This window comes from Nelumbo nucifera, chromosome 6 (genome assembly GCF_055504915.1).
Source record: "Nelumbo nucifera cultivar China Antique chromosome 6, China Antique-T2T, whole genome shotgun sequence".
Taxonomy (NCBI): domain Eukaryota; kingdom Viridiplantae; phylum Streptophyta; class Magnoliopsida; order Proteales; family Nelumbonaceae; genus Nelumbo; species Nelumbo nucifera.
Genome location: NC_142654.1, coordinates 30629673 through 30701577, shown reverse-complemented (window position 1 = coordinate 30701577; position 71905 = coordinate 30629673). Strand labels below are relative to the sequence as shown.

Below are 71905 nucleotides of genomic sequence, written 5' to 3'. Positions count from 1 at the left end.
AGGCGAGGCGCATTTTAGGGTATGTGCCTCGCCTAGGTCCTAGGCACACCCCTTTCAAAAGGCGCATGCCTGGTGCGCCTAGGTGTGCCTTGTGCCTCAGCCCAAGCATGCACCTTTTTAAAATTCTGCACTTTTTGCTTGTTTTTGAGCCTACCGGCTGGGCCGGGGGCAGACCCCCAACCACGCCCCTCGAGGCAAGCCCAAACATGGCCATGTTAGGGTCTTAAATTCTTATTTCTCACATAAAAAATAATGATTTTATAACTTTAATTGCCTTTTAAGAATATATTTTATTGGAATGAATGAATGAACAATATTAGCAAATAGGGGGGGTTCTTGGAGCTTCGAGTGAGCAAAGAATTTAAGACCCTAACATGGACTTGTTTGGGCTTTCCTCGAGGGGCATGGTACAAAGGCAGATAGAATCAAGAATGCAATATGTTTTACATCGCATTAGCTACTTGAAGTAATGCAATTGAGGAAAAAAATGAGATCGTGGGTTTTACATGCTTGAAAATGCTTTATATGTTTGCTTTTATTTTTAAAATTTCATTTGAATACACTTTACATGTTATGTTTATGTTTTCTAATTTTAGATAATAGGTTTTTAAAACGTTTATTTTAAAATTTAAGTTTATATTTTTATTAACGTTACGTTTAATATTTTTTTTATTATTTTTTAATTTTTTGGCATTTTTTTTTAATTTTCTGACTTTTTTTAAATTTTTTAGCATCTTTTTTGTAATTTTGCGCCTTGCTTCAAAAAGGCACACACCTCGCCTTGTGCCTCAGGTGCAAATTGGCCCTTGCACTTCTTTGCGCCTTGCGCTTTTAAAACACTGGATAAAAACAACAAATAATGCTCAAATCAAATTGTTAGACACCAACTGATTATGCTAATCTCTTAGATGATCAAAGTTTAATCTGGGGCTCTTCTAACCTTTGAAACAACATGAGCTAAATTATGGGGATCGTGGAACTTCTCCACCAGTCCTGTTGTTCCAGACCTTAGACACTTGATGTGTTAGAAATCTGACTAATAGTTGCTGGTTTAGTTTATCAGTTTCCATTAGGTGCTCTCTTTAGGTTTTTCTTGTGTATCAGAGCCAAAGATTCATCTATTTGATCATTTTGTTGGAATCTCCATTTTCTGATCCCACTTTTGAGTTTTCTTGCTTTTGTCTGTCTGTTATCTCTTTGGCACAATTTGATCAAACAACACATACCTGCCATAGCCGTTGGCATAAATTTATTAGCTTCTTTTTTTTATCAACAACACAGAGAAGAATTTTACTAAAGAAATGAATAAGCAATTACAGCTAGAAGTTGTGTAAAAAGCCTACACATGTTGGAAATAATAGTACCTAATACACCTGATACTTTATGGACATTTTTGGAATATGCATTATAGAAAAAGTACTGAATAAGAATATATACTTTATCAAATTCATGCTATGAAAAAAATTTGTATATGTTAGAAGTTTAATTAAATTTGATAAGATATAAGGATTGAGAAATGATATTTAGCGCAAAAAGTTAAATATAAAAGCATGGTATCATCATATTAAATTGGATAGTCTTTCCTATTAGTCATATCCTCATCTATCTGTATCCATAGGCATTCTTAGTCTAGATCCTTTTTTATACAGGCATATCTCTGAAAAGATTTTACATCCTAAAGTTTTATTCATGTTTAGAGTTTCAGGGGTTGCTTCTTATGATAGCACTTAGTGAAACGTAGTGCCCTATAACTGGTCTTAAAAATGGAGGGAACAGAAGAGAAAGTGGACTCTTTTACCTTGTGGGATTGATGCTGGAAATATGGAAGTATATTACTATGTTATAATATTATTTTTGGTGAAAAATATTATAATATATTTTTAGTGTTTTATGTTGGGTCTGATTTCATCATTCATTTAGAATTCTATCCATTTGAAGTTTGTTGCAAGTTATGTCATGTCTTCATTATTACAGAGCTAAAACTTGAAGGAGCAAGGTTACATGCTATGCTCATTATAACTTGTTCTGAGAATCAGGAACATACTACTATCACTCTTTCCCAATGCATGACAAGGAAAAAAGATATAAAAGAAAAAGAAAGAGTTACATTAATGAAAATGTTTTTGGTATATATATTATGTATATACTTATATGTTTTTATTGCATATTATTTTATTTTATATTAAATATATTTTATACATATTATGTTTATGTGTCGTATTATACAAATATATTATAAATGTTAAACATAATGAATTTAAAGTTGTAGGCCTGGGCTTGTGTAGTGCTGGGCCTGGTCCTGGGCTTTGTCCATTATAATAGGTGTTAAAGTCCCACCTGGCCCATGATCACATTCCCCTAATCATAATAAAAGTCCAAAAATTAGGTAAGGATTCAAGAGGGCCCTATTAAATTATTGAGGTAATCTAATTTGGTCTGTTGGTCATTAAAACTCCATAAATATGCCTTAATTTTTGGACATTTGATGCTTTTTAAAGCTTGAGTTGAAGTTCTCTTAAATGATTCTAAGGTTTTCTGTTTTTTTTTTTTTTTTTTTTATGTTTTCCTTTGAATCTTGAATATTGATCTCTAACTCAAGAATATATAGTATTTATTTGTTTCTAGAGGCTTTAATCTTCAAATTACTGTACTTTTCTGATTTTCTCTAGTTTCTAAGGATTTTGATTTGCAACATGTGCAGAAACTTGGGGGATAATGGAAAATCGGCTACTTTATACAAGTCAGAGAGGAGAAGTGAGATGGTGAATGAGGGGTATAGGATTCTCGGGAACTCTGGAGACCAATGGAGTGATTTACTTGGTTCCTCCACATCTAACCGTTCTTTCAAACTTCCAAATCCCATGTACTACATTCCCTGATATGCATTTATTTTTAGCAAATAACAGCAATAGAGCCGAAACTTTTATATTTGTGGCAAACAATATGTACTTGTGATTATGGACAAGTTGCTTAAGTCTGAAATGTAAAGGTTTCCAAACATCCAAAGTCAATTGTATTAATAATATGACAAGAAAAAATGTTATCAAGCATTAGGAACATTATGGTGTTCTGTACCATTGCTGTTTTTACCTGAAACTTTTGGGTTGACCATACAAATTGACATACAACTGTTATTTGAGGCTGTTTATAGTTGAAGCAGGCATACTTTAAAAAATGCATGTGTGAGGCTGTCATATATGATGTAACAACACGTATCTCTCACCAATTTGTATTTTGATCAACCCAAAAGTTTCAGGTAGAAACAGCAATGGTACCAACTACCAAACACTCTCTATATTGTCGTCATTGCTTAAGGCTTACATCAAGAATGTACATACTCATACACAACATGCAGATACCTGAATAGGACAGTGTTATTGACACAACTACAGATTTTTTTCTTTTTGGTATTTGGTGCCATGCACCATTGATAACTTCCCTCGACTCCCTTTCTCCCCTAAAGTGCTGGTTGCGGCAAGGTTCAAAATATCGATACGTATTGCTGTATCAGTCGATATGTATCATACCTGATATGCCTCTATAGAGGGTGTATCGGGGTTTTGACCGATTCAGGGGTGAACAGACCTTAAACCGGCCCCTTTGAACCAAATTTGAAAAAAAGAAAAAGAAAAAACTATCGATACTACCTGATATTCCTCTACCGACATATTGGGCGTATCAATATTTTGAACCTTGGGTTGCGGGATTCAATTCTGCATCAATGCTGGAAGCCTAGAACGAATCAGCTAACACACCAACAAGCCAGTCCTCAGTTGGTACTACAAACTATAAGAGACTGTATATGTTGCTCTCATTGACTTTAGTAGGATGCAAATTATTTTTAAAGATAGCTTCACAAACTAAAGTTAGAAGCATGCTATTAACTAATCATATTGGACACTCAGATTTGTATCGTTTCCTAAGAGTCCAAGAAATCAAAGGTTGCATATTCACTTCTTTTTTAAGCTTAAGAAGATGCTAGTTGTTGTAGGAGATGAACTGAAACCATGGGTGCAAGTCGGTCTAGGTTAGGTCCATAGTTGTCGAGACTCCTAGGTGACAAGGTGCACTTGGAGGCTTGTCTCATCTAATCGCCCAGCAGTTTTGAACAATGAGTTATAAAATACTTTTATATTCTTAATTTCTTGTTGTTGTAATTATAAAATAGACATTAATAAACTAAAATATTCATTTTGTGTGTTTATATACTAACTTCTTTTTATTATTTTCTTATTTGTTAGGCTTTAATCAGCACAAACATTGCTAAATGTTGTATTGAACCCTCAAAGACTTCAAAGCCTGAACCAATAAGTAATGAAGAGTTTAAAATGTTGTCTAATCAACACATTTTCTTCTTCCACCTTTTCTTTTCTTCTTTTCCTATAATGAAAATCAGGGTTCAGCTCATAAATTTTTTGAAATTTCTTTTCTTTCTTCATATTCTTCTCATGAATATGTCGGAATATGTTGATTTTCTATACTTTAACATTAAGTTCATATTTTTCTTATGAAAATTATAGATAATTATTAAAGAAATATGTTTATGGAACCTACAGAACTCCCCTAGAATATATGTTTTTTACTTAAAAAAGTCCATTGCCTATGTGCCCCTTGTCGCCTAGCCCCGCCATGGTGCCTTGAAAACTATAATTAGATCGGGTTAAAGTCAACCCTAACCCAACCTAAGCTATTTAACCCTTAACTTGGGATTGCCAAATGTGTTTATTTTCTAGTGATGTTGTTTGAGCTAAGGTGGATGAGCAATAGATAATGTCCTGGTGAGTTGGACGAGTTGAGGGGGATCTGATGACCTGTGAGCACAAAGACACAGGCCTCGAGGTGATTCTGAGCTCTCTGATGCCCAAGTCAACAAGTGAAAGAGGTGGTCGACTAGGCCAAGCTGGTTATAGCCAAGTAGAGTTGAAGAGCTTATGAGAGATAGAGAGATAGGATGCCAAAAGTAGGAGAGAAGAGATACTTTCGATGGTGTGCCTTTATAAACCTACAAGGGAGTGTCATTGTGCTCCTTGCTTAAGAGAGCTAGTGAATTTTGCCAAAAGTTTTTCCCTTCTCGAACGACGGTGCAAGGGAGAGCTCTTCACATTGAGAGAAGGAGCAATGGAGGCGCAACAAAATTTTTGGATCAGTTAGGGTTTAAGAAAAAATGGGTGAGAAAAAGAAAAAAAAAGTTTAGATGGGTATTTTTCTTAATTTAATGCCTTCTGTTAGCGTAATTTAATGCAAATTAGAAGTTCAAGAGATCTTTGTGACAAATGAAAGTATAAAGGGATAATTGTCACCTACCCTACTCTTTATAATTTACCTTTAAAAATAAATTGCTTCTTAATCAATGACTGTTTTTAACAAAAGTATCAGAGGTGGAGGACATCCATCTAAAACCTTGTTATTAAAATAAAAAAAAAAATAGAATGATAAAATAACCTTACACCTCAAGAAAACCTACCTACAACTTACAACATGATTTCAAATTCTTAAAAATACAAATAGATGTAATGGGCTGCGGTAGATTGGAATTTTTGGGATTCTTTGATAAAATACACCACGACTCACAGTAAGAATAATAGATTCATCTACCAAAAAGTAAAAAAAAAAAAAAAAAAACTCGAATGACACAATATTCCAGACTTGTACAAACATTCAACACATTTCAAGAAGCCCACTCCAACGACATTATTCCAAAATATTGTAGAAAGTTCTAACTCATTCAAACTGCCCAAAATACCACAAAGTAAAAGAAAGTAAAAGGGAAGAAAAATATTTCTTGATCAGTAACCCAAGTTCTTTGTTTCATTTTTAGTTGGTGGCGAAATTATCTGGACGAGGATACCAGTTCCATCCAGGGACTCCGCAATGTATATAGACTGCAACTGGATTCCATTCCATGTAGACACAGGTCAAGGAGTTCGGTTTTTAATGAGGTTGCAGGCAGCTGAATAAGAACTCACATTCTTTAAAACGATGTGTGGTTCAAGTACAGCAGTTCAAAATATCAAAAGGCATCAACCCGCCATGACCGACCAGAATGAAAATACATAACAGTAGTATTACTTCTCCAATCTAGATGCTGGTTACAGAGAATGTAAACCCATGTAGATCATCTTCACATATCGTCCCCATGGCTATAAATTTCAAAATTACCTTGATAGCCAAGTGGGCAAATATGAACATAAAAGAGAAGGGAAAGTGGGAGAAAAACAAAAACTTCAAATTCATATATTGTTTGTTTTGAATTTTATAGGGCAGAAAAAGCTTCAAGTTTACCTTGACGAGCTTCTACTACTGACTTGCCCTGTTGATCTCTTGATGGATGCAATCCTCTGAAGCCTAATCTGCTCTCTGAATTTGGCTATGAACTCTGAAGCCTTCTTGTCCACTTCATTTGGATCGCCCCCAGCCTTAGTGCCAGTGTTGGAGGCAACTTCTTCATCGGCAAAGCTTTCTTCGAAGTCGTCAAACTCACTATCAGAGTCTTCATCAGATTCCACAGTAACCTTGTCCAGAAATTCTTTATTCTCCTCTATTTGATATTTGGACATTGGTGGCTTTGGTTTTTCAGTGATAACTGGAAGTTGCTCCGGCCCTCCCACCTTTCTTTTTACAACCTTGTCATCCATTCGTTCTTCATTGCTTTCTCGAGCTTTCCTCGCCTCCAAAACTGGCTCGCCTGCTTTAATTGTTCTAAGCGATCTTCCCATTGATGATGATCTTTCAATATTAGTTCTTGGTTTACTATCAGACTTGAAACTGCCAGACCCCAAGTCGCTTCTGCTCCGCATATCCTTCATCCTCTTCCTATTAAAATCCTTCAATTCGTCTTCCATGCTTCTCCTCACGCCCCTCTTCCCATAAGAAGACCCATCGCTTGCTGAGCTAGAATTCGATGACAAGAGTGCAGATTTTCGATAGAACGGAGGTGGCGGTGGTGGGGCGGGAGGGGGAGAAGATTTGTAAAAGCTCTTCTTCTTCATCATTTCTTCCACACTCTTGCCTCGCAGTTCTGGCGAAAGTGAAGGAGCAGGAGAGAGCTTCTTCGGCGAGGAAGTCGTCGAACTGGGTCGAGATGACCACGACGTTTGGGATTGGAAGGACCATGACTCGAGCGGATCCAAATCAGATTCGTGAACTGAAGGAGGGAGAGAATACAGAGGAGGGGTCATATCTACTGTTTCTTCCTTCATTTCCATTCTTCCCGACCTAGAACGCCAAGGAATTGGGGATGGAAGGACAACACTTTCCTTCAAATTCTCCTCCAAATGTAGAGGATCCAAACCACCCAACTCCCCATTTCTGGTTTTAGTAGAACTCTTTGAACCTGAATTGGACCTGCTGAGCGAAGCCGACGATAAACCAAGAGGTTCAACGGTGGATTCAAGAGCATCCCGGTGTGAAACCCGGTGTTTCAAGCTTCGAACAGGCAGCAGAAGTGGTTTATTACTAATACCACTGATGGTGCTTTTCAGCTCATCAAGAGCAGGGGTTTCTTGCTCAACAACAACGACGGGTTCCCCACGAAAGTACCGAGAGTTCCAGGTTTGGATCTTGTTCTCATCAGACTCACATGGACTTTCGACCTCATCATCAAAAACCGAAGAAACCTGAAGAATTCTAGAGACGTAACTCTGAGCACTATCTATTTTTGTCTGGCTTTCCTTCTCTGTTTCGACATTTCGTCGACTAAATAGGCCATAAGAGACGGCAATACCAACGAAGAGAAGATGGAGAAGCTCCCAGCTTCCGGTCCGTATAGTTTGATTGATAAATTCGGGAGCTTGAGACGGGAAAAGTGGAACAACTATAAGCAAGATTGCGACAAGAACAGCTTTATACAGGAAATGAGCGTAGAACTTACTTGCTGCAATTGGAGTTGGAGGTCCTACCTCAGAACCCAGTCGTTGGGATCTGTAGTGAGAGTCTACATCCTCCATTGAAGAACAGAGATGACCTTTTCTTTGCCTTGAAATCGGTTTCTTGCAGAAAGGAATCTAGAAGCCAATGAAGCAGAAGAAGAGGAAGAGGAGGAGACTTTGAGTTTAAGGAAAGAAAGCAAAGGGGAAAGTTTGGGAGGAGAACTGGAGAAGAGAGCAGATTCCAAGCTTGCTTTGGTTCATGTTTACCGTTTAGTATTTAAATGACATAAATAACCTCTCCTTTAATGCATATAAAAAACTGCAAAAATAATCAAATCTAAATTAATAATAATCTAGAAGCAGAATTAGAATGTAGGCCAGGCAAGTGATGTATGTAGAACAAACTGGTTAGAGATTCTGTTTATACAAAATTCCTTGCCCTTCTCACTTCTGGGTGCAGCTAAAAATGGGTTCATCTGTTTCTGTATATTACCCTTTTCCACGTGGCAAGTTTAGCCTATGGCCATCAACATACTTTGTCTTATATTACCCTTTCCACGTGGCAAATTCCCATGACAATGATTTGCAGTTATGGTTCATAGTCCTGTTTGCTAATCACAATTATAGAGAATGGTATTACTGACATTATAATATTATAAAATTCAAAATATGTGTTGTTCATGAGTCTGCCATTTTTAGGGTACACTTGGGATTTGGGTAAAGAAGGGGGCAACCAAGTAATCAAGTTGCGTGGATTCTTCTTTTGGAAAATATAAATAGGTCTGTGCTTGCAGAGAACGCTTTTGTTCAAATGGGTTATATTCATTGGAAAGGAATTTTTGGGTGTAGATGCTCTTGAGGATCACGCTGAGTGTTATTAATTAAAATAGAAAATAATGAATCGAACTAGGTAAGTCTCAGACGAGATGTGGTTTTGAGCCTCGTTACTAGCGATCTGAATGAACTGGAGACAAAATTATATACACCCGGCTGAATTATCATCCGGGTGTGTATGTTTTTGTCTGCATTACTAACGTGGCTTCAAATCCACCTTTGAAAAGAGTGTAATATTGTTAGATAAGAAGTGTGTTATTATGCCATGAAAATTGAATTACAGCCCCTACGGGGGCAAAGACGAATCAATACCAAAAAAAAAAAAAAAAAAATAGAAAATAAAGTTGTGAGTTGTGACTTTTTTGAGTTTGGGATGATAAGTGATACGGTTGATGCCTTTCCAAGGAGGAAGTCATCGATTTATCGGTGGACATGACTAGGCTTCAAGATTATGGTCACTAATCCGAAATCCGATTGGGGCCCATTTGGAGGTTGTCTTTGTCACAAAATAAGGAAATAAGGAAATAAGGAGGTTGAATGGGTGAATTGTTGAATGCCCTCATAAACACCTGCCCATATGCTTACTAAGATTTGGAGTAGACCGGATGGTTGATTTGGTGAACCAATTGACTCAATTCAGTGATTTTTTTTTTCTTTTTTTTTTTTGGGGGGGGGGGGGGTAATTGGATCCCGGTTAAAGGACAATTTTTCATGGTTTAAATGGGTTAATCATCCAATTAACCAGTAAAGCTGCGATCCAATGAGTGGGGGTGTCCATGAAAAACCGAGAAACTGAGAAATCAAACCGAAAAAATGTGAATAACTGAGTTGACTAGTATACTACATGTATTATGTATTAGTAAATTTATGGAGTCCCTACTATTTCTGCTATGAAAAAAAAAACATTTTTGGTCTCAAATCCCAAATTTTAGCATTTTAATAAATAAAAAAATAAAACATATAAATTAGATATAAAATAATACATACATATACTACATATAGAATGTAATTATGCATTATTACACTCAACTTTTAAAATACTGATTTTATACTATATATATTTCTAACTATAAAAAGCCAGAAAACTAAATCGCTAAATCGGTTAACCAATTGATTCGGTTTGAAACTTACCAGTTTGGTTTCAAATATGTGCCCACGGTTCGGTTCATGATAACCCTTTCTGATTTTATAGTTCAAGTCTTGCAGCATTGTTATAACCAATTAGTAACCAAGTTCTCATCTAAGGATTTCTCTTAAATCAAATATGAAAATGATAATAACATAGACTTGCTTATGCATTTTCACTGGATTTCCCCCATTTTTCATGGGTAAGGGAAGAAATATATAAATGATTTGAGTACAGTAGTACCCCTGGTCAAATAGTGGAGCATTTACTTTGCAGGGGGTATTCTTGTCATTCATCACCCTTAGAAAAGGAAGTGATGCTCTGTTAAAGTTTGTCAAAAGTGAGGGAAGCCTAAAAATTACTGCATCCAGTTTCTAGAAAAACAAATCCTAACAAATGGTTAACTAAATGCTAATTAATTTGCTATTGTCTAAAATAATCTAGGCTGCAACTTGGATTGGGTTGAGTTAGGAGTTTGTTATATTTTTAAGGCCCAAAGTGCAGTTGGAGTGGGTGCTAGCTCATAATTGATGTCAATTTACGGGTGGGTATTGGTGTGTAGAGTAGGGATTTTTGACATTTTGAATGTTTATAACTCTGCAGTGGAAATCAAAAATCTGTATTGGGCATGTCCGTACTTCTCCGTTTTTTTTTAATGGCCCGAGCATAGTTGAAATTCAATCAACTAACTTCTGAAAAAAAAAAAGTGTATTGATTTGTTTAAACAAAATGACAAAATGATAAAATGATGATAATAATATTCAGACAAAAAGACAATTTTTTTCTCATAAGACCTAGTTTATTTGCAATGCCATTTCATTAGGACTGGTGCAAAAGTTTGGAAGTGCAAATAAATTGAATGCAAATTCTGGTTTTTGTTTTAAATTTTACATTGTTTTATTTGTTTGTTGTAGTATAAATGAAGTAAAATAAAACTGAAGCAAAAGTGGGCCTGCTGAATCCACATCCATACATTTATACTAGTGCAAATGAAGTTGCATTTTAAACAAGCGGAACCTAAACAGTAAATAAACATTAAAAAGTAAAAAGTCTGGTCTAGGCTGTCTAGCGTTGAAAGCCTGGGACCAATATTCCAATAATTGTCCTTGTGTCTCGTTTAAGAAGACCAAGACCATCATCTAAGTTAGACATGAGTAAAGGTTCTGCTTTTTAATTTGGTCATTTTGGAGGGAAAATTCCCTGTTGAAGTTCAAAAGCAATACAAAGGTAAGAAGATAAAGCCATCAAGACAGAGAGGGTAAGAAAAAGCAAGGCAATGATGGTAAAAGAAATGGGAAGAGAACTGAAACCAAGGTACCTAATCTTACTTCGATTTTCAAACAAACTCTGGGATGCCATTGAATTGAGGCTCAAGTTTGGTTGAAACTGAAATGAACCAACGAAACCGAACCAAAAATTTTCATATGCATTATATATAAAATAGGCCCATAATTTGAATTATAGGTAATCATTTGTACAGCAAAATATTATATATATTCTCCTTAATTATATTTGAATTGCATAGGAATTGAGTAGGACTATGTATTTATATTGCATTTTTTGTAAATTTTTTATAAAAAGGCATGTATATATTAATATATATGATGAAAATAGTTGAAAATACATTTACATTTTTTGTTTTTCTTTCTTTAAATTGTTATATTTTTTCTTTTAATAATTTGTTAAAATGTTCAGAATTTGAATTAGACCGGATCTGATTTAGATATTTGACATCCTTAACAGATTTGGATTCAAAATCCAAATATCGGATCGGATTCAGATTATCCTAATTCAAATCCGATCCGATCCATTTGCATCCCTACCGTGAAAGCGAGAGAAATAACTCCTGCATATATAACGCTTGTTTTGTCAATATATAAACAGTTTACTATTCCACTATAACTTTTATTAAGATTATATTATCAAAAATATATATTTTTTAAATATAAGTAGTTATAGATGTTAAATGTAATCGGTTTAATCAGACCCAATTATTATATATAATTAAAAATTGGTTCCAGTTCTGAGTTCGAGGCTGGAACACCCTAGCATCCCAGAGGTGCCCGTGGGGCGTGTTATGTGAGCAGCCGATCCCGTCTAAGAATGTAGATGGTTGATGCCATTGCAAATATTAATATCCAATGTTTTTAAAATCGGATCGGACTGGATGGTCGGATTTGAAAAATCGGGACGATTGGTTCCATTTTACCCCAAGACCACTAATTGGCCAAAAACTGTTGATTTAGTCAATAAATCAATAACCTGAGTGGTTGAACCATCTAACCCTAAGAATGGTTTTAAGTCATTTTTTAGTTTTTAAATTTTTTTGTTAAAATGGGCCATTCATTCAGATTGAACAATCAAACCATTTGATCCAAAAACCGGACGTAGAATTACTCCTGTCCGATCCAGTTCTAAAAACGTTTTGGATGCCAAAATAGAGTAGGTTTTGGTTAATTGGGTCATATGCACATGAATGCAGATTATCTTTGTCAGCAGTTGCGTGTTTGTCCACTCATATTATGGCACGTTACTACTTATTGAGTTGCAGGGTTCCATTCAAAAAAGCATACCAAACCAAAAGTGAGCTTATCACTTTCTTAAAATAAAGTATAGGCTTATCTCTTCATCTATTGCTTCATTCCATTTTCGAAATTATTCCAACTTTCCCAAGTTAATCCATTGCATTCCTTTCCCATGGCACATCACATACCTCCTTCTATATTTAATATAGTTTTCAATAAAAAAAAATCACGCATAATTCAAAAAGACAACTGGAATGAATGGAAAACCAAGTGAACTGTGTCATCAGAAGAGTTTAAATTAAAGGATTATTCTTTCTTTTTGAAGAAATCAAAAGGAGCGAGTTGACAACGTATCTCTTTCTTTTGTTTTCGTGCAGACTATGCGACCCACCTAATTTACTAAAACTACATTTCTTTTTCAACACTAACGAATATTGGAACCGATTGATTCCCACAGAATCATCCATCTCCTGTTCACACATACGTCGGGATCAATATCAAACAAAGTTTCTCTCTCTCTCTCGATTCTATCTATGCTGTTTCGAGAGCTTCTACTTACTAGTATGAATTTATACGAATGGCAATGTGACAAGCCGGGGATAGGGAGTCTCTCTCCATCTCATCTTAGTTCTCGTCCCCATTAGTGGGGATAAGGTTATCCTATACACAACTGTTCACAAATCACAAGCCCAATGCATAAGAAGTAAAATCCCCATGATTATGGAGTGGTTAATCAAAATAATATCCAACACTCCCATCAACCAATACTACTGAGTTTGATTCTCCACTAGGTGACATTGGGGCACCAGTGTCAGTAACAAAAAGGGGAAATCAGATTAGATCGTTACAAGAGCATGCTCATATTGTTCGTGCAGTTCTTTGCATCCTTGTATTGGGAATATCGTCCCATGAAAAATATATATATATATATATATACAAGTATGGAGACATTTTCAATGCATGGCTGTAAAAGGCTGTGTGAATAATGTGAGCACGACCTAGTGAGCACTGAAGTCAATCTCCTAGAAAATAGTTCCAGCGGTGGATTCAATGGGTTCCGTTCGATATTGATGTGGGTTTTGCTGGTTTTTCAAGCCGTTCCAGTTCAATCTCTTTAGTGTCAAGATTCTTTCACCATATGTTGGTTTGTTTCACATTCATCATCAGCTGTAGAGAAGATAATGAGCAAACAGCCAACCCCATGCAAGTTTCCTAACTAATCTAAAATTTGTGCATTATATATATCTTTGTATGTTTGATGTCTGAATTAAGAAAACAAGTGTAAGGCTCAGTTTGGAAGGAATACAAATACTTACAAAATATTACAAAATACATAGTTTTGTACTCTACATATTTGTATTTGTACTCCTTCCAAACTAAGCCTAAGGGACACAGAGAGTTAATGAAACTTTCCACTGAACGAGAACTGTTCATCTTCTTCTCTATCAAGCACAAAATAGAGAGAAACAATGCCTTCCCTCTTTCTTCCTCCTCCCTTCCCTTCTTATTCTCTATTTATTCCACCTCTCTTCTTCTATTATATTCTTCCTCCATCGTCACTGCAGCCAACCCAAAAGTTGAGCCGTTTCTTCTCCCATCCTTCCTCCCTCCTCTTTCCCCATTTTCTTGAACACTGAACAACAGAGACCACCAAGTTTCCAAACTTTAGATCCTAAAAGAGTTTGTGAACATCATAAAAGTCCATTATTTGATCAGTTTTTTTTTTTCATTGGAAAATTATATAGGCGCAATAGATGGTACACACACATGCTTCAAGTTGAATGTAGAGGAAGAAAGTTAACAATCACCCAAAATGTGATGTGTGTATGTTTGCTTGATATGCTTTTCACATTTGTTGAAATAGGATGAAAGAGTGTTGTGTTGTACATGATTCTAGGGTTTTTTTAGAGAGAATTCAAAACCCTAACAATATGTTCCCTCTACCACAAGAAGAATAGCAACTACCAAATGACTCCTAATAAAATTTTATTTCTTCACTATACTAACTATAATTGTATTGTCATCTGGGAAAACATGTCTATGTGATGTAGTTGACTTAGGTTACACAAATATGTCTATGTTTCTATTTCCGTATCAATCTAGATATACCATTTGAGAGACTTTCAAGGAAGAAGTGGTCATCCCAGAAATGTTAAAGAATACTTTAATTATGTTTGCTCTTCATTGAAGAATGTTATAAAACATTGTTTTGGTGTTCTAAAGGCAAAATTCTCAGTATTAAAATTAATTCCTCTCCCTATCTACTTCACAGAAAATTAGGATTGTCATCCAACTTTCGAGAACACAAAATAAATTTTGGAATGATTTCCCAGAAGTTAATGTCCAGTTTAAGAGAAGGAGAATATTTCATAGTACAACATTGATTACTATTAAAGTAGGACCCTAAGTTTCTAGATTGATGGAACAAGTCCGAGATGACAGTATGTTCAAAATGACTGAACATTATAACCTACACGTAGACCTATTCATGGGCCGGGTTCGGGCCGGGCTTTTACTGTGTATTAACAAATTTTTTTAAGGCCCGAGCCCGAGCCCGGCCCGACCATCGGGCCTACAATTTGGGCCCGAGCCCGGCCCTCATAAAAAGCCCGAAGCCCAAGCCTGGGCCCGGGCTCGAAATTTAGCCTATATTATTATTATTATTAATGTTGAAGCAGCTGAATAAAGAGAGAGATAGATTGAAATTATAAAGAAAAGAATAAAATATATATATATATATTAAATTATAAATATATATTTTAATAAATATTATATTATTTATATATTTTATATAATATATAAAATACATATTATATATTTTATAAAATATATAATACTGAGTCAGGTCGGGCCGGACTCGGGCCGGGCTTTTTTGACAAATCCCGAGCCCGGCCCGAAACACAGTCGGGCTTACTGTGTTAAGCCCGAGGTCAGGCCCGCGGGCCTAATTATATGACCAAGCCCGGCTGGGGTGCGGGCCGGGCCGTCGGGCTACCCGGCCCATGAACAGGTCTACCTACACGTCGTTCGCACCCCGTCCAAGAAGTAATAGAATAAGGAAATCCAATTAGTTGAGAATTTGTATGAATGCTTGAACAATTAACTTTTTCAAATAAATGGCAATGTTTGATGCTTGTGTGTTTTAATTAAGTACAAATTAGGACATTTTGACGTGTTAACTGGTAAAAAAATCATGTACTTGTATTTTAATTATGATCTGATGTTCAATTATTTTGTTATTTAAGTTCATGACTACTATTTGAAGGGGGCAATGTGTCCATGGACATATGATGGGCATGTATGTGGGTCCCACATGTGGTAAATGTATGTATGGCCCACACATATTCTATGCATAGACAGACATGTATGGGGGCCCAAACGTAAGTAAATATGTGCTAAAATGCATTAATCGGCCCTATACATAACATTTCACAGGATTAACACTTGTTGTATATTATACATATTTTCATCACATTACCAAATAGTCTTTCAACTTTTTTGGATTTTTAAAAGATCTATAAAAAAATGTTTCAATCAAATAGTCCTTGGTCTTTCAAGATCTATCTACAAAAGCTCGTAATGTCTTTTAACTAATAGATCTATCGAAAAGTCTTCCTAAACAACACCTTATATTTTCTAGAATGTGACTCTACAATAGCAATAGCAATATAGTAAGAAGAAACTCTTCCACGACCACCTGAGATCATAGGTAGAGTTCAAATCTTCCTGAATTTTTATTATTAATTATAATAATTTTTATTATTATTAAATTCACTAAATAGCAAACAGCACCTTTACGAACCTTGTATTGGTTTTCCTATCTTTGTCTTTCCCTTCATTTTCCTACATTTTCCTTCAAACCAAACATAACCTAAGGGATTAAGACTTAAGACTGTTTTGAGTTAAAATCGAATGTAAAGATATATTCTGGTGCATTGCATACTAGCAAGATGAATGTACACCATGACTACCCATAAATCTATCCTAGGTTCTCTTTTTGGTTCTATGCTTTTAGAACCATTAGATCTACATCTACATGTTAATCTATGTGTAATAATAAGCCAATCATCAAAAACATTTTTTTTTTAAATCTAACCATTGTATGAGAGATTAGTATTATAGGGTGGTGTCGCATTGAATATAAGCATTTTCATTTAAAAGTTTCAGGTAACCGTGCCAGCACTAAGGGTGCAACTTGGGCTCATCCCTCAGGCCAGGCCCACTCAAAATTTGAAAGAATCCCAACCTGAGCCTACCAAGTTGCACCCCTACCCAATACCAAAGACAGTATTGCTCAAAACACTTGTTCAACGCCTAATCAACATAAGTACCAAGCAAACAAATTTTATGTCTAATGCTTGTTTGGGTGTTTTGACATGAAATGCCATTCATCTCTAAACATTTGAGGTTGAAGTAGCAATAATACCAAACACAACCTACATTGCTTCTCCATTGAGCATAGGTTGTTTTACTTTTAGGTTAGCACTATATGGGAAATTTAAGAGAAAAATAAAATCAAATAGTTCCATTAATTGCTTATTTGTGAAAATATATAAATCAGTTCAACCATAATTTAAGGAATAATTCTTCGATTACATTCAACTTATTATTAATTAAAGGGCATTTAATCATAAGTATTATTAGAAAACAAATTAGCAATTTGACATTGGTTCATTGTCGCTGTGCGCTGTTCGGTTTGGACAGCTACCGTGGGCTTGTCCCTTGTGGGCAGAAACCTGTCTCATGGTTACAGAGAATACCCAAGGAAACTTGGCGACGCTTTTGGGCCCCCAATCATCTTACCAATTGGAGGCCCAAGGTTGTCTCCAACTTTAGGTGACATCTGGCTATGCTGGTGAATTCACTGGAGACTGGACCCACTAGACATAAAGGGACGGCCTAAACCGGAAGCCCCCACAATCAGGATTCTAAATCCACGAACCAAAATCAGAAATCTATTCTAGGGAGGTATAATTCACAGCCTTTTGGGCTTGGGCCTAACCTAGGCCTTAATGGTCCGCAGAGGGTGGCGAGGAAAAGAATTGGACCATTTGGGTTTGGGCCGCGTTCTGTTGATTGCGACAATTGGATCCCTGACTTGTAAAAGAAATTCAATGCCTAATTTGCCATTAAACAAATATTTAAAGTACAAAAAAGTGCACCATTAGATGCATGCATTGCATAGCCAATGCACTGGACGTTAATCGGGAACGCCTGAAATTTCCAACCGTCTGTTCCCGGCGGTGAAACGACACATCCCCTCCGGCACCTGCCAACAACGCTTCAAATTTGGAACCATGTCCGAACAGTCGCGAACGCTTTTCAATCTTCCCCTACATATTGATGGGCCAGGTTTCTGCACGGACCCACAACACTTCTGCTCAGATCTCTGCAACTACAGCCAAGTCCCTACCAGTCAATTTTCAATTTTTCATGGATACACTGGCATCTTTGCTTGCTTTCCACAAGGTCGAGAGGGAAGTCTTCCGCCGACTGATCGATATGGGTCTAAATCCGCAGGTAGCCAGAAACATAATCTGCCTTTGGCTATGGCTGGAAGAGATCGGATTCTATGACATGGTGAGACAAATCTCCATTCAAAGCAATGAATTCTTGGCCCTGGTTGCAGCCGAAGCCGAGGCTGCATTTACGTTCATCGAACCAGACGGAATGGCGCCTACTGCGTACGTTCGCCTCCCACTCACTTCCCAACTTGCCAACACACCTCTGTCTCTCAATTACTTCTCCTTGGTCAAGAGGGATGCCTTTCATGGGGTTTCTAACACCCTGAACCGAGTCGGCAATATAATCTTCAACGACATCTTGGAGGAGAGAGGACGTGTTGATACAGGGAATGGCGGAGCGATGGCTGGTGCACAAGCAGAGATGACTAGTGCTAGCGCTGCGCAACTCATGGGGCGGACACAGGTCTGGCCGTTTGGAGAGGGTACGAACGGACTAGGCAGCGGCGGGATTGGTAATACTGGTTTGTTCGAGGTTTCTGGTCTGTTCGGCATGCCGACTACGGGAGACGGTACGAGCCAACAAAAGCCCGAGCATGTTGCCTCCGGCTTGCCGGGGATTCCTGGGTTTGAAATGTGGGTAAGGCCGCCAGCTGCTGCCATTTCCACCCCCGCAGGAGCGGAGAGACTGGCAGGTGGGATGCTGCCTCTGACAAGGAACGAAGCCATGGACTTTAATTTCTCTAGGTACGTACTCGTACTACTGTAAAGCCATTTATTCATTTTCTCGTTCTCTTCATGGGACGATGGAGTGTAAGTTTCTGTATGTGTTTTGTGGTTGCAGCATTAGGTACGGGAGGGAAAGCTCAGAAAGCGTGTATGTTGATGAAGCGAAGCAGGGAGAGGGACCAGTTGTTTCTACGACAGTGTCTGTTAATGTAACGTCAATCGTGGAGGGGAATGAGAAAGAAGAATCGGACGTCGCCGGCAAGCCGGGGTGGTGCAACACTAGGTTTCAGACGAGGAACTAGCTAGCGTAGTGATAAGATTGCTATAGAGTTCTGAGTTTTCCAATCCCCATCTCTCTGTTTTCTTACTCTTCATATCCCAATTTCCCAAACAAAAATAATAAATGAAGGAAGCGATGAATAATATATATTTGATGTTCTATTTCGCCCACACATATAAGCGTAATTCTAAATGAAAATCGGGTATTCGGGTTGCCCAGACTCCAAAAATATTTTTCTATTATTGATTCTGTGGGTGATCATTGGTTCAATGTTTCCTTTCACAGATTATTAAATAAACGCTAGAAAATTGAAACTCATGAAGCATTTGGGAAACGTCAAGTTCTACAAATTCTAGTTTCCACATAACACTTGGGCATTTCTTGAAATAAAATGCTAATGTAGCATATTTTAAGCTGTGTTGGAAAGTAAGTTTATGGGCTGTTACTTAAAATGCCCGTAACCCCAGCCAAATAGAAAAAATAAAAAGCGTTTAAAACATCATTTTTCAGATAAACACTCCCTCAATAAATGCACATGAAACCAAACAAATACTAAAAAGGTGTTGAAACATTTTTAAAAATAAAATAAAAATAAATATTCTCAAATGAATATACAAACAATTCCTAACAGCAAGATTCAAAGTATCGGGCATTAGCATGGCCTAGCATTTTTTTCGGGCATGTAGTGATGAGGGTGGATTTGGCCCTCCAATGATATTGTGATACATGGTGACACTTGGAACCACTTAGGTAATAACTTGCCTTAGCCAAGTTGATGGTGTCCCACCGGGCGGCCTGGCCCAGGCGTGAACTAGTGGCCTGGCCTTGGTGCGACCTGGCGGCCTAGCGGCCTAGCACAGGCGCTGACTTGGCAACTTGCTAGACGTGCTCATCGACAAATTCAGCATGCATATCCTAACACTCCCACGATCCTTGGAAGTTGGCCCACGTACCGAACGATCCGAAGGGTGGCGGTTGCCTCCGAGAATCTCGGACCACTTAGACGACCTCTCAGAAATCTCGGATGCAGTGCGTGAAGCCCACGCCAAACAATGCCTATATAAAGGCACCAACCCCAATGGCATAAGGGAGGCAAGTAAGCATATTTTAGCTCTCATACTTTGTGATTTTTAGCTCGTAGTCTACTATGAGAGTACTGACTTAAGCATCGGAGCAATCTTGCCGGGTTAGCCACCTCGGGTCCTCTGACATTGATTCATTGCAGGTCTCTAAAGAACTACGAAGTTCAACAATCAATCCAGCTCGACCCTCTGGTCAGCTCGACAACTAATAGGCAGCTCGGCCCTCTGGTCAGCTCGTCACCTAACTTGCCTAGCTCAGCCCAGTCAGTTCGGCACCTAACTTGCCCAGCTTAGCTCAGTTAACTCAGCACCTAATCTGCCCCCAGCTCGGCCTGGTCAGCTCGGCATTCAGGTCCTCATCCAACAAAAGTTCACTTCAGCCTCTAAGTCAACGACCACTTGGAAGCAGACCAAATGACGAGGTAGTTAGCACAAAAAAAATTGATGCATAGCCAAAAAGGTGTTGAAACATTTTTAAAAATAAAATAAAAATAAATATTCTCAAATGAAGATACAAACAATTCCTAGCAGCAAAATTCAAAGTATCGGGCATTAGCATGGCTTAGCATTTTTTCGGGTATGTAGTATTATCTATGGGTACCAGATACATGGGAGAAAACAAAGTGAAACTTGTTTGATCTCTAATGCCATTAAGCACATACATGGGCCTTGGGCCAGGTGTGGGCGTTATCTTGGGACTAGCATTTTTTCTTTTTCTTTTTTTTATTTCCTTCATTGGGCTAACAACGGTATACCCATTCCAATTCCAACCTGGTGGTAGTGGGTATGGATTAGGTGTGCAAGTTGGGTGGATTTGGATTGGGCTTCTGTCAAATTTGAATGGGCCCGGCCCAAAGCTCGAACCCAAGTTACACCCCTAGATTTGATCCCAAGTGTTCGCTACAAACAGCCAGATCCGGACAAGCATGTATGTGTCGGGATCTGCTGACGACAAGATGCTGTGCACAGAACAGTGATACACTGCGTAAAGTACAAGATGGAAACTCCCCAATCCCCATCTATATGGGATACTGGCAAGCAGGAAAGCAACACTGCAGCAGTTTCCGAGTGTCACCAAACCCCCTTCTCCTGTTTGTTGAAGATTAGTCTTCGGAGTTGAAAGTAGAAGAACAAGAGTGAGAAATGGCCGGACATGAAGAGTTCGTGGAGGCAGATAACGCTGAAGCTATCATCACAAGAATCGAACACAAGTCCCGGAAGATCGAAAGCTTGCTCAAACAGTATGACTTCAGCAAAACCCAATTTCCTCTTCATACTCTCATTAATCTCAGTTCCCTTTTTTATGGGCACTAATTTCATTTCTGTACGTAAGGTCTAAACCAGTTGAGGCCCTCAAAACAGCTCTTGAAGGATCACCTCCGAAGACCAGAGATGAGAGATGCAAGGTTTTTTCTTTTTGTCCTTTTTCTGATTTTTTTAGAAAAGTTCTTTAATTAACTTTATCTTGTGATGAAGAGAAATAGAGAATTGGGTTGATGAGTCCTTTCCTTTTTTTTTCCTTTTCCCCTTTGTTTGCAGTCTGCAAACTGGATAGTTGTGCATCGTGCAATAATGGCTATAAAAGATGTCGATGGGATGTTCTCCTCTTTGGATCCCGAGTACTACGACATCCTCATGAAGTAAGTCTATTTCTTCTTGGTTCTTTCTATTTCTTATTTATATCCTGAATTTCTCCTAATTTGTAGTTTTCTACTTGTCATGGGAATCTCTACTGTTTATGGGTAATTATACTTATTATCTTCGTTTTCTATTTAAAGCAGAATTATTTTGAGCTGGTCTCTAGAACACAACAATGTGATACGTAATAAGGTTTAAATAGTATTAGGTCCTACTGTAGGTTATTTTGTTGCAGTGAAGAAAAGAACATCTGCTAATGTAAAAAGGAGAGAAATCTTGAAAAGCTACCTTTCATCAACGCAGATGATTTTAAAGAGTAGTTCTTAGACCTGACATACCGCGGTTATGCTTACAGTCAATATTTTAATTCAACCACCAGGGATACTTGCCATTTAGATAAACGTTTGCACTTGGGGTAGTCGCCTATATGAGTATGTTGGAACAGGGAGGTGAGTGGATTACCGAAAGATTTCTGCCTGTTGTGCCAGTTTTCATGGATTCTAGAATATAGTTAGTTTCATGTTGCCATTGTGAATTGGAGAAGGCTTCAAGCTTACTATTATTCTTCAAACTCTCCCTTAATGAGTAATTTCTGGTAGCCATGTTTTCTATATCCTGAAATTCATTGATGGTGATTTGACATTCCATGAATTCTTGATGGACAACTCAACATAACATTTTCCTCTATCTGCTTGCTTATTTGACATAAATGGATTGCTAATATACACAATGGATGCCATTTTTTCTTCTTGCCAAATCAGACTCCCAGACTCATGTTCAATTTTGAATCAATGGCCTATGTTTTTTGATCAATTCGAGTCCAGATCTGCTGACCACAACACATTGCTGGCCACGCTCATCCAGCCACGCGTCAAGAATATTAGTGATGTAAAGTACAACCAATGTTCCAGATGTGCGGCTGGGTGAACGTGGCCAGCAATGTGTTGTGGTCAGCAGATCTGAATTCATTGAATTGTGACAGGACAGATTTGATAAAATGATTCTCTGTAACTTCTCTGTTACAGATTGTGTGATGCATTTAGAACTCATCAACAATGTTCAGTTATGTGTTGGTTACAATAAAAAAGAAATAAAAGAAATTAAAAAAAAGAGATAATACAATAACTGAAATTAGGATAATGATTATCCCAACAGTGCATAGGTCATGCGCATTTCCTCAAGGGTGTTCATGTGCACTCTCACAAGCCTACATGTTATCACAAGAAGCAACATCAGTTATCAACTCCTCATTAACCCAACCACCAACCACAAATAGTCCAAATTTTCTAAACTCGCTTTGGTGTATGTTAGGGTGCACTTCCAATTACAATGGAACACATGTCACCTATGCACGCACTCTGGTTGACATGTGCAAAGATTTTAAGTGGAAAGCTCGGCCCTATTAACTTCCTCCTTCAACGTTTCTTTTTCTTTAAAATTAAAAAAAAAGTGAGGATTAGTTGAAGGAGAGAAACAAAAGGTATTATAATATATGTAAATCTGAATTAAACTTAAGACTGGAATCTAAAAAAGAAACTAAGGCTATAGTTCAATTATAAATTATTATCCAGAACAAGTATGGGATGAACACCAACATCACACTCTCCAACCCTTGGAGGGATATTCTCTCATATACAATCTTTTCATTCCTTTCATTGGGTATGATCTTGGTGACAGATTCTAGTCTGACCTTTGGTGGGGTATTGAGCTTCTGAATATTGCTTTCATAAGATTTTATTTATTTATTTACCTACTGCAGAGTATGTTGTTTTCTCTATCCTGTTGGGAAGACCATAGTTTATCATGAAACATCAACTTTGAAGGCCAATCAGGGGGGAGAAAGAGGAAGTTGTGATGTAGGACCAGTTTAGTTTTTGTCCTTAGAGAATGTTGAATGCTTCTTTGATCAGAATATTATGGTTGTTGATGGCTGTAATGGCTTCTTGAAGGAATAAGAGAGAAAATAGGAAGAGAAAGAAGAGAGAAAATACCTGAAATCACTCACAGGGTTCCTAAGCTGAAGAAAACCCAATAAACTCCATTGCCTATTGTGTAAAGCATCCATACATATTTATAAACTCTATACTCAATAATCCTAGGAGTCAACTGCTAGACTCATAATAGTCTTAGGAGTCAAACTATCCTATTTCAATTCAAAGAAGACTCAATAACTCTAATCCTACTTATGCAATGACTCTGAAATTTTAAACATAAAAAAACTATAAATAGATAATCAAGCCCTATTATTGGACCCCACAGAATTTTGCAAAATGAGAAAAATACCCCTACTGTCCAAAAATATAGAAATACATAAATTTTCATAAAATTCCAATTTTGACTCTTCATCTCTTGCATTAAGTTGCCTCTTTTTTTATTCTCCCAACTTCCAAGGAGGTTTTACCTCTCCATATCTACTCTTGATAGATACATTTGGGGGCCTTCACCCTTTGGGACCTGTTCCACGAAACCCTTCTACCATACTCTCATGCAAATCCTGCAGTATCTACTTTTATTGAGAAAAGACTGGCATTATTTCTCCCACCTAAAGATTCCTTCTTTTGAGAAGCTATTTACAGGAAAGATAAGCACATACGATTTGTTTCAATGGAAAAGATCAGTCACCACTACATCTTCCCCTACGTGTGCATTATGTGCCTTTAGGACAGGATACTCACTTTGTCCTTCACCATGCAGTAAATGGACAGTTCTGACACTTTCTTTTAGGTCTAACTGAACTTGATTGTGTAGCTTCTAACAACATCATACGCATATTATATATTAGAGAGGGCACAGGGTTTGGTGTTAGGAACAGAAAACCTTCAATGGCTTTTTTTTTCTTTTGGCAGCAATATGGAGTTACTGGACCAAACGACAGTTGATACATGTTGAAACATTCTTGAGATGTTTCAGTGCTCCCTAGGCCTTCAAGGAGGGTTGCTCCTCCCATCCCCTGCCTTGTGGAAGGGTAGATTAGCCTTAAAGTTCAAATTTGCAAATGCATCTCATCTTTGGCTATTGAAGCTGACTTGGCTAATGCGATTCAATGTTTTCTAAAGGTAGGCAGCAGACTAATGGTGCATAGAAGACTTGCTTAATGAAATTGAAGATTACTTGGGGATCTTTTGTATAGCAACAGCTCCACTTCCACATAGTGTATTTTAATACTTGGGGATAGTAAATTTAACTAATAGCAAGTTCTTTGCTTCCTTGTGCTCCTCTCCGCTGCCTCAACCTTTTCATAACAAGAAAGTTTGGTCCAAACCTGTCCCTCCAAAAGTGGGAGCCCTTTGTTGGGAAGTCTCCCTTGGAAAAATCAACACTTTGGATGTTTTGCAAAAAAGAAGACAGTCTTTGTATCTCTCCCAACTGGTGTACCCTATGCAAAGCAAATGAAGAAAGTTGCTACCATATACTAATCACTTGCCCTTTTGTCGTAGGCCTTTGGGAAAAGCTTTTTGATCTTTTTGGGTGCAGGTGGACAGAACTGGAGCATATTTGCAATCTTTTTGACCGTACAACGTTCAGGTGGCCAAAGATAAGAGGAAGAGTTTTGTGGAGGTGTGCTAGAGCTGCTTTGGTGTGGACTGTGTGGGAAGAACGAAATGCTAGAGTCTTTAATGACAAGGAGAGGGATTAGACATGTGTGTTAGAAAGTATTTTATCTAGGGCCATAATCTGGGTAAAATCCTTGGACCTGTTCTCATCCTACTCTTTTGATGATATAAGTAGGAATTTGAAGCCTCCTGATGTAGGTTTCATTAAATTAAGTTTTGATGGCAGTAGTTTGGGCAACCCGGTGCCATCTGGAATAGGGGGAGTCTTTAGAAATGCTGAGGACCAGATTGTAGCTCTATTTTCTGGTCCTATAGGGATGGGAGATTCAGTCAATGCAGAACTCCAAGCTGTGATACAAGGAGCAGAAATTGCATTAGAGTTGGCAGTGGAGATGGCAGCCTGGCCTTATAGGGGGGCTTTGAGAAGATTTAAGTGGCTAACATTAAGTCTCTCAGTCACAGTTCAATGGGAAAGAAAATCGGCAAATGGGCTGGCAGATTTCCTAGCCAAACAAGGAGTACATAGGAATCAGCTCTTTTGGGCTCAATTGTAAGCTTTATGATGTAGTTTGGAGGCTGCACCTCGTGCCTCTTTGTGGGGAGTTGTATGATGTATACTATTTTTTTATTCTATTTAATAAAATTATCATTATCTATCAAAAAAATTAACTAATAGGAGGGGAAATGCCATATTACAAACTACAAGATAGAGACATTAGGTTGATTACAGATGCAATTTAATTTTATTGTTTTATTATATTTTTGGATGACCAAAGAGGTCAAATTGGAAAAAATGGTTTATTGGTAGACTAGCAAAGCAGTCTTTGATATCCAAGAAGCGAAGGTGATAAAAATAATGACATAAGAGGTTGAATATGATGGTTAAACCTGGGGACACAGGATTAACATTTGGGTATGGAACCCTCGTTACTTGCCTCCTATCCCATGTTATGAGCATTGGAATCCCACCATCAGATTGGGTTGGGCTTAAAGGATCATCTTGGCTAAAAATACAACTTATATAGATTATAGAAGGTTACAATCTTCTGATATTACTGCTTTTTAATGGACAGTGGAGAAAGTCTTTTATGGCAGTTAAGGGGATGCCAGATTGCCAGATCTGTAGATGATGCTATGTTCCCAGACCCCACATCAAAAGGCATTCCCTGGTTCTGCTCATATTTTCCTCCATGTGGTCAGCTACATGAATCTTTTTTTTGCCACTCTGCTCAAGAAAATGGAAACTGATTTCGGTAGAGAAGTAGATAGACTTGAAGACCAAAGTTCACAGATTTAATAAATAGAGGGAAAACAAAAACAAATTTCCAGCAATTTGAATTCCACTCCTCCATTTGATTTACAGTTATTGTTTCAACTATGCTATGATCATTATTGCATGCATATGATACAGGAGTGATAATCTAGTGCAGTTATAGGAGCTTAACTGGGCTAACTAATTGCGGCCAAAAAAAGGGCTAGCTAAAAAATATGGATGTAGGGAGATGCCCAAATAGCACCCCTGAAGTATTTGATAATTACTTAATGTACCCTTTAGGTTTGAATACTTAAAGACCCTTAGTCCAAAGGACCAGAGAAGCCCACTGATTTGAAATTTGAGAGGTGAGGTGCCTTCTTATTGTTTGATGTCTTCAACGTCTACCCAGAAAACAGTAACAGAGTATGTTTGTTGTATTGCCACTGTTGTCTGAACCAATAGGATTGGTTAAATTTTGTCATTTGATACTTACCACAATCATAAATTTAAATGATTGAAGAACACTGAAAGCCCTGGATCTGTGTGTAAGGCATTTGGCTTCATAAAATTATCAATAAAATCAACAAAAACTCTCAACATGATTTTGGCTTTGCAAAGAAGATTGGCCAAAGCTTTATGACTCTATGTTACTTGTTCACAAAACTTGCTAATAGTGGAATTTTTAAAACCAGAAAAGCTTAGGGGTTTCACATTCAATCTATAAGTCGCTTTTGGCAACCCTGTTGTAGTGGAGGAGAGGAAGATGAAGGGGAGAAGGAAGGAGGAGGAGGAGGAGGAGGAGGAGGGGAGAGAGAGAGGGAGGGAAAAGAGCTCTATCACCGCTTCTCCGTTTTGGTGGTCTGTGTTTAAAAACGGAGCAAAGAATGCCTTTGCTGTCAAATTGATTATAAAAGCTCCATTGCAGCTTCTTTCACAAACTCAAAAGAAAAAAAAAAATTCTGCTCGTTGAACATCGAAGCTCCTGCTCTGTGCTCTATTTCTGACTCCCTCTTTTTTTATCAGCAAGTTAATTTCATTTGTTAAATTGAAACAGAGAACAAGTGTATATCTACTCGGTGCTAAGTTTATTTGCTTAGCTCAAGAAATGACCAAGAGTGAATCTCCTTCTACTTCCAAATCCCTAACTTCTAGACACTGCTAGTTTCAAGCCTTGCAAAAGAGTCATGACTCCTCCCTCTTCTCTCATTTGTTTTTAATCGTTTGAAAAATGGTATGTTTTTTTATCTATTATGGGTACCAAGCTTCATTACAGAACTTGCCCTTGCTGCCAGAGAAGAGGTTCCCAGCCATACGCCTATACAAGATCTGAAAAAATGTTCAGTGTGGATGTTGAATATGTTCTGCAGTCCTAACTCTTAAGACAAAAATTGATAGAATAGAAGGGAAACAAGATCTTACAAATGAATGTGTTAAAAAAATTTGTAATTTTGTCTAGAACGTGGAATGTTAAACCAATAAGAGGAGGCCCACTCATTGCAGCAATGGTGATGAATGGTGTTTGAGATGGTAATTCAATATTCTTAATGATGGTGGCTTTGATCGGGAAGCTATTGATGGAATCCATATAAATAATGGCGATGTCCATTTGGGCATGAGGAGGTAGCCTATGTCTTTGAGCTCTATTAGTTATTTCCAGTGTTGACCTTTCCTTCAGTTTCTTCTCCAATGGTGCCCACTTTTCCATTAAATTATTTGAAATTGATTTTTGAGAAGGTACATTTCGAAAATTTGAAGAATAGCAAGGAGAAAAACAGTCTTTTTGTCCAATTTAACAGCCCAAGGTAATGGAAAATGAATTTCTAAAACCTCAGGGGTACTTGAAGTAGTTAACCCAAAAGAGTATAGGGGCCATTACTTGGTGTAATGATAAAATCTCAGGTGGGCAAGCCGGATAACGCAGCTTCGAGCTTGCAGTCATGATTTCGTACTAACTTTGCTCTCTCCTCTACTAACCCAATGAACCAATTTCAACCAGTGTTTTAAGACTCAGATTGGATTGGACGGTTGGACCAGTCAACTCAAGAACTGGAAGGGATTCCTGTTTTTTAGAATCCCAATTTTCATTTTTCTGAAAAACTGATAAAACCAGTCAAAACCCAGTAGAACCGTTGAAAACCAGTTGGGTTTCAACGACCCAGCCAGTTTTCACGACCGCTCAGATCACTTTAGTGTTAAAATTTTAAAATGGTGGTAAGAAGTAGATTCAAATCTGGGTTCTCTTAATTACATGCATTAGCATTAAACCATCAACCCATCTTTTTTTTTGTGCTTACTGTTGCCCCCTTTAATACACACACACACTAATTAAATACGTGTATATTCTGAAAAATAAATGCAAATTGAAAGATTTGAACCCTTGTCATATATATCAAAAAACAACACTTTGACCATCTATCTGCCACTTACAAGTCTATTTTGTCTTACAAAATCTACTGTATATAATTGTTACGTGACTTGCCATCAAATTGTTTGACCAGTGGTCAAATTATTTGACCCATGACCCAGTAAGCATTTTGATTTTGTGTCTGTCTTACAGCACTGATTTCAACTGTCCCTCATCATGTGACAAGAGTCCTAACTGGTATACTTGGTTGAAAAATATCTATTTTTTAGGCATAAATCCTTTCCAGAAATAAAAACAATATCTATCTATTCTATTTCTTTGTGTCAACCAGTAGGAAAGAAAATAGCAAACCAAGAAGAAAATAGAGAAAACACCAAGATTTAATGTGATTTGGCTTGCGAGAAGGGGGAAAAAAATCCACTATGAGAATAAGAGATACAAGGCGTCCACTCTCACTCAACCCTAATCCCACACAACCATTGGCTTAAATAAGCAAAAGACCAAATTATATCAGAATTACACAAAGCCTCTCTTCCTCCCATAAATACATACAAGTCCCCAATATTAATCAACATTACAAATATATCCTTGTAACCTCCAACACTCTCCCTGCAATAAAACCCAAATACAACCGATTACAATATTATCTCTCTACACCCTCCCTTAAACTCAAGGTGGGGAAACCAGCTTAAGTTTGCAAGTAAGGATGTTGGAGTAACCTCCATGAAAATAGGTATACTGTTGAAGCAGCAACCATGAAACTTGAGACCAAAGTTCTGTGTTAGAAAGCTGAATGAACTCATATCGGAAAGCCAAAATAGAGCCAAGTCATGATTTAGTAATCACCAAATTGAACTGGCCAATGAAAACAGGGGTGGAGCCAGGGGAGCCATGGCCCCCCTTTGATCCAGAAATCCCCACTATAATACAATATTCCATGTAAATTAGCCCTCTCCCCCCACTTCCCACCTATTCCTGAATGGAAAGCCAACACATATCATGCCAAAGAATGGTTACCACTTGATGAGGCCATGTGAAAGTGAAAAATGGTCACTACACTTTATTCGAACACAAATGGATCTTCACAAACTTACTAACAGTCCATCAATGCACTACAAACTACCACACACTTTACCACATTGAAGACTGAACACAGTTGCATCTACGACTTCTTGCATGACTACACACTTACCACCAAAAAAAAGTCTTTTTACTTGAGAAACTAGGATAGCATTACACACTTACCACCAAGATATCACCACATCACAAAACTGCCCTCTTCGATCTGCCGAGAAGAGGGACCTTGGAAAAACACCACCAACACACAAAACACTGCAACCTGAGGCATTAAAGCCCCTTTCACACTTACTGTTAACAGTAATCGGTTATTAATAATAGTGGTCGATTGTTAACTGTAATAGTCGATTGTTTTAATAAGCAATCGGCTCTTGGACAAGAAAAGGAACTTATGCAGAAAAAAAGCTTTACCTCCCCAACATTTAAAACAATGTCTGTTGTAAGCTCGGATGTGACATATCTGATACAACTGCCATCAGCTTTAAACACACCTGGCTTCGATCCCAACTTCATAAACTTCATCTCCCAATACCTAGAATACAAAACCCAGAAAATCCACTGAAAATCCACTGAAAACAACCCAAAAATCTGCCTATAAAAAAAAACCACCTTTGAATTTCAAAAACCACAATTCTGACATCACTATTGAACCCACTCTCAAGTTTCTCCCCAATCAGATCAGATTTCCTTGCAGGTTGCTTCACTGATTCAAGCACCACAGACCTCATGTGAACAGTAACTCGATTGCTAGTCTTCCTTGGTTCATCAAACTAATTCCCACACTAAACTTGTTCTGATACCATATCAATCAACAGGAAAGAGAATGGTAAACCAAGAAGAAAATAGGAAGAAGAAAGAGAGAAAGCACCAAGATTTAACATGATTCAGCTTGGTAGTCTACATCCATGGGAAGAGAGGGAAAACATCCACTATGAGAATAGATACAAAATGCCCACTCTCACTCAACCCTAATCCCATACAAAATGTCCCAAATACTTATCAACATCACAAATATATCCCTATAACCTCCAACATTCTCCCTAAAAGAAAACCCAAATACAATATCTCTCTCTACACTCCACAACCTCTTCTCTTTTCTTTTTTTACCTGTTCACTGAAACTTTAATCCCCTTTCTGATTTTCTTCTCTCTTTGCACACTTAGGTATCGTGGGCTTTGCTAAAGAAACAAACATTGACGTGCACCCTGATACCCAAGCATGATGAGACCATATTGATCACAAATTAGTGTCATTGAGAACCGTGGCAGTTCATCAAGAACAATGGACTGCCATCTTAAGATCCATAACTTTGTACAGGTAACTTCTTCATGTTTGCATTTGGCAATTGTTTAGCCTAAGAGCTAAATGCCATGCTTCCAGAAATTTTGGGGATGATCAGGGGTGATTTGAGTAGTGATGGTATTTTTTACCATGGATTTGAAGAGAGGGAAAAGAAGAAATTTTAAAATTAAGCTTCATATCTACAAGTAAAAACAACGGTAGCAATGGCGTTTTTAATTTACTTGCATTGGTTGGCTGGTCGAGTCTGGGGGCCGCCACTTAACTATTATCTGAAATACCTTACATTATGTTAGGAAAGGAATTGTTAGAAACCACTAATCTAGTCTTCTTTTTTTTAGTTTTTTTGGTATTACATATTACACATTACAAGGGATCAAGGGGCTGGGACAAAGGAGGGGAACGTAAGGCTCAGTTTGGAAAGAGTACAAATACAAATATGTACAGTACAAAATACATACAAAATAATTAGAGGTTTTGCAGTCTACATATTTGTATTTGTACTCCTTCCAAACTGAGTCTTAAGTCCACTGACCTTACCAGAGAGCCTGCAGTTATGCGGGTTTTATCAACTCTTGTTCCATTCACAGGGTTTTCCTGATATGAAGAGGGAGAAAACTTGTGTTCTTGTTTTGGGATTGAAAAAATGGATGCAGGACAGTTATTGTACAGGAGATTTGATTGGCACTATCTGCCAGTCGGTGGATTCATAACCTTTGACCTGTAGCACATGTATGGTGGAGTCTGGCACCTAGGATTATTTGTATTAGTTATTTCGTTGCATATTTACATTTTCTAAATCGCTTCTGCAGGTACTTGTATAGAGGTTTGGCTACTGGAGACCGTCCTACATGTGACCAATGCCTACGGATCCATGAAAAACTAACAGAAAGAGCTGGGCTGGGATGCATATTGCGCGCCCTTGCTGACACTGTAAACACTGTTTGAAAGCTTCCCATTTGGTATTTTGAAGATGTTGTAGATAAGCAACCCATGTGCGGTGATATGCTCCTCACAGTTTGTAGTTATGAAAATCTCTGTTCAGTCCTTGTTACAACTGTTTGTATTAAAACAGGCTACAGTTTGAAGGTTGTTGGATCCGTAGAAAGAACAAATTAAGGAAACATTTTATGAAATAGTTTTGAAGTTAATGTTTCAGATTTTCAGTTGGCTTTATTTGGTCAATGACATTATAAAATACCAATTCCCTTTGTTTTGGATTTTGTAGAGCCTTTTTATTCTCTTTGTGATTCAGCATTGACACAGCATGGACAAAATTACACACAAAAATTGAGGTGGCTGACACGGACATGGGACCTTTTCTGAAGTATTAATGTATCATAGCTGTACCATGTATTCCAATTCTGAGTTCAGTTGTCTTCAAAACAATTCACATGCCTTATTTCATCATCAGTAGTAGTGGTTCTTTTCAACCCGCCTCCCTATCCACTTGGCTTTGCAATTTGCAGGTCTGGGTTCCCCAATTTCAAGTCAGCTTAAGTAGGGCCGGCCAGAGGTATGGGTTTGGGCAGTTTCGAAATTGCTTTCAATTGAACTTTCTGTCCCGCCGGACACCCCACCCACTCCATTCAATCTAGAGTAAGCTGGATCTAATTCCCAACATGGGTTTTGTTCAATCCATGCTTGAATTCCAATCCGACCCGGATCAAATACCTACAAGAAGAAAAAGCCAATAGAACTTGAGTTTAAAGCAGTGATCATGAAAGGTTGCTTTAATGAGTCCGACACTATCCCGTTTGAGATCTACCACTGTTTTCTTGCATCATGTTACTTGAAGCTCACGAAGGAAAAGGTGATGTGACATGAGGAAGGTGTGGATCCGACACAGTCCTACCAAGAACAGGAAGGGTGTTGGTGGGGGTGGAGTCAATAATGGAAGGAGAGGCTCACCAATCTCACCCACCCTACTTTGTCTCTGTGTGTTTCCTCTTTGCGGATAATATCAACTTTAAATCGGTGAATGGACCGATCTCCCAATCATTGCCCCTGTTTAGCTCATTCCTAAATCCTACTTGCTTTAGCCTTCAGGAAATTGGAGTAAATATGCACGACTACCCATACTTGGTAATGGCTACTTGCTGTGCTGGCTCATCGTACTTCGTTTTTCACCTGTACACAGATGCTTGCTTTGCTGTATTAGACTGAACCCCATATCATAAAAGCGATGGTGTGAGTCACTTGATGTTGCAGTTGTACCCATCGAATCATGGCCATTTATCATCATTTCAAGTTTATCCTCCACATGAAATCATCTTTTTTCTTTTTTTAGTAAAAGTGATGAAATCATCTTGATTGGTCACTAAGTAACACTCAATAGACATGTTTTTACCAGGTTCTGTATTTTGTAATCATGGCCGGTGGAAATTCTCAAACCTTCTCTTTTTGTGTTCTTCTCTTTATCGTTCTTAATTTTTTTTTTTCTTTTTAGTTAGCAAAAAAAAACATCAGAAAACATTGGAAATTGATGAACAGGGGTTAGCATAAAACATAAAAGAGGGAAGATAAAAAGAAAAAGAAAAAGAAAAAGAAAAAAAACACAGAAGAACCAAAAAGAAAAAGAAGTCCAAGAAGATTTAGACAGGATACAGTGGTGATTGGGGGGAGAGAGAAGGGAAATGGGGATATGATGTAGAATCCAAAGAAACAGAAGAGGAAGAGGAAGTAATGGCCACATGCAAGGGAATTGGGAGCCAAGTAGCTAACCCTGCCATCCCCCACGTGATAGGTTCCCCATATTGGTCTTGGACATCTCCTCCCACACCCACGTGATGGCTTTCTCCATTATTCAAACAAATCCACCAGCGCATGGGTTCACTGGTTGGCCTTGTTTATAGACCCTCCTCCCCTTCCCTTTATTAGTTATACCCAGGACCATACAAATAAATAAAAGAAAGAACTTGGAATAAATCATATGGTTGAGATTTCAGGCTCACGTGGAATGTTCCCTCGTATCTTATGGGGGACCAACGGTTGGGGGTTAAAGGTCATACCAACTGTCGGAAGCAAAGACGTTTTTGTATAACCCCTTGATTCTTTTACTAAACTCTGAGCTCTTATTCTAGTTGTGGTTAACTTTTGTCGATTGCAATTTAAAAGACCTCTGATTTGCGCTGTGTCCAAATCCAAATTTTATTAATCGAAGCGACGTTACTTTCTTTTTTACTTTTTTTCTATTCTTTTAGATTACTATCAAGTATTAGCCTCTGATTATGGAACTCGCTAGCCAGCTATGGTTTCGATAATAAACTATTAATTAGTAATAAAAATAATTGAATCAGAACCCAAAGAATCCGAGATTGGGAACCAAAGCAAACCTATCAAAACATGTTTATCATGTGACTTAGATTCAAGTTGGGTATGATTGAAACGGAAGAAAGAGAGAGATCCAAGCTGGCATCTACCATCATCATCTTTGTTTTTTAGTCAATGTAACCAAAGAGCTTAAGTTTTATTATCTGCCTAAACATTATAATATATGTAAAAAGGGTCATGGTTCAAGAGCACCAACATGGACTAGACAATAATCTTTCTGGTCATTGATAGAGTCCGATTTTATGTCCCCACTAAATTCTCCTGCAATCTTACACAACCACAATAAAACAAACCAAATAATTGTAATTTATAATCCATGATTTTTTTCTTTCATTGGATGAACAAACTTGGATGAGACGAAAAATGAGACTTTACACCAAATTACCTCCGAAATTTTGACCTTTGACCAACCTCTTCTAATCCCTCACCCTCATTTTAGTTGTACTTTCAAAGAAAGAAAATCTCCCCTTTCTCTTCGCAGTCTATATCTCTAAACCAGACGAAAGAAGACGAACCACAACTACTAATCCAAGATACAGAGAGATACGCCAAAATCAAAAAGCCGAGAAACATCCCCGCAATCATACACCCTAATAACCTCACCCCAGCCGTGTGAAACTTCTGCTTCACCACTCATCCTCCAATACATGCTTTCATATTTAGAGTCTAGAACTACAAGGGGGGACAGAGAGAGAGATTCTGCTAAAAAATGGCTTAATACTCCTCCTCCGTACGAATCCCCCAAAACTTTAAATTTTTTTTTCAAACGTCTGAGGAATCATTGATTCACAAGAAGGCCCTTAACCTGCACTTGAAATGACCAGATCGCCCCTGAAGGGAGCGAATATTTACGATCTCGGGGCTGGAGCATCGAACGGCCTATGATGGATTGGCGCAGCTGCCCATGGGTTGATGGCGATGGGACGATGGTGGTGAGGACCAGCCATCGCCATCGGGTGGTGGGGAGCATCGACGGCGACTGTTGCCGTGGCCGCCGACGAAGACGACGAGACTGCGACGCGCTCGCATGAGGGACACATGGTGAGGGTGGTGGGTGGTGTCATGTGCATGTAGAACTGAGGGGACAGCTTGAGTGCCCTCAGTTCCTGCACCTCCTTCTGTAGCCTCCTATTTTCCTCAGTCAAGTTCTCGCAGCATCTCTTCAAGAATTCACAGTCCACCTCCGTCTGCTTCAACTTGGTCCTTGCCCTCCTGTTCTGGAACCACACCTCCACTTGTCGAGGTCGCAGGTTTAATTGCTTCGCCAACGCCAGCTTTTGCTTCTGACAATAAACAACCAAATCAACATTAGCTTGGAAATAATGAACAAAAATAATGTTCCGCCAAAGGAAACAGGGAATGACTTATGAATATCAGAGATACTTACGGGGTTCAGAGTGTTGTGTTCTTTGAAGCTCTCCTCGAGCACGGCAGACTGGTCCTTGGACAGTCTGAGCTTCTTTCGAGACATGTCACCGTCCTCTTCATCGCTTATTCCACGAGAGCAAGCTCTCTCGATCTCGTGCTCTTCTCCATTTGTGTCTCTTTCGCTCCGCTTTCCACTGACGCTTGATATTGTGCTGTTTGGGGAGGAAACTGCTGCTTCTTCTTCACAGTCTACAGTTGATGGCATGCGGTTCACATCGATCCCTCTTAGGAACGTTCTTGTCTCGCCTCTGAACATATCTGAGTTTCTGTCTGTAATGCAGAATGAGCCAAGGTTAGGAAAATGAAGATACTAGATCTGCATGTTAGATTGAAGTTAAGAGATGGTCGGGATTAATGTACGAATTGATTGGGAAACACGATACATCGAGAGGATCTTAAAGATCGAGGGCATTGAGGACAAAGATATACTAAGTGAAGGGAAAAAGAGATTGAGATACTTAGCAAAGCTTCGGTCCATGAACAGAAAAGAGTAAATCATCAGATTTGTTCATATATCAGCAAAAGAATTGGAAAAGCGGAAAAGAGAAAGGAAAAAAGGGGGAAAAAAAGAAAACACAATTTCTTCCGTGAAAAGAATCGGAAAAGCGTGAAAGGAGAAAGGAAAAAAGAAGACGAGATTTCTTCATCAGATCTAGAAGTAGATCAGATCAAGCATTCTCGATAACAAGCAGGAATCCTAACGCGAAACAATCTCAAAATACCTGACGAAGCGAAGGCCTCATTCCAAGTGTTCTTCTGAGCCACGAAAGGCGAAGCAGGAGACGACGAGACCGACGAAGGCATGAGATTCAACTGCAACGAATGGCGACTGTCCGCGGTGCTCAGGCTCAGACTCAGCCCCAGATCCTCCTTCTCAACCATCATTTTCGCTATCCCTTCCCTTCCCGATCGACCTACTTTACTTTCTCCGGCTCTTCTAATCTCTTTTCCTTGCTTCAAATCGAATCCGGAACTCTCCAAGGGTTAGGTCCTTCGCCTTTTTAGGGTTTGATGCAATCTCTCAATCTCAGAAAGCAGAGTGGAGGAGGAGAAGAAAACAATGGCAATTTTCGAACGCTTTCAGCTTTACAGTACAGTGAGGGGGAAGAAGTCTTTATATAGGGCAAGTGTTGTTCAATCATGATTTGTGTCAGGGCGCCAATTATCTCAATCATGACTCTCTAACCTAACCTAACCCTCTAACTCAACCATGGTTCCCACGCTTCTTCCTTCCTTCGTATATTGTAACTCCCAACGCTTTAACCACGCTTCTCTTAACTCCTCATGTTGACCGTTGACTATTACCCGATATTTCCCAATTACTCCCGAGAAATTGAACTAATTACGAGTTTGTTGGGCTTCGTCAGTTACGCTGAAGGAAGATAAGTTCCGCATTTAAAGTTTCGGGGAACCGAAACTCGTTTGTTTCCGAAACTGCCCTTACGTTTCGCCTCTTTCGGAACTTAAATGGCTTTTAATGGTACGCGGATGTTTAGCATTTCAAGGTCATTTGCATCGAAAGAGACTGGAGAATTTAAATGACGAAAGTGACCTCAGAAGGTACGAGATTTATTGCTATCTAGTTTTGGGATTTAGAAGAAAGTTGAGGGGTAATGTCGTCGAATACAGTGACATTGGCGAAAGGGGGGGGAATGGGGTAGGGGGAGTGGAAGGAAAGAGGGGACAAGGGAGAGTGGGAGTCACGTGGGGAGAGAGATGAGGGAAACCTGGATGAACTCACGTGGACCAACATGTCCTGCTAGGACACGTGCCTACAGGATATCGAGAAATGTGACATGTGGGCCCTCACAAGCAACCACCAGCCGTGCGTGTCATCTTGTTCCTCAATGCCCCGACACCCACTCCTCACAATCATTGGACTCCCATCCCCCTCCCTCCCTCTCTCATCCCCAACTCAACCCTGTTTCTTCTCACTTCCTCTCCACTCCAGGTTTTCATGCAACCGGTCTCCTCTCCCTAAATTACATTAACGCCCCTCCCTCTCTCTCATTCAATGACCGAGATACCCCCATATGGCTCTAATGATTCCTCTCTAGTTAGAAATTATAAATTAATAATATAATATATTATTAGGACCGCAAACGGATCGGATCTGATTCAATAATGGTGTATCCGATGGATTCGATAAGAAATATGACTGATTTGAATCTGATAAAAATTCTTAGGATTTTCAAAGCGTATGATTGGAATTCAAATTATAATATCTTATCGGATATTTGATTCGAATTTCGTTCTATTTAAATTGAAATCTAAAAACTTGATGATATACTGTAAATAATATATTATATTATTCATATAATATATAATATATTTCATAATTAATGGATCGATTCGAATTCGATCCATTAACTAAACGGAGCAACTTTTCCTATATGATCCGATTTGTTAGTACTAAGGGAGATGTCTAAATCCTGCTTACCAAATTGGATTCAGATTGGAATTGGATTTCATCCAATTCATTTGCAGCGTTAAGAAAATAAGATGGTTAATGTGGACTATAATTGATAACGAATCCCTTGAATTAGGGGTGTCAATTGGACTGGATTTGGTCAAATCCGATCGTGAATTCATTATAAATGGATCAGGTCCAATTTCAATCCAATGAATGTTTTAGATTAATTTGGACCGGTTCAATTCAATGTCTGGACCCTCTAATCTATTCAAATTCGTTTTGATATAGATTGGTTTCAACCCTAATCCGGATCCATTGACACATATATTCTTATCTTATATCAATGAACCATGTATTATGTATTAGTTTAATCTAATCCAATTTAATATAAATTTGTTACGGACATATCAGGTCCAATCCAATCTAATAAATATTTTAGACTGGATTGATCCAATTCAATATGTCTTGTTGGTCCAACCAATCCATCCAAATTGATTTTCTGATCCATTGACACCTTTACCTTGAATTGATAAAATAAAGTGAAAAATCCCTAAACTTCTAATGCTTTTTGATAAATACTAAAACATTTTCTTAACTTTTTGTTTGCGGTGTAAATTTCATTTGCTGAGTGTTCTACCAAAAAAAGGTATATTATCTAAAATTCATTATATCTTTTTCGCATTCTAGGCCGATTGTAAATTCTAATTCAACTTTGCTGTTACATTTGTTTATGAGGAAAAAAATGATTTGGTCCACATTTCATCCGAAAGAGAATGGAGGTAGGAATTATTTGATTGTAACAAGGTAGGAAGTAAGACATTGTGATTATATGAGAGACAATTGAGGTAGGAAAAAAGTGATGTAAATTTTACATAAGTTTTTGGAATGCAAAATTTGCATTCCTAATGAACAAAAGGCTCAGTTCGGAACTAAGTATAAATGCAAATATATAGATTACAAAACATTGTATTTTATATGTATTTATACTGCACATATATTATATTTGTACTCCTTCCAAACTGAATCCAAATGATACAAAAAAAATTGCAAATTTTGTATTAAATAGAAGTACAAATCATAATTATAAGCAAACAAACATGTGTGAAATTTATATTAGGTTCTGATTCGTACTGCAAACGAATAGAGCCAAAAGGACATTAATTACAGGATTAAAAAACCATTACTTATTTATTCTGCCACATGACCATATATAACATTAATGTTTCTTAAATTCCCAATAGAATTCCTATTTAATTCGACTTTAAATTAAATAGACCAAAATGCCCACTTTGACTGATCTTTGATGCTTGTAAACATCTATAAAATTCCTTTAGAATTTTCTCCCAACTTTCTATTTCTCTTAATTTTATTGTCAAATCAAAAAGCAGCAGCCTACAGAATATGCAATAATTTCCTTTCTTTCTTTGGTAGAAGATCTGCCTTCTTCTCGAGTCAAAGGAAAATTAGAGTGTCTTAAAGGTGCATCAGCATTTATTGTTCAATGTGGCTAGTAGATTAACCATGTGGCTAACAAATTGATAAATGAGTTTAATGATTAGGATATTTGAGGGTAATTTAGTATTTTTATTAAAAACTTTATTGGGGGTTTAAGGATTCTTTTTTTCTAAAATAAATTCACAACGTTATAAATTAATGTGGCACAAATTACACCTCCCACTCCAATATCTTTTTGTTGATGTCGCAATTGTTTATGCTTTAAAAACAAAAGTCATACGTACCCAACCCGGATATATGATAGACTTGGCAATTGGGTTGGATAGGTCGGATTTGGGTTGGGTTATCAAATGCTAGAGCCTAATCATAAATGTTTGGATTAAGGTTGGCCTATGGGCCAATTCGGGTCATCCCAAAAAATAACTGAAATTTAAAAAAATAAAGAAAACTACATGAAAAATGCCAAAATGAAAGGAATTAACCTTAAAATTCTAAATATAAAATAAAAAAATTTTAAACTTTTAACAATTTAAAAAGTAAACAATAAAAAGAAAAAATTAAAGAGTGGAAACTTCTAACAATGCATAAATAGTCCTAATTAGACTTGACAATCGGATTAACAGGTTGACCCATGACTCAATCTAACCGATTTTTTAGGTCCGGTCATTCTCACGTTCAAATAACTGAATATAACACTCTAACCCTATCTTTTCGGGTTAGATTTCACGGATTAGATCAACTTTTTGCCTGGACTAGCATATGATATTTCTAAACGTTATATTTGCACACATTCCCCGTACAAAAACGGGTCAAGACCAGAATAGATCTCAAGTCTCCACTACAACCAGTCATGAACCTTACCAACTCAGCCAATTGGCACCTTGATGCTTAATTTCTGCTTAACCTTTGTTAATTAGGAGGGATGTGCCATTAATCATTGTACATGATTTCATCTTAATATAATGTTTTATTTTAGCAAAACTTGGGTTTATGATTAGATACTTTCTCATTATAAGTGTTAAAAACAATTCTTCCCTAATAATTACTTGACATTATATAATAACATGAAATAATAATAATGCTGTTTCTTTTTAATACAAACAGGGCTGGCATTATTATTTCATGTTATTATTTAGCAAGAAAGCGGTAGGGGTAATTTCGTCAAATGAATAATTAGAGAAATCCAAGTTGGGGATTGGTTTGGGATATAAAATCCGGCAGGCTGTCGGATCATAATTAAGTGGCCCCACAGGTGCGTGCTAGCTGTCCCACGTGTCCCCCCAATTATAGATCCCCTCGCTATCCGACAACCCCTATCATAGCCTCCTCCTTGGCTCCTTCCCCCGGCCTCCCATTCGCCCGTACGTGACTACGACCCTCATCTCCCCCCATGTGATTTTCACGTGATTTTGGCCCCTCCCTCCTTCCACTGCATTTACTCAACTGCCCCTTCTCCCATAGCAAGCAATCATTTGCCAATGGATTACAATTTTCAAATCTTTACGCTGGGCCCACCTGCAAAAGTGACGTCCATCCATCACGGCCCATTAATAACCATCTCCGCATTTGGACTGATTACAGGATATCAACCCTTGGATCAAAAAACCTAGAAAGTCCTTTCCACCAACCCATTTACAGCAAGACAAGGGTTAATATGGTCATTTCGAACTCCCCCCGCCCACTTGCAGTTGCAGACTGTTGCAGACTTGCTCCTCTATTATTACCCGATTCATGTGAATCCTACGTGGGATACCAGGTAGACACGGCCGACGACAGCGAGGCGAACGTGTACTCTCGGTATCCGCACGTGCACATGCGGTCAAAGTTACCTTGTTTTCTGCTTGATCTAGTCAACGGTCAGATGCACTAAATCATTTGCTTGATTTGTTTAACTTCTTTTCGGTATTCGGTGCTTCTTCTCGCCTTCTTTTCCGGTGGAGTCGGTGAGGGCAATCCGACGACCCGGCACCCGCTTACGTGTCCGCACATTCGTACGATCCACACCGCACCGTCCGATGCAAATACCTCTCCTATACAGAACCGTTGATTACAGGAAACCTCTCCCACCTCACGTGCACATGCGGGAATACCAAGAGAAAAGATTTTTTTTCTTTTTTAAATCCGTGTTTACTGTCGACTGCACGTGCGGGCGCAATCTACCTTTGTTACGAATATTCGTACTTCCCGGGGAGTGGGTGGGGCTCCCGCACTGGGTCATGTGACGGGGTGAGCTGGTAATCATGTGACCGTTAGTTCCGATGCAAAGGGTGCGGTTGCACGTGCGGTGTACGGAGATAAGGTTGGAGAGCATCTGAGTGTATAATGTCATATTTACCCCCGTCGAAATTCCTTTTGTCGTGCAGGAAACCGGGGTAATTTGGTCAAAGGAGGGGGTAGTGGGATGGTTTTGGCACTTTCCTGGAAGGTATGTTTGGTTGAATAGATTAGATACATTATGTGTATACAGACATGGTTGGGAATATTGATGAAGAAGCACATGATGCGTTTGATGATTCTATTAATTATTCGATGTTGTCTAATCATTTCCCAACTCATAATAAGGGAGGATTTGTTTATGATTAAAAGCATGATAAGCCCATGTTTGTTTACTACTTTTCAGTTGGGTGTCCAATCGAATTTGGTCGGATGTTTGTCGCCTTTTTGTGGGCCCACGCCCATAAATGGGCCGGATCAAAGATCATGGGTGGGCTTATGGTGCGCAAGTGCTAAGACCTGGAAAGATGGTACAGATAACAGATGTACATACATGGTTCATTAATTTAAGCATTTAATTTGATCTTCTTGGTAAATGGGCTCTCGGAGCCCCATCCGGAACTCCTTTGAATTCGTTGTCTCAGGATTCATCTTCTTCGTCTTGCTGGAATTTTCAGTTATAAATTATTTGAACTCAGTTTGTGAAAATCTCGATTTGTTTTGATTTAAATTGAATTTTGAATATATAGATTTGTTTGTTAGTGGAGTCTATCGAACTTGAACCACGAGCTGAGTTTTAATATATAAGCTTTTGAGTTAAGTCAAATTTAAGTTCATGTTTCTAACTTAAATCGAATTTTTAAGTCAAAATGTTGTCAGTCTCAATTTTATTTTTATTGAACTGAACTCGAATAACTAGATATTCAGTTTGGATGGGCATTTGGTTGTTGAGTTGGGTAGGAATAGGAATGAGAAATGAGACAAATGGTGATGGACCACTGAAGTAAGATGAATATGGGGATGGCATGGGCATGTAGAAAAGGCATGACATGGGCATATGCATGAGTAGTGAAGGTGATAAGAAGGGTGGTTGGAATTAAAGAAAGTGAGGCATAGAGCATCGCGTAGGCAGACGCTCGTACACTTGTTTGCTTAGTACCTTGCATTGTTTTGAATGCAGTTAAGGGATTGGGGGTGGTGTGTGGATCGATCTTACTTCTCAGAGACAATGACAGGTCTTGCCGTCTTGGCTGCGGGGAGCTTTACCGTTTTACATGTTGATCCGTTTTGTTGAAACCATGTTGATGAGCTTTCAATAGTTACATTGGATAGTGCCACTTAGTACAATGAAGCTCCTTGATTTGTCCTACCTCCTCTCTCTCTCTCTCAATGAAGGAATGAAAGCTACAGATAACTTCTCAACTATTTACAGGTGTCTCTTATAGAGCAATATGAGATGTAGCTAAAGAAAGTAGAGTTGTTTCATGTTCCAGATGCAACTTGGTTATAGTTGAAATGTTGAATTATTGTGCTAGTTTTTGTTTTCTTGCAAGGAAGATAAGATCCAAAAAGGACTAAAATTTCAGTCATGTTTGCAGGAAAGCAGCTAATTTCCCTAGAAAATGATGATTTGGAGAAAAGAAAAACTATGAAGCAATGGTTGGATTATTTGTGGCTGCTGTTTTCTAAACTACTGAAATATAGAGCCAGTTTTTGAGTGAAGGAAATAGAGTAATCAGACAAGAGAAAAAAAGAGGCTACCTGCATCTCTCTCTCTCTCTCTCTAAAATTATCTAATAATATCCATGGCTATTTTTAATTATTTTTCAAATTACAGTATCATACCCATGTTCATAAAAAAGGGTTGTCCCCCTATTGTAGTTTATTCAAGATTACATGCAAAATATCAAGGTTTAAAAAAAAATTGACATAAACCACCAATAAGGTAACAAATAAATAAACTACTTAGGGTTTTCTTAGGTTCTCCCAATTAGGGGTGAGCATTTGGTTTATTCAGTTAAAAATTAAATCGAATAAATTAAAATTTTAAAAACCGAAATAAAAAGATGAAAACCGAACCAAAACTGGATTACAAGAAAATCGAAATCGAAATTTTTTATTTGGTTTTCAGTTATTTTGGTTAAAAACCAAATTTAATTAATATATATATACATATATATATAATATTATATATTATAACCTATAATATATATATATATATTATATTAATATATAAATATATAGCATATTATATATTATATGTTATATATTGTATATTGTATATTATATATTACATATTATATAATGAATTTGGTCAATTCGATTTTTTCAATTAACTGAGTTTCTAACTCTAAAAACCAAAACCAAAAGCTAAAATTCATAAAAACCGAACTAACCAAAACAAATTATCTAAAACTAAAAAAACCAAAACCGAAACTAAAATTCATAAAAACCGAACTAATCGAAACAAATTATCTAAAAACCAAAAAGAAAAAAAACAAACCAAAAAACCAAAACCAAAATTTTCGATTTGGTATTTGAATTTTAACCGAATAATCACCCCTACTCCTAATACTTAATTTAGCTATAGATTGTTTGGGGAAGTTTTATGTAATCAAAAGATTGGTCTTTATGTTCAAAATCTTCAAAATCGAATAATGTTTCATAAATTACTAACAGGCAAAAATGTTATAGTTCTCTTGGTCCAGTTCATGGATTAAGGAAAATGGGGTGGGGCATTTCCCACTTTGCCACATGGCCCAACTTGGTCAATAGTTCAAATTGTTCTTATTTGCATCACCCATGCCTCATTATTAACGGTCCGGATCAGTCAAATGGAGGTCCAGGGGCTCTGGCTTTACTTGTAGGACCTGAGATCTTAGAAGCATAGTGACTAAGTTTTGAAACAAATGCGTTAATCGAGCGCAGAACAGCATATTATCTGGCCAATGCCATCTGGATGACGTGGCAAATTTTGGTTAAATGAACTTATTTTTTTGGATTGTAGGAATAGCAACAGGACGGATTTTGGGGCAGGGATCATACTCGCCATTCCCAACCCTGACTTTGAAATAAATCCCTGTCTCTAACCCTGATCCCTGCCAGGATAAAAATGATCCTCCATCCATGATCTCCGATATAGACAGATTCCCTGTTTGGGACTCAAATGTTCAAAATTTTTTAAATGAAAGGGTTTTTTAGAAAATAAATTTACTTGAAAAAATATTTTGTTTAAATATAAAAATATTTTAAATATATTTTGATATATATATATATATATATATATATATATAATTGGGCTCGGGGCAGGATAGGGAATTCACTCTCCTTCCCGATCAGGTATCATTATCAATCATTTCCCCGTTCTCACCAAATCAATCTCCATCCCCAACCCCATTGGGTCGAGGGTTGGTCGGGGAAGCCGGGTACCTGATAGGGACGGAAAAATTGCCATCCCTAACTCAGGGTGCGTTTGGTCGTTTGGGTTTACTTGTATTTTAACAAAGAACCCCAATTAATTGGGCACAAATGTTTAAACCCCCATATAATGGCCAAAATACCCCTGAAATGGTGTCTCACATGGGCATTCCTTCCCAAGCTCTATAAATGCAGTGGTCCTTAGCTGGGCTATCATGTGACCGTTGGTTCCCATTTATTAAAAGGTTTCGTTGCACATGTAATGTAGTAGTAGTACTGAACCTTATGCTTCCATCATTCCATTATTTAAATGACTACTTTAACCTCATTCATCCGGATACTTTATTATTATTATTATTATTATTATTATTATTATTATTATTATTATTATTATTATTATTATTATAAAATAGGGAATGATGGAGGTACAGCACATGATAGTGTTGGGTCTATCTAGTTCTACTAATCATAGCTGAGCTTTACAATATTGCAAGTTTGATTATAAAATTATTGGCTACAAGTCCACGTTTTGTGATGCTGGAGGCCCAGATCTGAATGTTGTTGCCCCATTATGTTGTGGGCTTGGTCAATTCACATTTGCCAGTGTTTTACCTCGAATCATTTCTCTCTTGCAGTTTGGACCTGTATTGGGGGCCCACATGAAAATGCGTTTTCCCACCAAACATCATGAATGACTGCGTAAATTTGTTGTATTTGAAGCAAACGCAGTTGTCCATCCAGACCCAGTTGCGTGGACGTCTTTTCTTTCTATCTTGGGATTTGAGGATTCTTAAAATCAAATGGTGATGGTGACAAACAGGAGGATAGAGATAGACCCTTAGACATGCTTCCTCATCCTACGTGCAATGATGAAGTTATTAGTCAAAATTCAGAGATGATGCATGCAGTGGGCACCCACACATGTGATGCCATGTACACGTGCGTGACTATACATTTGCATCGCATTAACAGTTGAAAATTTCATTTAGGGCCCGTTTGGTTCATGGGAATAAGGGTCTGTAATCGAAATTGGAATGGGCCATTCTAAATTCTGATACAACTGTTTGGTTGGATGGAATCAGAATTCTATTCTCCCATTTGAGGGAACGGCCATTCCCTTCCCCTCCCTTAGGAATGAAATCCTATTGCAGCTTATTACAATTCCAATTCAGATTCCAGTCTGTGAATCAAATAGACTAGAAATAAACCATTTCAATTCCGATTATAAGAGATTTTGATTCTGATTCCAACTACAAATCAAACAGACCCTAAAGAGCAACCACTGTTCACCACATGCACATCCTTACGCCCACACGTGTGCCCACTGTTTTAATTTTGAGCCCCAGGATTGGTTGGCCTCACAGTCACAGCCCATCTTGATCCTACTAATCCAGCGAGTCTGTTGAATTTCTGGGAGAGGATGGAAAGAAGTCTTCCAATGTTGAGTTATTTCTTAGCACTCAATCTCAACGTGTTAGGTCTGGAGGGAACCAAGACAGGACAGCCAAATCTAGTCTAGCTAGTCTGGGCTCGTGTGGCACCCCATGAGACCATCTTTGCTGCACGGCAACCAGTTTGAGAGCTCTCATCTATAATCCACAAGGTTTTAATCCAAACCTGCAACTCAACATTTGATTTGGTGCCTCTGATACCAGGAGTTGTACATCTCTGGCAATGACCGTCATTTATTCTGGGTTTGCTTTACCTTTAAATTATTTCTATTTTCTAGTACTGATGTAAGTTGGTCTGGCCCTGCCAAATCAGCTATACCCTGGCAATCGGGTTGGGTCAGCAAAAGCTACTCTTATTTACAGTTGACCCACAGGTCAGACATGTCAATGGTTTAACCGTCTGGGTCAACTGGTCTTTGACCAAGTCAATGGTTTTTTTACGAGATATATAAATTTAACCATCCAGTTTAAATGGTTCAAACAGTTCAATCATCCAGATCAAAGCCAGTTTGAAAACATTGGTTTGAAAAGAGGTGACCCGGTGATGATGACCTGCAACCCAACCCAACCTGACTTGGATTCTTTTTGGGTCGGGTCATGCTGCCTTCTACTTCGTGCTGCTTGATACGGGACCCTAAAACCGCTTTCTTTTCCCGGGTTGGGTCAACCTTTTGCCAGCTCTAGACTCAACCCAAGGACACTAGGGCTCATGAAATTTTGGTTAGATAAGTAGATAACATGGGGAAATGCAAATGGGAATGTAGGAGTGGTTGGAACTTGAAAGTGGGTAGGACACTAGGGCTGACATGGATGGGGAATTCAACGCGTTGGCAAATCAGAGATTCCTTATTCAGTGGATGGGTCAGGGCACCATTCAGAACCCCAATCTAAACTTCGGGTCCATCCACCTGAAACCCGCCCTTAGATTGAGAGGGCCACAATTTCATGCTGGAATGGATTCGGCTGCTTGGGCTAGCCAGCCCAATTTGGAGGTTATCTTTTCTCTTTCTAAATCTAAGCATTTACCTTCATCCAATCCCTGAACGAGTCCTTGCTTGCGGATTTCTTATAGGAATTGCCTAGCCCATCAAGAGATTAGACAACTGAGGCCCCACAATGGCCCAATTTTAGGTTATTTATGTTGAATAACCTAAAATTAAAAAGTTTAAACATCTCTATAAATTTTATAACTAAAAAAATAAATATAATACTTCATAATGCTGGGGAAAACTCAATAACACTCAACAGGATTGAAAATCCTTAAGGCTGTGGTTTTAAGGAAATAGTAGGGAAAGGCAGGGAAACCTTTACAAAATTAGGTGCATATATTTATAAAAAATTAGGTTAGATAATTTAATTCACAGTTGTATCATACTTATAACACAAGTGTAATTTACAAAGCATTAAGACCATTGACTTGTCTGAGTTCTAAACAATACTTTTGTTTTCAGTTTTGATTCTTAATCCATACAGGCTGAACCAATTTTATTTGTTATGTCCTTTGGTTATTTACATATGTTCTATCCTCTATTCAAATCCAGCCTTCAAGTTCTGTTACAAAAGAGGTAAGTCCCTGTTGATACAAAGAAAAATGTGAACAGTCAAAATATTACCGAAGAAGTTAACAGCAGAGACAGTATAGTTGGGCCATTGACGGTTCTCTTTCAGGTAAGACAATGTCTCTGCAAAAGAATAGTGAATTGAAGGGTCAATATCATTGTTTAGTGGACTTCCACTCAGTAATTGCAGAAAGGAGAGTATAATTTGGTAAAAGGTTTTTATTAGGCAAGGGCAAATTTGTCATTGGTGATTTATCATTTTGAGCAAGCCATATCTCTATTGCTCTGCGATCATATGTATATCCATCTGCGGCAACACAAGGGTTATCCATCACATCCTGTAAAGAAACCATGAATCAGCCATTTCAAATTCAAAATACAAGTTCCATAAAGAGCAGAGAAGATTTAATAAGTTCTTCCTTAATGTTTGACTATGAGAAAAGTACAACAGGAACAACAGGACTAATCTATCCAATCTGATGATATTTAATTATTTCTCAACCTTTATATGGAAAGTAGTCAAAATATATATAGAGTTAATCAAAATGACAGAAATATGCTTGTGACTCATAAAGAGACCATAAGTAAAGACTTCAACAGGAGGAAAGTAAATTATGTCATCATGTGCTATGCTTGCATTTCCTATAACCATGAGCACATGGTTTCACAGAGTACCATTTGATAGCCCCATCAAATTTTTAGTAAAAAATGGTCCAACTGGCTGATTCTAACCATCTGATCTAGAACTTTATTACAGTTCCAGAACATTTTTTGCAGAAGAATATCCGATGGTTAGATGAACTGAACCAATTGATTTTGACTACAGAGATCTTTAATTGAGTTCCCTGTTGGATGGTAAGTCTAACCATTCTACATGCCATCTACAAGCATATAAAAGGTGTAAGTATAGTAAGCTTTGTTCAGATGTAAGATGCTAGTGCCATTGAGAGGATGCAATCATGCTTACTTTAAGTATTGGACAGATGAAGTGGCTTGGAGGGGATGGTTGGAGACCACCAGGAGCCAAACCTCTTCCTCTAGCAGCAATCTCTTTCAAGCTCTCCAGAACCGGAAGAACTTGAGTCCTCAAATCAGGTCTATCACCACGTTGTAGTTCTGTGCAGCTTAGTCCCAAAACAGCTAATTTCTGTGTCTCTTCAATAGGCCAATTCCCAGCCTCATGATCCAAAATATCAATTAAGTGTCCATCACCTAATGCTGTTTCCACTATGTGGGCAAGTGCCATAGCGGGTTTTGCTGTTAGCAACTGCAATATCACCATCCCAAATGCATAAACATCAGACTTTGGTGAGACCAACCCAGTCCTTTGATACTCAGGATCTATGTAGCAGAGTGTCCCAACAGGGCCTGTGTTCTTGCATAGAGTAGCCACTGAGGAATGGGATGAAGGAAGCAATGTAGAAAGGCCTACATCACCAATCTTGCTCACAAAGTTATGATCCAGCAAGATGTTTGCAGGTTTCAGATCACGATGGATGATTGGCTTTGGTTTTGAACTGTGTAGGAAAACCAGGGCTGATGCTATTTCCCAAGCTATTCGATACCGTTCAAACCATGGGATTGGGGGTGTATTATCCTTCCGAAGAAGCCTCTCATCTAGACTACCATTCTCCATGTACTCATAAACCAGGCAACCATGATCGGGACAGGCACCAATAAGCAGCAGCAAGTGGGGATGGTGAATTTTGCTCAAGATTTCAAGCTGAAATGCAATCAAGAAACATCTGATCAATGATCTATTAAACCTAATCTCTAAGATGCCACCTGGTCATCAAACTTGGAAAATAAAAAATTATGCAACTTGGAAATAAAAATGAGGCCATGAGAAATACAGACTTTGTCAAATTCCATATGATGCCCTTACATGAAATATTGTATTCTCCTTGGTAACCTAGTTTTAGAGGATAGTAAATCAATGTATTATCCTCTATGGGTAAAGCATTATTTTCTTGTAATTTATAAATAATTAGAAAACATCCCACCACAATGCATTAGCAAGTCGTTTTTTGTTGAACATAATGGATTTTTTCCATAGATCATAAAACATTTTTGGAAATAAAATTTATCGGAATGTGTTTTAGGCCATTATTTTGTGGAGTATCAAAGTCTTTCACAAAGAATAAATTACAATGGAGAATGGAGAAAAATTTTAGAGAAAATGAAGTAGTTTATAGTATAAAAATGGCATTCCACCTAATATGATAATTTCTTGATTTACATGTGATGTGAATATGTGATTTCCAGTCAGAAGCTCTATAATAAGAGTTGTAGTATAAAATATTAGAGAAAAATCTCCAATACTTAATCAGAAGAATGTATTCCACCTTGGCATAAATCTGTTATCTATGTTAGGATATTCACAAAAGTCACATATGTTTATTTCAGCTCCCCCCCCCCTCCCATGGTAAAAAAGCACCATAGAACCATAGAGACAGCTGATGCCTTCATAATGTAAGGTGGCAGAATAGATGGTTTTAACAAGAGAGATTTATTAAACTTGTTTGAAAAACATGGTCACCTAAATACTGTGGACTCCTTATAACAGTTTAGAACTGTATGCTTATATTTGATGAAAAGGTGATAATTCAGGCTTTCATTTTCCATACAAACAAAGCATACCTCCTGTTGGAACTGTTTGGTCCTGTGATTCTCTTTTGAGTGTAGGACTTTTACTGCTGCTACAGTATAGTGTAAATTACACTTATAAACAGTCCCATATGCCCCTGTTCCAATCCTAAGATTCTCAGAAAAAGATGAGGTAGCTGACACAATCTCTTCCCATGTGAACTTCTTGTATTGTTGATCAGGACCCATTAGCACCTTCTCAAGCCTTTCTTTCTCCCTGGTTTCACGGTTGGCTTTAGCCTCTGCCTCTTTCCTTTGTAAAGCTTCTCTTCCAGCACATTCATTCAAGAATTCAGCTTCCTTCCTTGCAGCTTCATGTTTCTCCTTCTCTTGTCTTACCAATTCCCCAGCTTCCACCTCCTTTAAGGTCACCTCCTTGAGCTTATTTGCTTCCTCCATCCATTGTTTACTTAGATTGTTTAACTGGCAAAGAAAGAGCATTATTTTATTTAGCAATTGACTATTAGTTGTACAATTGTCCATATACCATTGATCCAAACTCCATCTACTTAATGGACCACCTCTTGTAGGGATGACCTGTGAATACAAGATTTTCCCTAGTTGACAATACTAATCATGAGCATGTATCAAGGTGGTAGGAAGCAATTTACAATAAAGTAATCAGATTACAATAGTGCAATGCTGTATGGTTGGGGTTATGTCAGATCAAAGAGATGGCCCATCATTTGGATGATCGAGAAAAGTAGCACGAGTACAATTCAGATTATGGTAATCTATATGCCCATTCATCTATAAATGGTACCGTTTCTAAACTGATTCTAGCTGTTTCTCCATGGTTATCACAACAGATATGAACTTTATTCAACATTGAACTTACTCTCCAGGAAGCATCTAGAATCTCATTTTGAGCCATTGCATACATCCCTCGAACATGTCTGAGTTCAATTCTTAGCCTTTCTAGCTCAAAGTTAATATCAACCTGCATGTACAATACCAACCATGATGGCAAATGCCATATACCAGTAGATGCATGGTTTATTAACTAACCATTTAATGGTTCACAATCAAAAGAATTTATCATGCCAAAACCACAATCGTAGATGCATCATTAGTAACTAAGTCACTAACATTTTCGGATTGATCTTTCAAATTAACCAATATGTCAAATATTGTACAATCATCTCATGATCAAATATTTTTTTAGCAGACATCAAGGTAGAACCTGAAAGTGGTGTGACATTCTCCTTTCATGCACACCAAGTCTAGGTCACAACTAGATAGACTATCCAGAGTTTCCTTAGATTCTCTATATGCATCTTGTGGAGAAGAATCTGTTGGAGCATCTGATGTGGAAGCTTGATCAGAATTCCAAGATCCATGATCTGTCCCAAAGCTTCTGTAGCTAGGGACCTTGCTTCTACAATACTGACTATCCGTGCTGCTAGATAAAGAACTCATAACATCCTCCCTATCATTGATATCAAGAGATGAACCTCTAGAATGACTGGAGTCAGTTGGATTTGACTTTTTTTGAAGGAGGGTTTGGTTTATAGTTGAAAGAGCTTGAAACCGCTGAATCCGTAGAGAAGGGTAGTTGAAAGAGCTTGAGCCTGGGTCTGTCCATACAAATAACAAGAACAAAAAATTATAAGCTCTTTGCTATTAGCTTAATGCCCTTACTTGCAATTCAAAATTCTAACATCCAGTTTCCTTTCATTACCAATTCTAACCCTAGGTTAAGTTCATTTCTTTCACCACTCTCATTGGTTTACATTGCTGCATAGGTGCAAAGGGGTGCCAATCATCATTTTGATAGGTCCACCCTCTGTTTAATACACATTGAAAATTAACACTTATTGAATTTGTTTTAAATGGAAAGGATTTTGACTGGAAACTAAAAAATTCTCCCAAAAGGAGTTACCAAAACCCAAAACATGAAAGAAAAAATCAGCTCATCCACTATTTTTTCTAACAAGTGATTTATCTTCTCATCATTAAAGTTGCCAATATCTGCCTCCTCGCCTTCTCATGGTGTACTGTCTAAAATTTCTTTTCAAGCATGGATGCATATAGAAACCAGTCTCCACATCTTTCTTGAACTACTCCAATTTTTAGAAACGAAACCAATAAATGACAAGGTATTTTTTGCTCTTTTGCAGTAAATCAGCATTGATTAGAAGACGGGGAATATATGTGCTTATCATGTGCATTTCTATGACTAGTATTTGCCTTCTTCCTTCTTGGGTTGATACTGCATCCCTCCCCATAATATCTTTCCAGTCTTGTAAATTAGTAAGACCCCAACCAATTTTGTGATTTTTGGCCAACTAAAAAGAAAAAACATACATGCACATATTTATGTTATGAATCAATGTTACCTAATGAAATCATATACAGGTAAGGCAAATATTATGGGGAGTGCCTTGCCTGAACCTAGGTACAGCTCTGCCAGATTGTTGTTATGTTTTGATGGATTAATCTTGAATTTGATTTTTCAATAGGTAATTTACCATATTAAATGTTGTGGCATAATTTTCAGAATTCAGACAGTAGCCCATGCAAGGCTTGAACCTGAGTGGCTATAACATTCATGTTAATAACATGACCCCAGCCAATTTTGTGATTTAGATTTGCATATTGTTATATATTAAGTTTCTTTTTTTTTTCCTTTATAATTAGGACTTAATGTCATTTACCATGCACCTCATGCCTCAGAATCTAGGAACCCCTTGTGCTTTAGCTGCATTTCTTGCTTCTAGAGACTGGCTAACTTAAAGTTAACTGAAAGAGAAAACTACCTGTTCGAAAGCTGGAAGCATAAGTTGAACCACTACATGTGGAATTACTTCTGTCACTACATTCAGCTTTGGTGCTCCCATTTGTATCTGAAGTAGATGGGCGCACAGATGATAATTTTCCTTTTGAAACAACATAGACTGTACAAAATCTTGGAGGGCAATCTGAGATTCTTGTGGATATATTATGGGCCTTGGATTTCCTATAAACACATAAACAAATAAAGTGATGAATAAAATGCAGAAATAAATGAAGCACTTGACATTCAGAAAAAAAAATGAATGAAAGGATGATTAGAATTTGCACTTTGACATTCAGAGTAAAAAATTATATTTTTGGGTGGAAGGACGATTGAGAAAAATAAAGTAGAAAAATGAATAGTAAGAGAAATAAAGGCAGAGGGAATCAATAGATTCCAATGATAACAGCTTAAACCACTATTATTATCAAAAGACTAGAAAAGGATGGCCTGAGTAATCTAAAGAGACTAGATGTTAGGGTGTCAAAAATGGTACACATAAATATTGATAAGCATCACAATAAACGAAATAATGGGTCAAATAAATCAATTGAAATAACTAAAGCACAAAACTTTGCTTTTTATTTCCTTCAAATGTTAGACAAGGGGTGATCATTGGCCAGGCTAGGCTTAGTACCTATGATAAGGATTATAGCCCACACCAAGCCGAGCTGAACTTTGGGCCAATGGCATATAATGATAAAAATATAATTGTTTAGAAAATTTTAAATTAAATAATGTATAATACATGAAAACAAATATTGCACAAGCCCAAGCCAAATCAGGCTTGGCTAGGCATTGGTCCTATGGCACAAAAAATAAGGCATGGGCCTCATCTAATTCCTAGATTTTGTTTGGCTTGGCTGGCCTATCTTTTATAGATGAAGGCCTTGCCTAGGAAGACAACTCTCATACTTGGATTGACTTCATGTGTTGGTAGATGTGTTAACTCATTTTTTGATACGTGTCAAATCATGAATACGTATATGTTAAAACTTATATTTTATATAAAATGTTTAATATAAAATAAAATATATTTGCATGTATACAATCCAAATACAAGTACAAACTACAAAAATTTAAAGATTGAAATGTTCATTTAAGGAAAGAAATATTGAGGAATAATGAAATTATTATAGGATCAACGTATTGGAAAATGACTACAGATATTATGTGTTGGAAACAATGTTTTAAAACGCGGAGGCATGATGCGAGGCGTTCCACTACCTAGAGGCGTGAGGCGTAGTTCAGAACGTAAGAGGCATAAGCCTCCCGAACACAAAGAGGCATAAGCCTACTTAAGAAGGGGGATGAGGAGGAAGAAGGAGGAGGGAGAAGACGAAGGGGGATCTCATTTTTCTTTATTTTTAATAAAAATCTTTTATATTAAGAAGAATGAAGATGCACACCACAGTGTAGCAGCAACATAGAGGCTTATAGTGTCTTCCTTTTTCTAAACTCATGCTTTATTGATTTGATCAGATGGTTTAGATTCAACAGATTGACTAACGAGTAAGAGATCCGCTAATTACAAAGTTCTGCACCGAATCAGATTGCTGAAAACTCAGAAGTCTTATATGGACTTCAATAGAAGTTCAAATCAGAAAACACTCATATCTGATTAATCCCCTCCAGAAATAAATGTCAACCGTGTGCATAGAATATCCAAGGAATACAAATGACTACAAGGAAGGGAAGAAGAGAATAGAAATAAAAAACAATCAATAGGCAACAGAACAGTATGCCCCAATTTGTAAGTACATATGGCTTGAATGAGTTGAATAGCACACTTCAATGCGGAGGATCCATCAACATATAAAACTTCAATTCAAAAGAAAATAAGAGAAACAATGTCCAAAACAAAACCAACTTGGAAAAATGTTGACATATGATTTTTGGGCAGAAAATGGGTTCTGATCTGACATATTCCATGGCCCACCATTGGAGGATGGAACAGCCAAGAAAAGATCAGAGTTTTCTCATGCAAAATGCACCAAGAAGAGGAGAGTGCAACCCAAGAAAGGAGTACAAAGCACTGGACTGGGATCTAATACCATGTGAGTTCAAAGAGAAGAATCTTCAAATAAATACATTTGCATAATTCAGACTCAAAATATGGGTTTAGATAGAGTACACAACCAAAATACCAAAACAGAGACTAAATAATACATGGCTATGGCAGATCCATTTATGATTCTAATACTAGTTCTAACTTAAGACTATGATATTTTTCCAAAATTAGGAGCAACTCAACTCAAGAAAGCCTTATCCCAAGTTCCCAACTATATGGGGTTAGCTCATATTAAAACAACACCCATTCAATAAATAGTTCTCATTGATCATACAAAACAAACCTAAAATGACACCTCTCAATGCAAATTATTAGCTTCCCTGGGTGTTAAACTAAAGTGTACTTAGGGGATATATGGAGCTCTTTTTTTTTTTGATAAATGAATGGCAGATTTTATTAAGAATTGTAAAAGTGTACAATCGCCCTACGAGAAGGCACGAGATGTTACCTCCCCTTAGACATGAGAATATGATCACACTCTAAACAGAATTACAATTATAAGGTAGCCCAAAACAATTCACCCCTTGATACCCCTTGTTTAGCCAAAGAATCAGGCATAGCATTTCCCAATCTGTTAACCCACCAAAATCTAACTGACATATTCCTTGTAAACCAATTTACCTTTCTTGAGAAGATCCTTGTAGCCCCAAAAGACTGTTTCTGGATCCAACATCCAGCCCACTACCACCTTAGAATCCCCTTCGACTATCAAGTTCTCCACTCCAAGATGATTAGAAACCCGTATTCCTTGTACTGATGCTCGTATCTCAGCTCTTGTAGAATCACCAACTCCCACTGGTCTGGAAAATAAGGATAGAATGCTGCTATCCTTATCTCTCAAAATCCCTCCTATACCCAAGGGCCCTAGATTGCCTTTACTACTCCTATACCCAAGGACCCTCCAAAGGGGGTCTCCAGTCTGTTTGTAATATTCTTTTTGGAGGTTGTGGATGCCACTTCTGCCCAACTTCTCCGAAGATCAACAAAAGAATAATTTACAAAAAGGTCTGAAGTTTTCAGCTAGAGGATTGTCCTTCTCAATATGCACTCCTTTACTTCAGCAAGGCTTCTTTCCTTTTCTTGGAATATTCTAGCATTCCTCTCCTCTCAAATAGTCCACAAAATAGCTGCTCTGATACACCTCCACAAGTCCACATTAGTTTCCCTCTCTTTGTCAGCCACCCAAAGGTAGATGGATCAAAAAGCAGGTTTACTTCAGGGGACAATCCAAATAATAGCAGCAAAAGAAAAGTGGTGGCAGTCCTCACTCTTCACTTTACACAAAATACACCAATTTGGAGACAAACAAAAATAAGGTCTCTTCTTTTGTAGGTTATACAAAGTATTGATCTTGCCATAATAGGCTTTCCAATAGAAAATAGCTATTTTAGGAGAGATAGGCCTTGACCAGATTTCTTTAACAAGGAAAACCTAAGAGGAAGGTGTGGAACAAAGGGAGTTGAAGAAAGAGGCACAAGTGGAGGAGCTACTCGAAGTCAAGTCCAAATTATTTTATCAAGTTTAGGGGGGGTCCAAACAAATAGTGTCTAGAAAAAGCAAAAGATAAAAAACACAAGCAAATTCATCATCCCTTAAACCTCTACGAAACCCAAAGTCCCAATTTAAAGTCAATGAGAGAACTGGGGGAAAGGAACCTTGAGAGGGAGATATAATAAAGAGAGGGGAAGTGGTCTTTTAGGGGTTGAGTACCCACCCAAACATCTTCCCAAAAAAGAACAAAGTTTCCAGAGCAGACATCATACCTTACATACCTGAGGAATTTAGGGAGAGTTTCAAAAATTTCCTTCCAAGGTGTTAGGAGCAAAGCCCTTCAAGATACCCCAACATCCCAACCGGTTTCAAAGCAGCCATGGATACTAGCCAGTAGCCACCACTTCATGCCATAATCTCTCTCTTTCCAGAGGCCACCTCCAAAGGCATTTCCCTAGAAGTGCTTCATTCTTACTAACTAAATTCCCTAACCCTAAACCCCCTTCTTTTTTAGTTCAACTCACCACTTCCCACCTGACCAAGTGATCTTTTTTCTCTTCCCTAAGCTCCCACAAGAAATCCCTCATCAATTTTTCCATCCTCATAGCTTCCCTGTTAGGTATCCTAAATACTAACAGATAGTAGATTGGTAGGTTGGCTAGTGTTGCTCTAACCAAAGTTACTCAGCCCCTAGAGAAATGTAGTTTTTCTTCCAAGCTACCAATCTTTTTTCAAACTTTTCCACCACAGGGTTCCAAAACCTACTTTCCTTTAGGTACCGACAGGGAGTCCTAAATAGACTAAAAGCCACTCAGAACAAGTACAATCTAAACAGGCTACAATAGACTCCATTCCCCTCCATCCAAGTTTAACCCCACTACACAACTCTTCTTGAAATTGATTTTCAGGTTTGAGGCCTCTCGAATAGGATTATTAATTCAGATTTCTCAACTTCATCAAATCACAACCCTCACTAAAAATTATAATGCTATCTACAAACTAAAGATGAGTAACTAGAACTCTATCTTTACCTATTCGCCACCCTCTTATTGACCCGGCCCTGGTCGCTTTTGATAAGAGTCTACTAAAGGCATCAACAATCCATGTGAATAAGAAATGGGACAATGGATCACCTTATCTTAGGCCCCTATAGGCTAGGAAAAAATCATTAACTACCCCATTGACTAATATAGAGTAATGACAAGAAGTAAAGCAACCATTTATCCATTTACACCATCTCTCCCCAAAACCAACTTCCTTAGCACCTCTAACAAGAAGCTCCAATCCACTAGATCATAGGCCTTTTCAAGATCCAAATTACAAACAAAGCCTTGATTACCTGATTTTCTCATCTCCTCTACGCATTCATTTACTATTAGAATTTGATCAATTATATGTCTTCCCTAAACAAAGGCACCTTGAGCTTGACTGATGAGGGAGGGGAGCTAGGGGTGTCAACGGTATTCAAAAATTCGATTTCAAATTCGAGATTCGACATAATCAAATCGAATTCAAATAATTCGAATATCTAATCGGTCGAATTTGGATATGGCCTGATTTGATTCAATAAATATCCAAATTCAACCTATTATTTAATTTTTATATGTAATATATAAAATATTTAAATGTTTTATATAACTTATATATAATAATTAAATTACATAAAAAATATTTATTTTCTATATTTATTAATTACCTAAAATAATTAATTGGTAAAATTTGAATAAAATCGAATATTCAAATATTTAATCGAATTTGAATATTAATTTTCAATATCCGTTGGATATCGAATCGGATTCAGATATTGGATTTTCTAATTGGATTTGAATTCGAATACTGCCTTATTCAATTCAAATTCAATCCGTTTACACCCCTAAGGGGAGCACCTTTTTTATCCTCAAAGATAAGACCTTAGCCAGAATCTTATACAAGCTAATAGGTCTTATGATATAAGTAATTTTTTAATGAAAGCTTGATGTATTTTATTAAAAGTTACATCTTTCTTCTTGAACATGTTGTGGTTCATAGAATTACTCAAAGGTTGATCATTGTTGTCTAGGGCTTGTTGGCTATGTGGTATCCTACTCAAATCAGTCTATGACATTGAAAGATGTCCTCATCTTACATTGATTATTAGGGGTGAGCAAAAAATAACCGAAAAACCGAACCGACCCAAACCAAACCGAAAAATCGGTTAACCGAACCGGTCGGTTCGTTTTCGGTTCGATGTTTTCAAAAAACTGACAGTTTTGGTTCGATTTCGGTTAACCATTTAAAAAAAACGGCAGTTAACCGAACCGACCGATATATATTCAATAATATATATTAATGAGAGATTTCCTCTGGGAACCTGGGGAGTCAAAAAAGGATCACCTAGTGAAGTGGGAAATGGTCTCTAGGACAAAAGACAAAGGGGGTTTAGGGATTGGAAATATCCGTCTAAGAAACATAGCACTCTTAGGTAAGTGGTTGTGGAGGTTTCCCAAGAAGCAAGAAAGTTTGTGGCATAGAGTGATAGAAAGCATACATGGATTGGCAGCAAATGGATGGGATGCTGGTATCAACCCAAGGGCTTCTCGTTCCTCTCCGTGGAAAGACATTGTTGGTATCTTGCCCGCCTTTTCTCCTTTCATCAGGTATGACACATGTTTGGGTAATAAGGTCCTTTTTTGGGAGGACCTTTGGGTTGAGGACCAGCCTCTTAAGGATAGGTACCCGGCCCTCTACTCCTTGTCCTTGAACAAATTTAAAGTCATCTCTACCTTTCGTGTTTCTAATGAGGCGTGGGATTTAAGGTTCAGGAGAGGGTTGAGGGAGTCAGAAATAGGGTTGGCAGATGATCTTTTCTCCCTTCTAAATTCAGTGTTTTTGGATCATTCTTGTCCGGATAATAGAATTTGGTCTGAAGAGTCCTCCAGTTGTTTTTCATGCTCTTCTTTCTTCAATGCTTTAGTGCACTCTTCTAATTTAGTTTACTTTTTTCCTATAAAAGAAGTGTGGAGTGCTCCTGTACCTCCAAAGGTGAGGGCTTTTTTGTTGGGAAGTGGTTCTCCAAAAAATCAACACTTTGGACTTGCTTCAGAAAAATAGACCGAATTGGTTCTTATCCCCTCATGTTTGTAGCCTTTGCTTGAAGAGTGGTGAGACGGTAAATCATCTACTAATATCTTGTCCTTTTGTTACTCTTATTTGGGGTTGGTTTTCCTCTCTCTTTGGGTGTTGGTGGGTTCCTCCTACAAGCGTGGTGGATCTTTTTGAATCTAGCTTTTTTCTTTAGTCAAAGAAAAGAGGAAGGGTAATGTGGAGAGCAACGAGGGCAGTAGTTGTTTGGGCAGTGTGGGAAGAGAGAAATAACAGAATCTTTCAAGGGAAAGAAAAATCAGCACATGAAGTCATAGAAGGGATCACCATCAAGATCATACATTGGCTGAAATCGCTGGATCTGTTCAAGGACTTCTCTGTAAATGACTTAATTAGAGGGTGGATTGCGGTAGCAGCTTCTTCCTGCCCCTCTTTAGCTATTCAAGAGGGCTGGTCGCCCCCGTTATCTTTGCATGTTAAGTTAAACTTTGATGACAGTTCTATAGGTAATCCAGGCCCCTCTGGAATTGGGGGTGTCTTTAGAGATGGGGGAGGAAATGTCCTGGCCCTTTATTCTGGCCTGATAGGACTGGGGGACTCTCTTAGGGCAGAAGTTTTGGCACTCCTACAAGGGCTCAAGCTGGCTAAACAGTTGGGTTTTCAGCAGTTGGAAGTGGAGGGAGACTCAAAACTGATAATAGGTTGGACACAAACAACCAGCTTAGGCGCGTGGTCCCTTAGACAACCTGTAAGGGAAATTATGCAACTAACAAGGGAACTTGAAGTCAGGTTTAAATGGAGTAGGAGATCAGCCAATGCAATGGCTGATACTTTAGCAAAGCAAGGAGTTAGTAGGCAGAACCTTTTTTGGGCCTGTTTGTAATTTGTGGAGGGGTCACCTTGTTTTTTGAAGGTGACAGTTGTACTATGTTTCTTAAAGAATTAATGAAAGTTACTATTTCCAATCAAAAATATATATATACAGTAATATATATTTATATAATATTATATATATATATATTTTTTTTGAAAATCTAGTGAAAGGTTCAGCAGTCTGAGAGTGTTCAGACTGCCGAACTGAGACTTTCTGGTTTCAATTCGCCAATCTGGTAGATTGGCAGCCAGACTGGTGAACAGCCTGTCTGACACCCGCCACGCAGGGACTTTTCCCTTTCTTTCCTCTCTCTCTGAGCTCTCTCTCTCTCTCAGACTCTCACTCTCTCAGACTCCCACTCTCCCAGTTCTATAAGCTCTCTCTTAGTCTCTCTCTGAGCTCTCTTTCTTTCCCTTTTCCCCAACGGACTCTCTCTCTGAGCTCTCTCTCTCTCAGACTCCCACTCTCCTAGTTCTCTTCTTCCCCAATGGACCGACGGCCTTGGGCGCTCCACCCTCCAACCGAATCACCGACGGCCTCCGATACTGGCGATCCCTCCTGCTTCGGCGACACTGGAGGCTCGGCTGCATTTGCTTGACGGGTTAGAGGCTCTACTACATCTCCCAGCTCTCCTCGACTCTCTGTTTTTCCCCTTTTTTTAAGGGAAAATTTCCGATAGGTACCCTGTACTTTAGGCCAAGTGTCAATTTAGTACCTGAACTTTAAAACGCGACAATCTAGTACCCGAACTTTCATTTTGCGATGATTTAGTACCTGACGTTAACTCACCATTAAATGTCATAAGAAAAGACATAAATGCCCCTTATGTGTCAGCTAATTTTCTTTATCAACCTTCTGTTATATCCAATTCCAGTCTCTTTGTCTATTCGGACTAGCGGTGTAGATGGACATGCAGGTCAGTCGTTAAACAGATCAGTGAGCACTGGCGTAGCGATTCCACCCGTCTCTACTCTCTATCTTAGCAGCCCTAGCAGTCCTTCTGGATCCGACGTAAGTGATTCTAGCCTTCCGATGATGTCATCTTCTTGCATTTATCGACCTGTGGCGAGGACAGGCAGTATCCTACCTCCTCAGCAGTCGCCACAACCACAGCTGGAAACATCGTCTTCCACCAATAATCCTCCCACTTTCTGAGTCTTTCCCTCCCCATAGCCGACTCGTGTGAGGTTTCGAATCATGTCTTCAGATCCAACCATGTGCCAAACCCGCCAAACGGCCGTACTATTGCAACAGGTGTCCCTGGCACCTCACCATACGCAGTTCAACAAGTTCGCTTCACCAGCGGGCCCGGTTGAGAAGCCATTCATGCCATTTAGTACAGAGTTTCTATTAGTGATGAAGTTAAGAACTACATGTCAGGGCTTGGGCAGAAAGGCCTATGTTTGCAGGCTGACGGGATTGGAAATGCTGCAGTGAAGCGTATCGGCATCAGCAAGATGGTGACGGTGACGCTAAAGCTTCTCCTTCTCCATTTACATCCTGAGATTTCTCCAGCATAACCGCATCGCAGCTATCGAATTCCTTGGAAGGATCGCAAAAAGATGGATCAGAGAAGCGACCCTCTTGGTCTTGCGATTCAGAACCTGGTTCTTTTGACGAACCTATTGTTTTTTGTTTGCTTGGAGTTGTATTCACAGGCATGTTGCCTGCAACCATGTTCAATTCAACCTCCTTGTCTAGGGAAGCTAGTGTCTCTTCTGGTACTAGAGTTCAGGACTTAAGTAGCTTGAATCCTATGTTCTCTGCCATTTCTCAGCAACCGCAACAACAGAAGATCAAGAGGAAGAGAAATCTCCCCGGAAACCCAGGTAAATGTCCCTCCTTGTTCTCAATTTTCATTAATATTGTATTGGATTTCTTGCAGCTCATTCTAATTAATCTCCCTATATGTGTCTTTCATTTTATTGTTTCAGACCCAAATGCTGAAGTGATTGCTTTATCCCCTAAAACTCTATTGGCAACCAACAGATTTGTGTGCAAGATCTGCAACAAGGGTTTCCAGAGAGATCAGAACCTTCAGCTTCACAGGAGAGGCCATAATCTTCCGTGGAAGCTGAGGCAGAGAACCAGCACGTTCCGGCAGTAATGAGAAATTGAAAGCAAAAAAGTTGGACTCTGTTTTATTTTCTTGAGAAAAAAGATGATAAACAGTGTTTTATTTTTAAGGGTAATTTTGATATTTTCAAAAATCTTAAATTGCTCATGAGGTCACGTGATATACATAACTGATGGTCTATTAACGGTAGGTACTAAATTGTGGCATTTTAAAGTTCGGGTACTAAATTGGCACTTGGCCTAAAGTACAGGGTACCTATTGGGAAATTTCCCTTTTTTTATTTTGAGGGCATAAAAAAACCTAAAAAACGAACCGCGGTTAACCGGTTGCATTGGTTTGATTTCAGTTCGATTAAATATAAAAACCAAACGAGTTGGTTTGGTCCAGAAAATCACCCCACGGTTCGGTTAACTGAATTGTGAGCACCCCTATTGATTATACCTTGGTTAAAGTTATCCCTCCTATTTATTGATGTGACTTTTGGTGTCAAAGCTATTACCCAAGTGTTTGAACCCTCCTTGACGCCCTCTGGGGAAAAAAGTAACTAGACTATTTATCACTTGCCAATCGCATCATGCATAACAGCCAATCCTCAAGAAATCCAAGTTCATTGTTCCTAAAATTGCAGGATAAAATTGAAACATATAGGATACAACAAAATCTAATTAATTATTCACATATAGAAAGTAGAAATTTCAAATAGCATCTATTAGATTCTTATGCAACAAAGTTGAGAATTGAGCATTCAATTCAAGTTGAGAAATCAAACCCACCCATATTGACCTAGTAACCCATTTGCCACCCATGTTAGTGGATTAGAGAACTATATATTTAAAATAAATACTTTAATTCAAAACAGACACATTTTTCTAATTGTTTTTAACTATTCTAATTGTATAAAAACATAGAACTATATATTTCAACTAAAAACTATAAAAGTTCATTTAACAAAATAAAAAACGCAAAAAACAAATAAAATGGCAAAAAATATATATTTCATGTCAAACATAAAAAAAAAATTGCAGAAAAAATACAAAATTTGCAAAAAAGCTAAATATAAAAATTGAAGGAAACAGAAATTGCAAAAACAACAAAAAAAATATCAAATACAACAAAAATTATAGAAAAAACATAGAAATTGCAAATAAATAACAAAAAATACAGAAAATGTATAAATTGCACAAAACAGAAATTGCAAAAAAAAAACAACAGAATTTATAAAAGTTTTGGAAATTATAGAAGAACGCTGAAATAGGAAAATGAAAAAAACAATCTGAAATTTGAAAAAGAATGCAGAAACTTGATTGAGTATATGTACATTATATTTGTCAAAAAAACAGAAATTGATATAAAAATTCAAAGATTATATATTTCAATAAACACAAAACAGAAGCAAAAATTGAAGAAAAATTTTCAAAAAATAAGAAATTACAAAAAAGTTACAAAAAATGGTGTAAGTTATATATTTTAGAAAAAATTGGATAAACATAAAATGCCATGTTTACTGTTTAAGTTCTTGACCAAGCAATTGAGAAAGAGGGAGAACCCCTGCTTTTTTGAGAAACAAGAAGAAGAAGAAATTGAGCATGCACGCATGAGAGAGAGAGAGAGAGAGATCCTATTTAACCATTGATGTCACTCACTCAGCCCCGTTTCTTCTCTATTACTAAAGAAGAAGAAGACTAGAGAAAACAAAGATTGCTATGCCATCAGCCTTCTCTATTGGCAGCAATCTTGGTAGTGGCAATCATGTTCGACAAAGTGAGAGGAAGAGACTTAAGAGACCAAATCAAACCCTAAATCCTTTTCTTTTTTGTTTTTCCCAATTTCCCCTCAACCCTAAGAAAGTGACCCAATGGGTAACCCTCAACCCAACCCCACCCTGACCCTAATGGGTCACTCGACCCATATTGACTAGCGGTGCAAATGGATCGAATCATGATCCGATCCAATCCAAAATTTGATCCTATTTTGTCATATTTGGATATACTCCTGCCAGATTTTCAGATCAGATCGGATTCAAGTCAACCCCTATCTGATCTGATTATATATATATATATGCTATTTATTTATTTATAAATATGTTTATATTGCTTTTTTGTAATTTTATATTATTTATTTTTTATATAAATACATGTATATATATGATGAAGATAGTTGAAGAAAATACTTGTATTTTTTGTTTTTTCTTTATATAAACTGTTATATTTTTTAAATTTTTCAGAAATTAAATCAGATCGGATCATAACCGAATATCCAGCATTATTAACAGATCTGAATTCAAATCTGTGTTTGTGAGATCCAATCAGATCTTTGGATTGGATAGGATCTGCTTTTTGTACCGTCGGATTGGAATCAGATAATGCCCTTATTCGAATCCGATCCAATTCGTTTGCAGCCCTAATATTGACCCAACACTAGAATGGGTGGGTTTCAAGGTGGGTGGGTTGGGAGGGTCAAATGGGTTGGGGTCAAGATTGCCAGCCCTATCAACAGATTTTCACTTTGATGACTTGACAAACAGTCAAATGAAAAAGTGAAAAATATTATGTATCACATTGTGGTAAGGAACTATAAGCATGCTTGCATAAATTGTTGCCACAGTTCTAGACAATAGCTTTCTTATTCTGAATCTTCTCACAGATGATTAAGTTTTCTTCATTAAATCCATAACCCATCTATCAATTCGTCCATGAATTGAACCATGGGGTATTGATTTCTTGCTCTGGGCTTAATAGCTTTTTGAGAATGGATGAATCTAGATTACTAGTCTGTGCAGGCATTATTGACTAACATAGCTAATACATAGTAACTATATCTAGATGGTTTTTTTCTGAATTATAGATGATCAGATTTTATTCAAGATAGACAATCAAGGGTCTAACACAAACTACCAGCTGAAAGGCGGCTATGCAATGCAATTACCTTGTAAACATGCTATGTGATGAAGCTCCTATAACAAGCCTGCTTATAGCAAGATTAGCAACCTCTCCTGATATTGCCTTTGCCACATCATCCGCTTCAACAATGAGAATATCTACTTGCACCTGCATGGAAAACCAAGTTGACTACTTCTATGTTGTGCCAAAATCAAGAAAACACAACAGAAATGAAATAACAAATAAAGGCACACAAGATTTAACACGATTTGGCAATTTGTGTTTATGTCCATGGATGAACTCCTGCAAAACCTCTACTTATAAAATAATAAAAAACTGTGAATTTTCACTTTTCTCACTCAAAGATGACAGACTTAGCACATAAAGTTAGTCTTTTATATCACCAAATTAGGTTTCACTGCTTTTCTAATTCAAGTACAACTGAGAACATATATGCAAAAAGTGAATACTAAGAATATCCCTGTACAGATGATGTATGGTCAAATTCTGCATACGGTTTGTGCCGAGGTCTCTGACACCAGACCTAGCTTAGACCTCCTTTTGCTTGTAAGGCCCCTTGGAATACAAAACATCTATTCATCATTTTGTTTTCACAATTTACTTTAGGAACAACATGAGGAGGAAAGTTCTGTGGGTGGTATTTCAGACCCCTCAAGGATTATCCATTGTGTTTCTGGGAACAGGGATGCGTCTTCAAGGTTATCCAGGTGGCATTGAGATTGGATACACAGTGAAGCAGATTTAGCGCTCTCATCCTCTGTCAGAGGGGAGAGAAGTTAAGGAGGATATTGGCATGTTTGTGCTAGGATAAATCATGAATAAGAAGATGGTGAGTTGATGCCTGAAGATGATGTTTGTTATTGGCAAAATAAATGAGATTAGTAAATCAATTTCTTTCGACACAGTGGTAGAGAAAGAGGTAAATGTGGCTGAAGCCCTTGGCTTGTTCATTTTAGGAGGAAAGGATGCTGTGGAGAGAGTCATTAGTAATTAGGAAGCGGAAGATAGGAGTAGAGGGTTGGGAAATGAGGAGTTGGAAGATAGGGGTGAAGAGTTGTTCATATTAAGTAGTGAACCAGAAAGTTTTGAAGGAGATTAACTGAGAAGGCTAAGAGGAAGGAGTCAAAAGAAGTTTGATAACTCCCTCTTCAAAGTGGATGTAGGGGTGTCTAGGAAATGAGGAGCAGTCAGGACTATGTGGTAGGGGCAGAAACCAGAGAACTTGGGGGTGGGCTGGCAGTCAATGCCTAAGCCTTGCATTTTAGGCTGGTTTGGAAAGGAGACCAGTGGAATGATAGAAGTTAAAGGTAGAGCTGGCAGAATTTGGCTGCTCTATAATGTGTATAGGTGATGTTTCTATTATGGAGCGAGAGGGATCGTGTTTCTCGTAGTGGAGCCTTTTATTCTTGAGCCACAAAGCTCCCCATGTTCTTGATCTTTTGTATTTATTAATAAACTTCCCCTTGTTAAAAAAAATGAAGGACCAACAAATTTTGACCTTTCTTTGTGAACACATTTGCTTGTAGGGTAGAAGCATTTCATTTGTTCGCCATTTCACTTCCTTCTTATATGCAGCAGCTACATCATCTCGCACTTGTGAAATAGGAATAGAATTTCCCACTGAAAAGGCAAAAGGCCAAATGCCCATCAGAAAGCATTTAGTTAAATTTAATTACAAACTTCTTTAAAAAGAAAATTGGGTAAGTCCTACATATTGTTGCTTAACATGACCATCACAGAAAATATATAAGTATATGCTCCTTGAGTGAAAAATATTCATCCTTTCTATAAAGTCTTGGGGAAATCTGCATTAAATATCAGAATTTTATAGCCCTAGAACATGTAAGCTCGAAGTTATGTATTGAGTAGGCCATACTATTACCCAAATTAAAAAACCAGAACTTCATTCTGTTTGCTGTTCCATTTTGCTTCAATCCACTTATTTACTCTCAAACCTAATTTCCTAGAAGAAAACTTTAAGATTGAGAAAAGAGAAAATACACCAACAAGAAAGTGGGGCATGCTTCAGCACTAGTTGAACCAAAACATACCCTATCACTTAAAACAAGTCAAAAGACCAAAACTTCATTGCTGTTTTGCTTCAATCCACTAAGTACTCTCAAACCTAATTGCCTAGAAGAAAGCATTGAATCTGAGATAAGAAAAAATACACTAACAAGAAAGGGGGACAAGCTTAAGCACTAGGTCTCTAAAACCAAAATATACCCTATCACTTTAAGTTCATACTCCCTAGGATAATGAACACGATGGAACAAGTTCCTTCACAGGGATATATGTTATCGTGAATTTCTTAGATGCATCACATCTCCCCACCACAGATTCACTCTTCTTAGCTTGTGGTGGCTTTATGTAGGTTTCTGTTTTGCTTTAGTGAATTACTTTGCTTAAAAATAAAAAGAAAAAGGAAAAAATGTTCCATTCTCCAAAATAACAACAACAATAAAAGAAAACAATAATAACGGAATACTATAACAGAAGTAAGCCATTCACTACTTTACCAGGAAGAAATCTGTCTACTACTAACAAATGCCATATTGATAAATCAATGCAGTATCATCCTTTTCCCATTTCTTAATATTTCCTTATAGGTTTAGCGTATTATGTAGGGATTGTTTAGCCATGTCATTTTATTCAGCTTCGAGCATGTAAAATCAAAAAGTTAATATTGTATCTTCTCCTTTTTATTTTAATAAAATCTTTTTTACTTAATTGCAAAAATAAAAAAATGCAAAACTAGCCTTAGATATAACACAATAAATTTAGCCTTTGGCAAAACTATTTTGTGTTTGACAACTTGGACAAGAAAAAGCAATATTACTTTCTGCTAATTGAGTGGAGACAGTTTTGTTAATACTTTGGACTGCAGACTTAGATACCCAACTTGGCCTTCAGTGACTAAAGTATTGCACAATAAATTCAGGCACAGGCAAAACTAATTTTAGATATTAGACAATAACTTTAGCCGTAGGCAAGATTAGCAGAAGCTAATTTTGGAATGGAGAGACAGTTCTGCTGGGATATTGTGGACTGCAGCACTGACATTGATATCCAACTTGCCTTCAGTTACTAATAAAATTGCAAAATTATATTTAGACTCAGGAAAAATCAGGTATTTGTTTGTCAACTTCAAGAAAATACAAACTTGAGCTTCTGCTAGCCTAAGGAATGGGAGAGAGTTCTGCATATATATTTAGGACCAAAGCAACTGGGTACCTAACTTAGGCACTGAAGTAATCCTTGAACGGACATGTAACAACTTAAATAAAATTCTTCCCTCCGGAATGAACTTGTCCAGTGCCCATCTAACCACCAATCTGCTTTTTTTACTCCCACTGACAGCCACAGCAACAGTTAAAGATGAAGGCGGCAATGCAAGTGTTTCATCTGTTTCAAGGATATCCATTCTTCCACTCCTTTACCAGTTCTCTGTAAGAAGGAACAAAAAATTAGGGGAGAAAATACCCATTAGATAACGAACCCAGAACGATGCTCAAAAATCAAAAACTATTTTCTCTATTCTCCTTATACAGGGTTAAGGCGACGCCATTATAACAAAATGCAGAAATCGTTGAGAATTCTGACAAAATCAGGCAAATGAATCAGGACGGGGAAAAATATAAAATCAATATAAAACATACAGAACATAAGTTGTCAAATGGGCATTCTTAAAATGGGACCTACAAAGAATACTTAATCAGAAAATTCAAGAGAAAATATAGAACCGCAGTAAAAGAATTTAATCACCATTAACAAGAAATTAATAAAAAGTTAGGAAGCAACTTCATATACAACAAAAGAAAACCCATAACCCAAGCATTAACAGTCCCAAAAAAGAAAATTAAATGTAAACACTGAAAAGGGGGAGGGAGAGAGAGAAGCAGAGAGAAGCTGAGCGTTTCCCTTCCCATAGTTGAGCATAAAACCCAGAAAAAAAACGAAAATGTGCAGAGTTAGCATAAAGCTCAAATAACACGAAATGAAATCAAAACTGTTGTACGCTCACAGCTACCATGAAAAAGAAAAGCCCGAAACGGAAAACTAGAAAAAAGCAGAGCCCAAAACTAAGAGAAGCCATACCGTGTATCTAAAAGTTGAACACGTAAGTTGTCCCAAAGCCACCTAACCAAGAAAACCCATGAACACCTCCCTGAAAAGAGAAGCTAACAAGCACACAAACACTCGAAAAATCGCGTTTCTCTCGAATTCAGAAGCAAATACTGAAGCGGACAAAGAACCGAGCACACAAACTGCATCTATACTTGAAGGGAAGCGTGCAAGGGATTACATTCCCAAATGCGAAAATTGCTACCACCCGAACAAGTACGTCGTTTTCATTTTTAATTCGATACTTGTAAAAAACCCCATTTCCGAACTTTGTTGTGGTCGTCGTTGCCAGTACATTTGTTTATATTTGTTCAAATAGAGTCGCTAACGCTATCCAATATATGAATGCCATGTACATGTGTGCAAGGAAAACTACTACAGTACAGTAGACCGAAAATATTTATATTTTCGTATTTCGATTTAATTTTTGCAAATAATCCAGTCGTTCGCTCGTTCTTCCCTCTCTCTCCCTCCCCATCTCCCCCAGCTCGATAAACATAAATAAAACTACTAAAAACGCGTCAACCAGAAGAAGTAAATGAAAATTCTGAGAAAGAACGCGTTTCAGATGAACACATTTCCCGCGAAAACGACTTGTGGCGCTCTACCGGTTACAACGACCGACGTAAACGGTCGTTATCACGACCCTTCCGCACTACGGATACGAAATGGCTTTCCGGCTTATGACGATACCAGCTCCGGCCTCCAAAGTCGTCTTCATAGCTCGCATAGCAGCATCAGACTTTTCCAACTTCAAATCTTTCGATAGCTCGTGATCCACGTCCGTCTGCACTTTCTCCTGGTCCGACTCCTAGTTACTAGTTAGCTGAAGAGGCCAAGAGGGCTCGACTCCGGCGGGCCGGAGGGCATCAATCCGCCCCGTCTCGAAAGGGAGGGTTTTCGGGGCGGGTGTACATATACGACTTTTGGAACCATTGGTAAATTATTAAAATATTTATAGATTTAATATTAATATTTTTAAAATAGCCTTTAAACGTGTAATGTGAATTAGGGTTTTCATAATAATGCTATTTTCTCTCAAATTCCCAAAACCATAAAATCTCATAACGTCATTTTTCAAATATTTTAGGTAGCTGTCTCAAATTATTAAAATAATTATAAAATTAATATTAATATTTTAAAATAACCTTTAAACATGTAGTGTGAATTAGGTTTTTAATAATAATACCATTTTCTATCAAAATCCCAAAAACTTAAAATCTCATAACGTCATTTCTAAAATACCCCTAAATTTGATGTAGTTTTAGGCAGTTGCATCAAATTCTGTTGTGCTATCATTCTCTCTAAAGCATCGGTCCTGGGTAGGACCAAGATTTACCAAATAATTTACAACTAATCAGTGTACAAATTGAGGAAAACGTATTAAATAACACTGGAATTTAAATTTTGTTGCAGGCTTATAGTTGATAATAAAAGGAGATGTGGATTTGGACATCATAATATCACAACAATACAAGCATTTCATGAGAAAAATCGGTC

General features: G+C 37.8%; 5 protein-coding genes and 1 pseudogene across 9 annotated transcripts in view; 3 read left to right on the top strand and 3 right to left on the bottom strand.

Moving 5' to 3' along the window:
• The window catches only part of LOC104598436 (acid phosphatase 1), a 5270-nt gene extending 2213 nt beyond the window's left edge, over positions 1 to 3057 (top strand). The window contains exon 3 of the mRNA XM_010260497.3: positions 2702 to 3057. Within this exon, the coding sequence (XP_010258799.1) occupies positions 2702 to 2879 (178 nt within the window). The 3' untranslated portion in view covers positions 2880 to 3057. The remainder of the gene's footprint in view (positions 1 to 2701) is intronic.
• Positions 1 to 8233, bottom strand: part of LOC104598437 (uncharacterized) — a 9165-nt gene extending 932 nt beyond the window's left edge. The window contains exons 1-3 of one of the 3 annotated variants that reach the window (XM_010260498.3): positions 7871 to 8233; positions 6283 to 7789; positions 1 to 1226 (exon numbers count right to left, since the gene is read on the bottom strand). The exon at positions 1 to 1226 is cut by the window's left edge and continues 932 nt beyond it. In XM_010260498.3, coding sequence (XP_010258800.2) covers positions 1190 to 1226; positions 6283 to 7789; positions 7871 to 7946 — 1620 coding nt within the window. In that variant the 5' untranslated portion in view covers positions 7947 to 8233 and the 3' untranslated portion in view covers positions 1 to 1189. Of the gene's footprint in view, positions 1227 to 5928; positions 6141 to 6282 lie in introns of those variants that run through there. The other 2 variants (XM_088890182.1, XM_088890183.1) reach the window with 2 other exon arrangements.
• Positions 8234 to 20919: 12686 nt separating this feature from the next.
• CRK (ARP2/3 complex 16 kDa subunit (p16-Arc)) lies at positions 20920 to 32314 on the top strand. Of its 2 annotated transcripts, none has more exons than XM_010260499.3 (4): positions 20920 to 21147; positions 21240 to 21312; positions 21446 to 21546; positions 25019 to 25311. In XM_010260499.3, the coding sequence occupies exons 1-4, from the start codon at positions 21050 to 21052 to the stop codon at positions 25179 to 25181; spliced, it is 435 nt and encodes a 144-aa protein (XP_010258801.1). In that variant the 5' UTR covers positions 20920 to 21049; the 3' UTR covers positions 25182 to 25311. The 2 variants fall into 2 exon arrangements, with proteins under 2 accessions (XP_010258801.1, XP_010258802.1); XM_010260500.3 differs by lacking the exon at positions 25019 to 25311 and adding an exon at positions 31907 to 32314 and having other exon boundaries at positions 20925 to 21147.
• Positions 32315 to 34710: 2396 nt separating this feature from the next.
• LOC104598440 (homeobox-leucine zipper protein HAT4-like) lies at positions 34711 to 36871 on the bottom strand. Its single transcript, XM_010260501.3, has 3 exons — positions 36578 to 36871; positions 35815 to 36125; positions 34711 to 35710 (listed from the first exon to the last, which is right to left on the bottom strand). The coding sequence occupies exons 1-3, from the start codon at positions 36738 to 36740 to the stop codon at positions 35276 to 35278; spliced, it is 909 nt and encodes a 302-aa protein (XP_010258803.1). The 5' UTR covers positions 36741 to 36871; the 3' UTR covers positions 34711 to 35275.
• Positions 36872 to 48152: 11281 nt separating this feature from the next.
• LOC104598441 (U-box domain-containing protein 35-like) lies at positions 48153 to 71332 on the bottom strand. The gene is made up of 10 exons (XM_088890755.1): positions 70379 to 71332; positions 69515 to 69727; positions 67779 to 67900; positions 66306 to 66427; positions 53770 to 53969; positions 52287 to 52587; positions 51849 to 51954; positions 51005 to 51433; positions 49332 to 50087; positions 48153 to 48702 (listed from the first exon to the last, which is right to left on the bottom strand). The coding sequence occupies exons 2-10, from the start codon at positions 69702 to 69704 to the stop codon at positions 48520 to 48522; spliced, it is 2409 nt and encodes an 802-aa protein (XP_088746881.1). The 5' UTR covers positions 69705 to 69727; positions 70379 to 71332; the 3' UTR covers positions 48153 to 48519.
• LOC148790720 (uncharacterized) lies at positions 61604 to 63445 on the top strand (annotated as a pseudogene). Its single transcript, XR_016077870.1, has 2 exons — positions 61604 to 63132; positions 63238 to 63445. The product of XR_016077870.1 is annotated as an uncharacterized LOC148790720 (transcript).
• Positions 71333 to 71905: the final 573 nt, after the last annotated feature.

Bases quoted from the DNA above. Each gene is read 5' to 3' on its own strand.
- LOC104598440 (XM_010260501.3), bottom strand. From the start codon at position 36,740: ATGATGGTTGAGAAGGAGGATCTGGGGCTGAGTCTGAGCCTGAGCACC. The intron at 36,126-36,577 runs GTATTTTGAGAT...TCTGCATTACAG, and splicing joins TGAGGCCTTCGCTTCGTCAG to ACAGAAACTCAGATATGTTC. The intron at 35,711-35,814 runs GTAAGTATCTCT...GTTTATTGTCAG, and splicing joins AACACAACACTCTGAACCCC to AAGCAAAAGCTGGCGTTGGC.
- CRK (XM_010260499.3), top strand. From the start codon at position 21,050: ATGGCCGGACATGAAGAGTTCGTGGAGGCAGATAACGCTGAAGCTATC. The intron at 21,148-21,239 runs GTATGACTTCAG...TCTGTACGTAAG, and splicing joins ATCGAAAGCTTGCTCAAACA to GTCTAAACCAGTTGAGGCCC. The intron at 21,313-21,445 runs GTTTTTTCTTTT...CTTTGTTTGCAG, and splicing joins CCAGAGATGAGAGATGCAAG to TCTGCAAACTGGATAGTTGT.
- LOC104598441 (XM_088890755.1), bottom strand. From the start codon at position 69,704: ATGGATATCCTTGAAACAGATGAAACACTTGCATTGCCGCCTTCATCT. The intron at 66,428-67,778 runs GTCAAAATTTGT...TTTTCCATGCAG, and splicing joins AAATGTGTTCACAAAGAAAG to GTGCAAGTAGATATTCTCAT. The intron at 50,088-51,004 runs GTATGCTTTGTT...ATTGCATTTCAG, and splicing joins CCAAACAGTTCCAACAGGAG to CTTGAAATCTTGAGCAAAAT.